Source organism: Montipora foliosa, chromosome 1 (assembly GCF_036669935.1).
Source record: "Montipora foliosa isolate CH-2021 chromosome 1, ASM3666993v2, whole genome shotgun sequence".
Classification (NCBI taxonomy): domain Eukaryota; kingdom Metazoa; phylum Cnidaria; class Anthozoa; order Scleractinia; family Acroporidae; genus Montipora; species Montipora foliosa.
The window spans coordinates 50,281,369-50,347,537 of NC_090869.1; the positions used below are offsets into that span (position 1 = coordinate 50,281,369).

The 66,169-nt window shown below is 39.0% G+C and overlaps 2 protein-coding genes across 4 annotated transcripts in view; one reads left to right on the forward strand and one right to left on the reverse strand.

The window, feature by feature from the left end:
• Positions 1-21,349: 21,349 nt before the first annotated feature.
• On the forward strand, positions 21,350-60,697 carry LOC138000401 (rho family-interacting cell polarization regulator 2-like). 3 transcript variants are annotated; one of them, XM_068846795.1, is made up of 31 exons: positions 21,350-21,488; positions 27,540-27,838; positions 28,940-28,988; positions 29,848-29,876; positions 30,389-30,413; positions 30,630-30,678; positions 31,218-31,306; positions 34,707-34,770; positions 37,124-37,167; positions 38,513-38,596; positions 38,849-38,890; positions 39,284-39,370; positions 40,009-40,070; positions 41,194-41,325; positions 41,973-42,039; positions 43,296-43,440; positions 43,715-43,776; positions 44,934-45,566; positions 47,334-47,375; positions 47,888-47,920; positions 48,012-48,117; positions 49,656-49,726; positions 50,863-50,956; positions 51,800-51,920; positions 52,498-52,538; positions 52,915-52,967; positions 53,096-53,192; positions 53,433-53,479; positions 54,646-54,729; positions 57,257-57,347; positions 58,041-58,254. In XM_068846795.1, the coding sequence occupies exons 1-31, from the start codon at positions 21,486-21,488 to the stop codon at positions 58,109-58,111; spliced, it is 2,916 nt and encodes a 971-aa protein (XP_068702896.1). In that variant the 5' UTR covers positions 21,350-21,485; the 3' UTR covers positions 58,112-58,254. The 3 variants fall into 3 exon arrangements, with proteins under 3 accessions (XP_068702896.1, XP_068702905.1, XP_068702888.1); XM_068846804.1 differs by lacking the exon at positions 21,350-21,488 and adding an exon at positions 24,289-24,391; XM_068846787.1 differs by lacking the exon at positions 21,350-21,488 and adding an exon at positions 26,410-26,540 and having other exon boundaries at positions 58,041-60,697.
• A 1,691-nt stretch (positions 60,698-62,388) lies between these two features.
• LOC138000414 (solute carrier family 22 member 15-like) overlaps positions 62,389-66,169 on the reverse strand; it is a 24,582-nt gene continuing 20,801 nt past the window's right edge. Inside the window, exon 10 of the mRNA XM_068846818.1 lies at positions 62,389-63,541. Coding sequence (XP_068702919.1) covers positions 63,353-63,541 — 189 coding nt within the window. The 3' untranslated portion in view covers positions 62,389-63,352. The remainder of the gene's footprint in view (positions 63,542-66,169) is intronic.

The window sequence follows — 66,169 nt, forward strand, 5'->3', positions numbered from 1 at the left end:
TTTGTATAATATCTCTCCATTGCCGTCATGCTCATCCTCTGGAGTGTTTTTTTGTGAAATTCAATCGCTGATTGTTTCCACGCAGGTCCGCACTATTCAAGAGACGAGGACGAAAATACTGCTCAATTTTCACGAAAGTAAAGGAAAAGAACTTTAAAAACATGCATTCACTTTGAACTTAAGTTCGTAGGGTAATAAAAACATTAAAAAGAAACAGCCCCATTAAATTTACGCAACGGTTCGTCCTCGAGTTTTCCAAACTTTCAGCCACTATTCTACTCGATCAGCTACCTTTTCCAGAGCTTTTCCATCCTCCCGCTCACTTCTCTTTGAAGTTTCATGATGATTCGGAAATAAATGTGCTATTCTTTTGCCGGCCTGGAATTTCCTCGGCGTTTTTGTCGCCATTTTATTTTAACTGATGCTTGAAAAATTTGTATGGAAGTCAAGTAGACTAGTGCACGACTGATAAAATCTCGCGAATATCGGTCGTGAAGTAGTCTACTTGACTTTCATGAATATTTTAAATCAATTTTGACTGATCACGATCTTCTGTGATCCAACGCTGTGCAAGACTTATCGTCCACGGTTTTTGCAAAGGTTTTAAAACCTCAACTTCACTAATGCTCGAAGTAATACGTGACATAATACAGTCGCGTTACCTGCGCAGTAACGTTGCGCACAAACAATTAGCGCGAACGTCCTTAATTCTTCCATTCGCCCATAACCACAATTCCTTACGCCTTTATTCTTACGTCGACCACATTCCCTTGCGTTTCGAAGAAAATGTGTTCTTATCCCGATTAGAGAGCTGCCTCGTTATTTCGCTTCAGGATCACTCACTGCGGCAGCAACAAGGGAACATAAACCATTTTAGGGATCAAAAAGCTGAGAACAAGATTGGAAGTAATTTCGGGAACAAGGGAACTCAAGCAAATTTTTAAGGAAACAAGGGTAAAAAGACCCCCCCCCCCCCCCCCCGCACTTTCCTGGGAGGGCCTCGCAAATTTATGGCTGGAAATCACTAGGTTCAATATCACAACATTTTCACTATAGAGCCAATCTCGTGTTTTACAATGGCTTAAACCATAATCTTTGACACCTTTGAGCAGACCCGCAGCAGTCCTTCAAGTTGTTTGGAGTAATGAATTGTTGTCAGACGATCGTTCTCGCACGGGAAGACTACAATTAGAATGTTAAGTTGAAATTTCTGTTTGAATATTCGAAAAGGTTCCCGGCAAACCATAGGCAGTTTAGTCAGTTAATTTGTGAAGTACAAGGAAGCCTCGGAGTTCGGGTTGCCGATAAAGAACAAAAATTTTAGATCAATTCTGAAGAGTGACTAAGCTGAATCATAAGAGCTGACTCATAGGTGAATGAATTATTGATGATTCACGTAACACACTGCGCTCAGTAATTTTAACATTTTAAATATGTATAGGCACATGATCTCGCGTGCAATGAATAAGCACGATCGAGTAAGTTTCTTGAAAGACGACCAATACTGTAATTTGTAGTCTTTGAAAAAATTTACAAGTGCTTATTTATTCCAAATTGCAAGGGAAAAATCATATGATTATTTATTAATAATATACATGAAAAGATTCGAGATGGTTAAGAAGTAGCTTGCGTAGCCGGCGCGAGGAAACGGGTTAGGGCAAGTTAAGAAGAGGAAACGCACGCGTATCACGCAATCAGGGAAAAATTACGCCAGAAATTGCGACCTTTAAGGAGGCTCGAAATAGGTTCTCCTTTTTTCAAACAAATAAACATATGCTGTCCTTAGATACAGTTAGGGCAATCATATCAAGACGAAGTTTGGCCGGGGTATTAAGTACCTATCGTAGATTTCTCACATTATGTTTTCCTCCAAAATAATGTTACCATGGCAACGATATTAGGCATTTGTTTGAGCCTTAAAATCAACATATGTGGTCCTTTTTGAAGAAACGGGACGGTGAAATTTTCCCATTCATCGTTACCAGATAATGTTAGAAATACTCTCTAAAATATTTAAAATTCAACAAAATCTGTAGGTCAGTTTTTCAGATAAATAAGTTTTTTTGAATTGTCTCTAATAATTTTTTTCACCTACAGAATTTTTTTAAATTTGAAAGACAAACGGTTTAAATTAATCTAAGCTAACATGCAAAAAATCAAAAAAAATCACCGTCCAGAAGCAGAGATATAAAAGAGTAAATTTGCAAAATCAGGAAAAATTAGGGGGTTACAAGATCAGCATTTACGCATGCGTCACCCGCTCATTCGAGTCCGCGCGCGAGTGGAGCTACAGGTCAACACAAACGGATTTAAGTAACTATTAACCCGTTTAAGTAGAATTTTCGTAGTTTTCGTGAATAGGAGATGTCTATTTATATGCCATGTATATAGGAATTGGAGAAAGGTAAGCGAAATTAGCGGTATTTGTTTATTTCTGGTGACCCATTTAAATCATAAGCTGACGCAAGCAGCTTACGAATTGCGTGTGTGGCTTACGCGCGCGCGCTCAGCTGAAAACCCTTTCGAGCCTCCTTAAGCCGCGGCTACACGAGCGATTTTTGTCTCGCACCGGTGATCAGGTGATGCGGTTTTTTTCAGATTTTGTCGCGTCGCCTGCGCGCCAGGGCACCTGGGACAAATTTTGGTGACAAATTGAAGGCCGTGCGAATCCTATACTTTAAGAGACCAGGGCACTATAAACAGAGATTCCCACTTTAATTTCATTAGCTAAATAGTCTTTAGTTGCGTCGCAAGCGCGGGCAAAAAGTTGCAGGGTGGCTACACGGTCAACTATCTTTGTGATGTTGTCGCCAAAGTTTCAACTCTGGCGACTATTTTCTTGCGATTTTTTTCACCCGTCGCGTCGCCAGTTCAAGGGTGGCTACACGTGTGATTTTCATCTCGCGCTGGCGACGCGACAAAGTTTGAAAAAATCGCATCATCAGCTCGAGCAAAAAAAAAAAATTTGATTGGTTCTGACCAAACCCTATTGTTTATTAGCCAATCATAATTCAGAATTCGATGTGTAATTTGCAGTGGTAGTAGTAACGTAAAGTCGTTATTTCATGAGGGTGACCACGTAATAGCCGGAGCTAAGCTACGCTATAAATACAACAAATACAAATACTATATAATCTACTAAACTATTTAAAAGATAAAATGTAGCATTATAATCAGGTCACAATTCATCAAGTAACTTAAATAGAAAAATGATAAAGATTCTGCTGATTGTTTAAAAAACAATGCACTGAATCACTTTGCCTTACAGGCAAAGATAAACTGTTCCATGCTTTGCAAGTTGTGACGGTAAAAGTTCTTCTTCCTTCTGTTTCGCGATTATACCTCGGAGATGTTAGGTTAAAATTGCAGTAATCTGTATCTCATGGTTTGTCTACTGTGAATGTTACTGTTTAATTTAAGTAGATTATTTAGATAAACAGGGACGTCACCTTGTAATCGCTTATAAGCAATGATACATTTAGATATTGAAGCATCTTAATAAAAAGGGAACCATTTCATCCGATTTAAACAAGGGAACTGATGGTGCTAGAGGATGGGGGGAGGGGGGCTTTAGAATCACTGTAGCTGCTCGTTTTTGGAGCCTCAGGACCCGCCCAAGGCTTTCCTTATCACAATTAGTCCAGAGGACAAGATAGATAGATAGATAGATAGATAGTTTATTCAAATATACCTAGCAGCCTTGCGGCTGAATTGCGTATATTACAATAATGTAATTAAATAAATATATTATATAACCTATATAAGAATATTCAAAATTATAAAACAATTAAAAAATCTATGAGCTAAAACCTATCTATATTTAAAAGCTATGTTTACATTATCTACATAGGTTTCTAGGAAACGGTCGTTAATTAACTGTTGTTGTTATATTTAATGCCTTATTTAATGCATAATTAATTACTGGCCTGATCAAAGCATTGTAAGAAAGTAATCTTTGTTTAAGGGGGAGATAATTCATAATTTTCTTTAACAAGCCGATGCGCTGTGCAACTTTCTTACAGTCATAATATGCTCAGAGAAAGATATCTCTTCATCAATCTCAAGTCCTAGCAGCTGACAAACTGCCATTGCAAGTATTACACTTTTTGCACTGGTGTATTAAACTTCTTGCACCGAGTTACACTTGAACTGCACTCCTCTCAGCCAATCAAAATCGAGTAATTTTTTCATGTATATTATTAGAGACGGTAAAAGGGAAGTTATCTGTTTACAAACATTACTTTTGTTATTCAAATGTGCCAACCACAGGAACAAAAGACCCTTTGCTTCGTTAGCCAATGAGGCCCTGGTTGTCACATTAATGACAATAGGTGACGTCAACGATATCTTCTCTTTACACTGAGGGTCCCAGTTTGACTTGTTGAGGAGAGAGCAAATACGGACAAAACGGGCGTTTTTATGAAAGAAATTGTTTTCAACACGATGCAAAGTCTGAGAATTGCGTTTTTCATCGCTTCTCACTCGTCATTTCGTTTATCCAATCAAATAAAGGACATTTGGCTGCCTTTTTTGTGCTGTTTACATCGTTCGCACGCGCCATAAAGACAGATGATGCATTTTTTAAAAAAGCACTCTTACCAAATTAAATTGAAGCAAAAATAACACCTCTTTTGTAGTGGAATAATAAACCTCTTATTCGATGGTTTAACATACAATACTCGCGGACATTTTGCTCATTGCTCGTATTTTTCCTCTCTCGGAAAAATGCTACGCAACTCGCAAAATATCCGCGAAACTATCGAATAAGATGCATTTATTTCATAGGTACTGAGATTTATCCACGAAAATCATAGTGAATAAAATTCGTACTGATTTTAAATGTAGCCAATCAGGAACGCGAAAGACAAAATTTCACTGTGAAGAAATATCGTTCGTCCAATCAGAAACGCGAACGACGAAATTTCACTAGTGATGAATGAAGGTATCGAATGGAATTGCTATTTTCTGCGGTTCGCAGATTAGCAGAAAATTACTGTTTTCACGGTTCACTAAACAAGTGACAATTACCATGGTAACGAGGCTAGTTTATCGACAGTTAGGAGCACATGGTTTTGACAGTTCCATTCTAGTCTGGCGCTGCTCCCGCAAGGTCAAATTTTTATCTTATTAGTCTCATTACATAGGTTATCTAACGGTTTTCGTTACTTCCGTTGTCGTTGGTCTTTCGTTCATGAGTTTATGTTGTCGAGTAGTTATAGTTAGCAATCTTACTCCCTCGAGATTGTAATAGAGTCTGAATCTGCTTTCGGGAGGGACCAGGTTTCCCCTCAGGGGTTTTTCCTGGCGGGCGGCAGACTCATTTTCGTATGTTTCTCGCTTTGTGTGTAATTTCCGTTTTCCAATAAATAGGGTCTGACCACAGGCGCCCCAAGCTGAAAATACGTGACTGGGCAGTCAACAACGGTCGTGTTGCCAGCGCGCGGTCAAATTCAAATGGACCAATCAGAGTTGAGGCTGAAACCATCTTGCGAGTTTCCGTTGTTGACTACTCGGTCACAAGCCTCTGAAGAAAGCCGAAGAGGTGAATTTTAAGGCAAAGTTTTCGTTCGCCACGAGTCTTTCGGCCGCCGAAACACACGTATTTGGAGTGAAATTTATTGGGCTTTATGGAACTGTTGTTTTTATTGCGATTCGGGACTTTTCCTGTTGAGGAGAAAACGATTTGTGGAGTGAGGTCTGGCCAGCGATGGATGGAGTCACCGGCCTTCCCATTATTTCAGCAACGGCCTTCCGGATGACTTCACTAAACGGCGTCAGAATGGCTCGAAACTCGCCAAAAGAGACAAGTTGGTCACACATTTGAGGTAGGAAAACTTTATTTCAAATGAGATAGTTATTTGTACAATTTTTTTACGATCGGTGATTTTCCCATACAATTCTCTATATACACAAACTGTCGCATACACCACGTATTTTCAGCTTGGGGCGCCTGTGGTCTGACGTGCAGCGGCCATCCTACCAGCTCCCTATGACGGTTTTCATGTACATTGATTGGTTCAGTGTCGTTTATTTCGGGTGGGGTATAGGGTAAACCGTCATCCGACAGCCGTTGCACAAAAACCGCGCGCTTTGAAAAATGGCCAAGGAAAGGTTTGCTTCTATTTGTTCAGGTGAGGAATTTATTTTAGAACAAGAAAAGAGAAATGCCGCTCAAAAAACTGAACGAGATGTACGACTGCTTCAAGGAATTTTGAAAACGAAGGTCGAAGACAGGAGAATGAAAGTTATTCCATTTAACAAATGAAAGTTATTGAATGAATACTGAATACATCAACCAATTTATCATCTCCGTCCGCACTAAAGACGGCAATGAATACGAGCTGACTTTCCTTCGAAGTTTAGTGGCTAGCTTGGAACGACAACTGAAGAAAAAGCATAACAAACGACCTGGTATTTGAGAAAACCAGAGAGGTTTTTTAGTCCAAACAAAAACAACTAAAGAAGCAAGGAAAGGGAGATAAACCCAAAGCACCGGTAGCTTTGACAAGCGACGGTTCAATTACAAGCTGAAAAGTCGCACTTGAGCTAAAAATAACCGAGCCGGCAAAAATGGAAAGACAAAATTAAACTATTTCGCGCCGAAAAAGAAGAGCCAAATCTTCTAGTGTTGGAACTTAGAAGGAAAGTTGAAGAATCTGAATTAGAAAATGAGTATGAGGATGCCCTTGCCGGGGGGGATTGTTTATTTATCATACAATGAAGATATCATCAATGAAGAACTTGTGAATTACCAGTGGATAGCTGTGTAACCGATCGAGTGTCGAGCTTAGGCATAGAATCCGCTCCTAAAGCTCGAAATGCTGAGGCTGATGCCCAACCTGCTTCTTTTTTTTTCTTTTTCTTTTTTATTATTAGCAGAAGTCATACCAGCAGAGGCCCTTTGGCTCACAGGTCCTCACACGTTCGTACGACAAAACAGATCCTTTTCTGAGGTTAAAAACCTGGCTACCGGCCTATTAATTAATCATTTGTCAGAAAGAAGAAATTCCTGTCCTCTTTAAAAAAATTGACACGCATTGCTTACGTGTGGTAGTGAAGTAACACAGCAATTTATTCCATAATGTCAACTGAGCTGTGTGTTGTCTTCCAGGAGATTCAAGTTGTCCTTGCGTAACTGTAGCTCTAACAGTGCACGATATTGTTTTGGTATTGTCTATCATTGTAGTGCCATGGTAGAAGTCTTGGGTAAATGGCCTGAGAAGACATGTGGTTACTAGCAAAGTACTGAGCCCAGAAAGATTGAAGAAAATAAATGGGAAGTGAAAAACATTGTCTTCTGGGATGACATGTTGACAGTTGTCTTTGCGTAATATGTAGGTCTAACAGTACACGATATTGTTTTGGTATTGTCTATCATTGTAGCGCCATGGTAGAAGTCTTAGATAAATAGCCCCTTGAGAAGACATGTGGTTACTAGCAAAGTACTGAACCCAGAGAGACTGAAGAAAATAAAAGGGAATCGAGAAACATTGGCTTCTGGGCTGACATGTTGATCATGCAACTTCTTTCCACCTGACAGCTTTGTAAACAAAAGTTGAAAGCTGAATTTATATCATAGGAGTTCGGCGGGGTTAGTATCTGGATGGGCGACCTAAGAAATATACCACTCAGTAACAGAAGCATAGGACCGAAAATTCTATTTTAATGCTATCAAATGCGAACCAAGCAAGATACAGATTTTGTTAGCTTGCTTTATGCAAAACAAATATTGATGTAAAAGTAAATAAATATGGATACACAATTTTTAAGAAGAGCAGAAGGAAGTTTCAGGACGGTCGATCGAGCATAAAATATTTTGCCATCGGTAACAAAATCTACGACATGAAAACAACATTAATTTTGAACCACGAATATAGAAAGTTACCATCAGCGAAAAACAGTTTGGGAGATTTTAGTTGTTTTCTTGTAATTGTACAAGTTTGGCTGCACCGAGTAAATCGCACATCGAATTCAGCGGGCGCAGTGATCAAGTTACCGCGTTATTTTACCGCGGCATGTTTACTCGCGAAACAGTGAAGCATCCGTGTCAAATGATGCCAAGCTACCGGGTTTTTGTTTTTTTTTAGTTTTCTTTTTCTTTCGATTGTTATAAATTTTGACAAGAAATGTGCGAATTCAACGCAAAGATCACAATCGCCCAACTCTCAGAGGTTGACCATTGTTTCTGGAAAATCAAAAATTTACTCTCCAAGACAAGGGTTATTTATCACCAGGTAATTCCATCATTTTGGTAATAGCAGCTACTTTATTATTCATCAGCGTCACAATCTTTTGCCGATTTTGGGGGTCATTTTGTTGAAACTCAAGCACGCTTCAAACAGACCTGTTTATTTTCGTGACTTATGGGTTACCACAAAAATTATCCCCGTATCACATTTCAACACATGTATGCAAATTTGCTAAGCTCGAAAATTACACAACATAATAAATTTACAAAAGCTGGAAATTTCACAGAAATATTTTCCACCGAAACATTTCTTGAAACAAGCGACATATTTGCTATAAGAGGCAAGAAACCCTTCCTATTTCAGTTGCGTGCGTGCAAGCGAAACACACAATCACAAAGCATGTGCAATTAAATAAATTTCTTACAGTTCACATTCAACCCTTTTCGAAAGAACCTTGACCGTAAATAATAAAGCACAACAGTGACAACAAGCTTTCATTCAAGTAATTTTTCACTGTCACATTTCCAATTTTTTTTAACCTTTGCAGAGTTGAGTACAAAATGAATGTTACTTGCCAGACAAACAGGCAAACTTTAAATAGATGCGACTAATTCAGTAAACACTGTGAGACACACAACAGAGATCACAGATCTACTTGTGGTGTTCGATTCCTTCTCTGTCTTTGTTGAACCCGTAAGTTACCAGAGAAATTTCCATTTGGTTTCAGTGTTGTACGTAACACCACCTTGGCAAAATATTAGAAGTACAGCATATTTTGATTTCGGCTCGACGGGCGAAAGATTCACGCTGTCGAAGTCCATTACTCGTCGCTTTTTTAAGATTCCAGATCTTTATGTTTCACCGCCTGTCTGGACGTTCCATTCTTGAGCTCCATGTGGGTATATTTTCTTTAAAGATGTACTAAAAAGCCATTCGCATTACAATGACTTTCGACGCCATTACAGGTTAATTGTGCAGAGCAAGCTACGCATTACCCCAGCCCCCTCAAACCTAACAAAATACCCACAGAAGACCCTATGCACAAAGACACCACTTAGCAGGGGAGTGACAGGCAAGACTTTTCCCGACACGGAAAATCAAAAAACCCACGAAATGAAACCGAGATTTCGACTGGGTTTGGCAACCCAGTAAAAAAACCTGCTTCTTAAGGACGTTCGCGCTAATAGATCGTTTTCACGTGACGTCATCATTCTGTAAAATCCAAAACTAAAGAGCCACGAAAGTTTTTATCCTCTTCAGGCATAAGAGGCGGTAAATTTATATTTATTTGCAATTTTAAAGCTCAATAGCGTGCTTCCTTTGGAAACCAGAGCATTTTGAATTTCTTAGTTATGGCTTTGCGTGACACGAGGCGACGATCGAGTTTGTTGAGAAATATACAATTATCTCATGAGTTTGAGCCTTTTTAGAAGTTAAAGCATTAGGGAAAGTGCATAGGCAAATAGCTGTTTGTTCAGCACAGATGATCACTCGCCTAGATAGCCAAAGTAAGTAACAGATGTTGACACTATTTTCCGGCCGCCATACGGCAGGTTAGTTTTTGCAGGTTGCAGGTTGCAGGTTGCAGGTTGAAATTTACTGTGACTGTTACATGAATAGCTAAACCTTAGGCCTAATTATGCCTAAAGAAACGTTTTTAGGCCTAAGGAGGCCTAAAGAAACGTTTTTAGGCCTAATTAGGCCTAGGTTAGCTATTCATGTAACAGTCACAGTAAATTTCAACCTGCAACCTGCAACCTGCAAACTGCAAAACTAACCTGCCGGCCGCCATATTGGTGCACCACAGATGTACACCAACATGGCGTTTTCATACTGGGCTCTGTAAATTTCTGCGAAACATTTCGACGAATATCTGACGTTTGGGGAAAAGCACAGGCCTAAAACTTGGAGAAGTGTCTTCCTCATTTATCTTCCACAACATCACGAATTCTTGACTTTTTTCACTGGATGGTTTTCGATTTATTTTTTTATTGCGTGACTGTGAAAACGATCTATACATCGTTTTCACTGTCACGCAGTCTACTTATGCTCAGATTCTGCGAGGCAAGAATTGCTATGGCTGCAGATTGGAAAGAAATGTACCACATGTTACAGTTACCTTGAAGAGATAAACCACCGATGAGGTTCTTATTGGAGAGAATCTTCGGAAGAGGAACCAAGTGACTACCAGTTAGATAGAACGTTGTTTGCAGAAATGTCCGCCCAATCCAGGTCAAACTACACAATGACATGTAATGCAGATGAGAATGGGGGTGATATTCACTTGACTGTGAAAGCAGTCTACGAGCATTTTTATATAGACGACGGCCTACCGTCCATTAATTCGCGAGAGGAAGCAATAGAGATGTGGAAGCAAATCACCCAGTTACTGCATCACAGGGGCTTCCATTCATACAAGTGGCTAACAAATGATCCAGAAGTTTTGGCAACCATACCAGAAAAGGACAGATCTCCGCTATTCCCAGAGTTGAGTGAGAGAAAGTTACCGACAAACATAACCTTAGCGTCACGTGACTCACGTGAGACGTTGAGGAAGGTGTGCTGAAATTTACTGGGTCAAAGGCGATGTCGGCACCACAGAGCGGAATATTCTTAGTAAAGTCTTCTCACTTTTGGATCCTCGAGGACTTCTTCGATTTGAAGAATGGTGGGAGTGGTGCAGAGAAGGAACAGAACTAGATGAGTTGACACACACACGCGCAAAGCTCGTCAACTAAAACCAGTAAGTAACTAAAGATCGCAAGAGAAGATAATCATCAGCGTTTTGGGTTTCATCCAAGCCATGAAGATGCCAACTGCTGGCGGCAAAGATTAATTCGACAAAATTGTGGTGGCAGCCCCAGGTACTAGCCAACTTTTTCTGGAGGCGTTTCAGTAGAGGATACCTCCCTAGTTTGTCAGAGAGGAATAAATGGAAAGAGAGGAAACGGAACTTGAAAGGTGAGAGACGTTGTGCTTGTTGCTGAAAGGAATTAACCGCTGGGTGTATGGCCATTGGGGCAGGGTCGTCTCTGGTTACCCTTGTCAAGATGGAATGGTCCATGCAGTCACCGTGTGTACACAGTACGGAGCTCGAGATTACAGGAGACCAATCCCTAAACTTTGTTTGGTTGAAGAAGCGGAAATCGACCGTGAATAGTGGCTTGACTAGGGGCAGGAAATGTGGCTTCCGCGCATGACGCGTGACTTTGATTGACATTTTACTTTGTATGCGATCTTGTCGGATTTTCGCGTTCGGCGAGGTTTTAAAAAACATTTGACTGTAAACGTGTTTTGTTTGCCGAATAAATAAAACGAGAATCAGCCCTGAGTTAATGGTAACTTCGACGATAACTTTTTGCTTCCATTTTTTAGCCTTTAAAGAATTCGACTAATTTCTACCATTTTAAGACTTCAGGACTTTAATTTAGAAATGTATTTTTCAAGATCAGGTTGAGAAGAACTGGAGCAAGTAATGTAACTCGAATTTTTTTAACATATTTTCCATTTATTTTGTCTCTCAGGAGAACTGAAAAAAAAAAGATTGGATCATTTAACTGACCTGTTAATTATTAATGGTTAATCTGGCAACCTCCATGGCCGGAAAAAGACTTTGAAATCACGACCCGTATTTGCTCTGGCTTACAGGGATACAAGGATCTGCTCGACTTGGTCACATGCGTAAGATAATCCCTCCCGTGATCTTCAATGGTTAATTTGAAAAATTTCAAAGTTGAATTTAATTTTTTTGTTTTTCAAAGATCACCGAGAAACTGTCATAAGTGGTTCCAGCCATGTACATGTCTGGTGACTAGTCCACCGGAATGGAATACTGTCTTTCATTTTGTATCAACCCATCAGTTATTCCGTTAGGTAAATAACGTAAATAAATGTCTTTATCAAATTTGATAATTCGTTCCTTTTTAGCGGCCGAATTTTAGAGGTTTGAATTCGGCCAAAGTCTCACACACTTATTCTATACATGGCGGCTGAAACGTTTAAAAGGTCCGTTTCATCATCAACTCATGCACGCAACATTCTCGAGTGTTCCTGTCTCGGATGTTTGACTCAGACACTGCCACTGAACCTAATACTTAACTACAAAGAAATGCGAAAAAATTATTTCCCGTTTTCATACCGGTCTCATGACACTTGAATTGTAATTTAACAATTCTCGCTGTATGCATGAGCTTTAGCCCTGAATTCTGGCCCTCATGTCTTCCAAAATTGGATTTCAATTTTTCCTTATAATTAGGCACCGATTACGCCGCCTCGTTTCATCAATTCATGCACGCAACGTTCTCGAGTGTTCCTGTCTCGGATGTTTGACTCAGACACTGTCACTGAACCTAATACGTAACTACAAAGAAATGCGAAAAATTATTTCCCGTTTTCATACTGGTCTCATGACACTTGAATTGTCAACCAACAATTCTCGCTGTATGAGCTTTAGCCCTGAATTCTAGATCTGGCCCTTAGGTCTTCCAAATTGGATTTCAATTTTTCCTTATAATTAGGCACCGATAAACGCGGCCTCGGTCTTCCACTCATTCCACGACGTTGTTCCAAGAACATATCTTTGCAATCAGATTTAGTTAAGAAAAGAAAAAATGCGCGCAGCCATATTGCTCCTTAGTCAGTTTTCAAGAAAGGAAATTAATTTTTCCGATTTTGATTTCTAAATTCTGTGGAAATAAGTTGAACAGGGTGTTTCTATGAGTTTTTTTTTCCTGAGAGAAAGGTGATGCAAGGAGTCGAAAACAAATACACTCTGCATTTATTCGGATTAGACAGGAAAGAAAAATAGCGAAAACAGCGAAACAAAAATAAAGGAAAACAGCTTTCCTTTTGGTAATCATCTGCTTTGAGGTAAAATCTGCTGTGTGAGGAATAATGAATTCTTTTTCTTGAACATTTAGCTTTTCTTGAATAATCATCAAAGTCAATGAAAGTACTTGGGAAAAAGGCTTCTTCCCTGCAACAGGCTGGAACGGAACTTGAAGACATGACTGTGCGCCTGTACTGCTTAATAAAAGCTGCCAAGTCATCTGGGGGCTCTTCACTGATTGTTAATTCCGGTTGTGAATCCCGTGCATGACAGGATTATGGCAGAACATAATTAAAGAAGCCTATATTGCTGCTGTGGACACGAATAGATCGTCTAATTTAGTGAATGACCACTGCTGGCTAACCCCGATTAACACTGTTCTTCCCATGAGCTATCAAACCGACTGGTAGCTGGTTATCCAGGTTTATTAATTAGATCATCAGCATACCAATACATTGAAATTAGAGGACAGGAGGGTGTGGCATATGTCGTCTAAACGAATTGTCAAAATGCTGATTACACAACCTCGTTTCCAGGGTCCTCTGGAAGAGAGAGGACCCTGGGAACGAGGTTGCTGATTACATCCGATTACTGCGGTTATTTTGGCATTGCTTTTTCCCTAGGAGGCCCTATTTATGTCTTAAATTTATGAACTACCTTAATTTTTAACGATCTCATATAATCATTTTATCGTAGTGATTGCCCAGAAATATTCAGGAAAAGTGGATTTTCTGGGTGCTTTCATGCAAGTAGTGTCACGATCTGAACCAGTAGCAAAGTTGAACACATCAGGTTAATATATAGCCCAACATTTTTGTAATGAACTTGGTACAATGCCGATGGCCACGAAGAATACTAGAACAAAATTGAACAAACGATTATATATCGGTATATAATGGGCAATTGTAGTAGACGGTTTGCGAGCTTGCAAACGATACATCGGTTTGCAGAAACAAAATCAGCACAGAATTACTAACTACATATTGACCGACAATAACGTCTTCACGAGAAAACCTCGAGTGAAGACTTGACCAAGTGATAGTTAATTCTAGCCCTTAGCCAATCAGAACGCACGTTTAGTGTCGGTAACGAGCACTTGCCTGTAATAAACTATTTCTCTTCAACATATTATCGCTGTTCCTGGACTTGATACCCCAAGTGCATTACCATGTGCAGTGTTTAGAAATTATGTTACGGCCTGATATCGTTATTATCATAAGTCATGTATTTAGGATAACGTGATGTTGTAAGTGACATTCAGTGATTATAGAAATTAACCACATCAGTGAGGAATTCGCCACTCCAAAAAATAGAGTTATTACCCAACAAGAACGCTTCCCCTTGGAAGGTACTGAAATCACATGATCCTGGTATCGGCAAGTCACCTCTTGCCAATAAATATTTCGAAGAGTGCTAATTTATCGAAGTCGCTTAACAGAAAATGAAAAACAAAGCGAAACGAAACAAGAAAATAAAATTTCTTTCTGCTTCCGCAAGTTGTTGTTATTTGTTGTTGCAAGAAGTAAATTAATTAAAGTTTATTAATATTCCAGGGAGTTGTCACTTATGTTTTCACATGTGGGAAAATTGATCTGCGAGAGGCCTGCAATGTTTTAGAAGTCATCATCACAATAAATTACCGACTTCTCCTAAAATTCTCGGACGTCCGCCAACGTCATATCTATACATGGAAGAATCACGTCGTCATTACCAAGAGAAAATGAGGGGACAGAGAAGGAGGCTCCCGGTCCAGCCCTTGGGATATGTCATGTCCACGAAAGTTATTTTTAGACTAGCGGAGGTCTTCCGAGACGTCCGCATGCAGGCCAACCTCGGTCCGATGTTTGAAAGAAAATATATATTCATCAGCCTTTCACGTGCGCCATCATTTTCTCTTTTCACTAAGAACCTGAGAGCGAGGCAAGACTGCATGCGGACGTCTCAGAAGACAGACTTCCGCTAGAATAAACATAAACATATCCCGGCGAACGCCTTGAGCCTCCCTCTCTGTCCCCTCATTTTCTCTTGTCATTACTCTAAATTTCGGCGCTACCTTTGCTCTATCGCAAAAGTTCTCTAATGCAATTGTAAGGAGACAACTACGAGGGTAGTGGGCTACTTTCGATAAAACTCGATGGAGATGGATGGTTGCCGGAGTCGAGTTCCAGACCACCAAAGACAACGTACTTAAGCAAGTTGGTAGTCACACGATATGGTAAAACGTCTCTCGATTTGCGTGCGTGGTTACGCGCACCAAGCCACGTGACAGGTATTACATAAGATTGAGTGAAATCTGACACTTGACGTTAACGCCTCTCTCTTCGATTTCGTTATATTCGATATTCGCTGTTTCGTAAAGCTTTCTGTTATTGCTGTTCAAAACGAGAGTCGGTGATGGTTTCAAGTGGTCAACGGAGAATAAATTTTATTGAAACTGGACCAGTCAGACTAGCCATTGTCCTTAATTGCTAAAGGCCAACACCCTATCAAAGAAAGAAAAAGATATGCTCGGTACGCATTCACCAAATGCCATTTATGACTTCCAGGTCGTCATTTCACTCCGTTTATAATAGAAAGAGATATTTTATCCGATACGCGATAAAAATGACAATGGAATTTTTTCTTCACAGAACTCTATGCCAAAAAAAGGTAAAGACGTTAGTCCGTAGTCGTTGCCCTCAATTCGCGTAGCGTTGTCTTGAACCTTGGAAAAAATTTCCTCTGGCACCCATGGCTCGGTTGCTCAAAAGCCGATTAACGCTAACCCCAGATTAAATTAAAAATTAACCAAAGAGTTTATTTCTCTACTCGCGATCAAATGCTGTTCAGCGCTGATATTTGGCAAAACTTTACATTAGAAGAATTAAGACACCCTTGAAAAACAAAAATAAGCAAAATACAGTTTCACCAAAAACTTAAAAATATGAAACAAAAGTTTACGCTAATCCTGGAATAAGTTAATCGGCTTTCGAACAACTGGGCACATGGTGCTCCAAGCAGAACGATCATTTTCACAGGGTTTTAATTGTTGATTTCCGTGATGCTTAATATCCTATGAGCACATATGAATAACCTTGGCTCATGAATAAGAACGATACGGAGACACTTTCTGCGGTGGCCCAGAAGGGTCAATCGAGTGCTTCAGCTGCTACTGACCGAATGTTTTGAATATCATTTTTCACGGCTAATGCTTTTTTCTATAATTTTAGCAATATTGATAACTCTCAATTACTGCGATATTTATATTAAAAAACAAACAAACAACAATTCAAGGTTGGTGTATTCCTGGGCGGGTAAAATCTTAATATTCCAACGCGAGGAAGAATCTTTTGCTTCTCTGGGTACCTTCGATTGTTGTCACAACCCCACACAGCGCAATGATCGCCACTCGGCATATTTCCAATATTATTTGCATTGCTGAGTTTAGACATAGGCCAAAAGCCAGCCCCTACACACGTAAATACAACTGAAAAGGCTTTATTGAGTTATTTCCTCCAGAGTTATTCCTAATTTTGTAGTATTTTGAGACCATTTCACAATAAAGCCCCCGGAAGGGGGGGGGGGGGGGGACTCCCATATGGAACAGACGGGGATGCTCGTCGGAAATTTGAATTTAACTCGAGACCATCTGGGCGTGGCTCAAGCTTTTTGTGACCTCTAAAGGAGACCAATTGCAATCTGGGCGTGGCTTAAGCAAATTTTGACCTTGGCGGCTTAAAATATTGGCGCTTTGCCCGGAACACCCTAAGCGAGACCAAAATCCAAAATTTACACCCCTAAGCGAGACGACGAGCATCCCCGTCTGTTTCATATGGGAGTCCCCCCCCCCCCCCCCAAGGAAGGTTTTCACCAAATTTTATCTCACATTTGACGGTTATTCAAACAAAAACTTACACTTGCCACGTATCAACATTGTCCAAATCAATTTCTGATAAAACTGTGTAGAAAAAAGCGTTGATCTCTCTCCAAAATCGTTTTTTTCGACGTCGAATAAGTTTCTGTCGTACATTTTCTCACAGCAACTTTCAATGTTTGCCCCCTGGCGATCCCAGAACCCTTTGGAGCTGCTAAATGGAGAAAAACTGCTGGCCTTATGACGGGCAGTTAAATGATTTGCCGTTACAAATTTTTGAAATTCAAATATAAGCCATGAGAAAACGTTGTAGATACAAGATTACAGATAAATGTAAATTTATATAGATATTATGTATAGGGTTACAGATAAATAATATTTACAGTTCTTCTCTTTTGTTCATACCTTTGGGTTCAAGTGTTTGGCCCCTGTCGATTAGAAAGGCTTTTCGGGCTATGCTTATAGGGTCACGACCGTCGAGAGGGCAGCAATAAAAGCAGGAATCGAGAATCTGGAACCCGGAATCCGGAATCCGGAATCCGGAATTATTCACAATTCGCGAGAACAACGACAATTTATCCTCTGGATAAATCACTACTAGTCTACTGGATAACTCAATTGGTTTTGCTAGTGTTTATCCGGTGGATAGCGTTATCCACCTTTTAAACAATCAAGTCTTCTAAGCGAATATCCACGTTTCAAAGCAAGTAAATTAATGATCATTAATGATAATTAAAGATTATTGCACGTTGTCAAGTTTGCGTAAAAGTAATAATATTTGAAATTTATTAAATACTGAACAAAGTTGTGCTTTACCGTCTTTCCTTCCTTCGTTTATGTTCTAGCTATTACGACAGCCTCCAAAATAAGAAATTACAAGCTGGTTATGTCACGTTATTTTAGGGTGTTAATAAAGGGGAAATCATTAGTTAATCACGAGTTTGAAACTCGAAAATGGTAACGTGGAATTGAATTCCTTCACTGATAAAATTATCGTTAGATCACACACATGATAATTCTGAGCAAAAGCGACCTTTATCCAGGCGATTTGCCATAAACTTGAAAAACGCTGAGCCGATTTTGTTCAAGATAACCCATCCATGCTTCTCTGCAGTCAGTCAGTCAGTCTCAGTCAGCTGTATTTCTTTTATGTTGTTCAACAGTTTTAAGTGGTTGTTGCACTGTTTCGTTCTACTTTTTGGGCATTTTGGGTGTTATGAAATTACATCATTCGGAAGCCCACGGTATGTTCAAAACTGCGAAAACAATGCGGAAAACCTCCTAACCCAAGCCGAACATATCATCAGTTGTCGACCTTGAAGCGCAATATTCATCAGCCTTTCGGCAGAATCTTCGAAACTTACTTGTTTCCCGGCCTATTCAGTGCTAATGGGACGTTTCGAAAGAACTTAACTGCGATAATCAATGGGAATTTTTGATATTCACTGTATGTCCTTCCTTAACCCATAATCGACATCTTCAGTCGCGCCCCGTCACCTATGCAACACGTCCTCCGGCTGCATTGTTCCTTTAAAAGAGGCATTTTTGTAAGAAGGCAGGTGAAAAAACAAGAAAAATGAATTAAACAAGTTTTAAGTTTCCTTTACTGTAATGTGGATAGCCTCCACTTGATGATGCCATCACCATGCTCAAGTCTTATATCCAGAATAACAAGGTCAGATCCATTTTACAGTTTATATGTCCTCAGAGTTTATAAATACATCGGAGTGTGGCGATTATAGCAGAGCGTACAAGGAGTTGTTGTGGTTCTCGTGAATTGTGGATAATTCTGGCTCCGGTTTCAAGATTCCGGCTTTTAGTGCTGCCACGAGATGTCCGGATGAGTTAAAAAAAATGTAACGGCAGATCATTTAACTCCCTGAAGAAGTCGGGCCGTGCCTGACGAAGTATTGGTAAATTAAAATATTTAACAATTATTCCATGAGCGCGCATTGGATATGAGAAGCCAACGAGGCACCGAGTTGGCTATAACCAGTCTCATATCCAACACGCGCGAATGGAATCATTGTTTTATTAAATTCCTTAAACTCCAAAAATTTGGAAGTACGAAATACGAGCGAAAAAAGGGAGAAAATCCAAGCGAAATCGGAAAAACTTGATGAAGATACGCCTTGTGTAATACCTTGTGGTCAGACAGACGTAGGCTCATCACAAAAACATTTCTTGCCTTTTCGCGTACTTCTAGACGTCGGAATTGATCCAAAGTTTCTACAAATTTGTTTTTTTCCATTTTTGGCTTTATTCAGAGAGAAATTTCGCCCTCCAGCGAAAACGTCGTTTTTATCTTAGCAATGCTCAGCGCCATAATTTACCATATAAGGTGAAACCAAGAGAAAATAAGGGGACAGAGAGGGAGGCACAAGGCGTTGGCCGGGATAGGTTATGTCCACGAAAGTTATTTTTAGACCAGCGGAAGTCTTTGTTCTAGCGAAAGTCTGTCTTCTGAGACGTCCGCATGCAGTCTTGCCTCGCTCTCAGGTTCTTAGTGTAAAGAGAAAATGATGGCGCACGTGAAAGGCTGATGAATATATATTTTCTTTCAAACATCGGACCGAGGTTGGCCTGCATGCGGACGTCTCGGAAGACTTCCGCTCGTCTAAAATTAACTTTCGTGGACATGACATATCCCAAGGGCTGGACCGGGAGCCTCCTTCTCTGTCCCCTCATTTTCTCTTGGTCAAACTATGCAGGAGATCATGCGCCGTAGGGTTCTTATGGCGAAAAATTGGCTATTTGAACCTTACGGCGCCTGTTCACTCCTCGTGTTGACATGAATGCACCAATTAGAGAGGCTTTGGATTGTTCTTCACGAAAACCAATAAGAAGACACTTTGGTTCAGGCTTCCCCAGAGCTCTTCTCTCCCTCAGTCAAGAGAAGAGCTCTGGGGTCGAGATCGGGTCCTTTCATGAAAATACGGCCTTATGAGTTTGCGCAACACAGGGTGCTCCGAAGAGTCAACAAGGCAATAATATAGGATAAGAAAGTGTAATACGTAACGTTTCACACTCAGAAAGCAAAAAAAAAAAAAAAAAAAAATTCCTTTTTTTCAGAATTCCGTGATAAATCGGGAGAATCAGATAAAAATAGAGAGACCGGGATCGAGGAAACACATCAAATCGGGAGGGTTGGAGTGTCTGGAAATGGTATGCAGTTGACTTGAAAACTAAACTGTCAGAAAAGTAGCCAAAACGCAGGGCCGGGGCCGGGGCCGTATGGAACATACGGAAGCTACGAAAGGGACATCTTTGTTTTTCGAAATTAAGAGAATTTCAGACTGAAATTGGAAATTTGGTCGGGAATATACACTGAGACACTGAAGACTCGCTGAACTCCACATTTTAAAACCACATTTTAATGTTTACTTGTTACAAATCTTCTCCGCAATAAACGAAACAGAACATGGCCCGAGTTCCACGATAGTCGTCACACAACGTTGTCATTTGCTTGTTTTCGCAAAATTGTTTGGATTCGATCCCTTGAAGTGCGAATAGAATTGACTAGCAAGTTCCCGTACGACTCTGGCTTAATTTACTACAAACCGTTTGTAGTAAAGACAGACAACAACATGACATCAACATGAACAAACAAGCAAATGAGAACGTTGTGTGACTGCGTGACGATCATCGTGGAACTGCGATTCTGTATACAGGTTTATTCTCAAGAAGTAAACATTACAATGCTATTTTAAAGTTTGTAGCTCAGCGAGTCCTCATTGTTTCTGGCAGTTGGCGTATATGTCATAAACTCCAATTTTAGCATTTTCGGAAATCATCTTAATTTCGAAAAACAAACTCCGATTTTCGGAAAGACTAATTTCCACCATAAATGAATTCGAAGAACAGATGCCGGTCATTCGAAGGAGAATAACGACAAAAACAAAAAAAATGGGGAAAAAAAAGGCACCCTGACCCCTACCCCGCGTTTTGCGACTACCGATAAAAATACACATCCTTAAAAGGAAGGGAAAACTACTCTCTAAATGTTAGATTTGTATACTAAAATATACGTAGGCCTTTGAGAACCTGTGATGGTGGCTATATTTCCGGGATCATAATTTACCTTCAAAGTAAATATTAGTGCACTTGGAACTTACCAACCCACTTGGACAACGAAATAGGCCTTCATCTTTAATCACAGAGACTTTCACTAGCTTAGAAGACAGAAAAGAAAATTCGTCGACCTTTACAAGCGAAACGGATGCGTTATAACGCTTTGTTGGGTACAAAATATTTTTTCGGTGACGCTGCCGTAAACCTTTATTGACATAAATCAACCAGAGAGAAAACTGAAGCCAATCTTGAATCATCTGGTTCGCGTGCCCTTCAGAAGAGGTTAGAAAAAAAAAATGTTTTCGTGACATGATACCCATATTTCATTGATTGTTTTAGTGCAAACGACAGTACAATCATAATTCGATTTGTGATTCTCTTATATGAAGACGTAATTTAACCACGTGACTTGTTCGCCATGCATGAGCGAGTGAAAGTAAATAACAAAATGTGAGCAAGCTGACGGCTTTCGTGCGGTTTCAAGTTATAACAATTTTTGCCAACGATTTCTTATGTTGACTAAACCTTGAAAAAAGGCAAGGTTATGGTGAGTGTTTTCTCTTTATTTGGTAAAGTAAGGGTTGAACCGTGTCCAAACAAGCACATGTAAAACGCCACAGTATCTCTTAGCTTGTATACAAGCTGTAGTTTCAAAGCTAATATGGAGATAGTTCTGTACCGAGAGTTTTGTGGCCTTTACAGTGGCTATTGTACGAGAAAGACTTTATCCGTTTGTTAGGAAAAAGCAAATCCAGTTTTCTCGATGAGGATTTCGCTATTTCTTCTTCGGTTGAAATTCATGCGAGACAACTTTAAACTGCGGGATTGTCATTCGATATATTTTTAATACCTTTCCTACGGGGAAAAAAAACGTTTTGATTGTTTTATTATTGAAAAGCAAAAAGCTTCTGGAAAAAAAAGACCCATTATGTTGGCTTGAGGCAATCTTTATGAGCAGTAATGAGTCTTTATTTCAAACATTACCCGAAAACAATGATATAGAATGCATTTTATTTCTTTCGTTGGCAGCATTGGAAATATTTCAGCCGTGAAATATTTTAAACAAGTTTTGGTTACCATGTAGCTAAAATGATGAACTATTGTTATAATAATTTAAAAGCCATGTGATTGGTAAGAATGTATTTTTGACATTTTTCTGCCGTTTAAGTTCCCTTCATTTCTTGAAATAAAATTATGTGTTCATAATTATGAACACATAATTTACCACTATGCATGTTTTTTGTCGTTTTACTGATCTTAAATTTGAAGTAATGCCATGACATTGTCTAATAAGTACTCTGGACTCACAGAAAACATTAAATTGACTAGGGATGGTAGTTATTCCTTATTTCAAGAAAGATGTTTTCAATAAGATCCAACGAAAACTGTCAGGTACTTTTTTCCTAAATTGAAGTAAAACTTACAAACCTATAAGTTAAAAATTTATTTTGACAAGGACAACAGTAAGTTACTCCACTCAAACCACCCACCAACTACAAATTTATTGCAACCCACGACGTTTGACCGACATCCTTCTTTCTCAGTTACAATTATGTGTTAAGAAAAAAACTGCAATTTATAATTTAAAGCAGACTATCTGTAGGATTTTCTTGTGGTTCAAGCATGGTTCTAATAAGTCATCTTTAATTTAGGAATTGTTAAGTCAAGTAGTAACTAGTCTAGTCTAGCCTCCCTTCCCCACTACCGTCTGCTGATAGGAAAAACCCCTTGCGTTCAACATCTGTTTTCCTGCTATTTAAAGAAACCAATCAACATTGATTAATTGTGTTTTCTATATAGCCAATCACATGCTGCGAAACAATGCCATACAAGACTGAAGCTCACCCAAAACTAGAAAATGACCTCTGATTGGTCTGTAACCTAGGAACAACGATTAAAATCACTTGGTGTCAGATAGAGTAATATCTACAGTATTTAGTCTCCCTCCTGGTGTCAATAGGGAGCTTTGGCAACGACAACGGCGACGTTAAGGAGTACGTCACAAATTTGAATATTCAGTGGCCAAAAACAATAGCTTTCCAGGCTCTGCAGGTGTGTTTTTCATTTTTGTCCATTTCTTTGCCGTCGTCAGCAAAACAACAACGTGAAATGACCACATTTGAGGTTTTATGAAGGACGTCAGCAGTTAAAGATAAATTTTCATTTTCTCCCCTAAATAAAGCGTTGCTCACAACGGTTTCATTCCTAAGGGACGCCATACCCTTCTCACATTAAAAAAACTTGGAATAGTCGTGAAATGATTACAATAATGGGTTATTCCAGAAAAAATCCACACCCCCCCGATGGATGGGGTCGTTTTTTAACCCCCCCTCTCACCTGGATTTCCTGAAGCCCAAGACCCCCCTCCTGTCTGGATTTCCAAGACAAAAGACCTTCCCCCCCCCCCTCCTGCCTGGATTTCCGGGAAAAATATTAGGCTTAAATTTAATTTATTTTAAATAGAAAATACGCACAATCACGTATAGAAGATGTTCTTTTTTAGTTTCTAAAGCTTTGGCTAAATTATATATAAATTCTGTTGTGTGGAACTAACAAAAGAAAGGAGCAAAAATGCTAAAACGCGAACGAGTGTTTATACATTCTTAGCTCATAAAAATCAATTGCCCTTGTTCTTTCTTTGCGCTAAATATGGTCCAAAAGTAAATACAATTAGTAGAGAACATGACAAACGAGTTCAATAGTCATTCCTTTTGGAGACATAACGTCAGTCTTGTCCACGCAAGATCGAAAACTTTTAGATCAAACATGATCAAAATCTTTTGAAAAACGAGTCTAAACTTGTTTATCATTCAAATTCTTTTATATCTTAAAGACTGGATAATTTGAGTCACATATCCTACCTTCAAGAGCCTGTAGTTCTAATCTGCTGTGGAAGGAAAGTTCAAACTCGTGTCGTGAAGAGCTTTCTCAGTCCGACATAGTTTCAAAAAGTCTTTAGGCTTTCGTTAGTAAATCGGAAAGACAAAATGTGTGCTATAAAGAACCTATCCAAGACAAAAGCACTTGAAACAGCTCCCATTTATGAAAACGAAATTTTAGCATATATTTTCAACTTTCAACGAATTATTTTAAAACCGGCAACAGATGGCTTTCAGATTTTGACAGATTCGTCCAGTGCATGGGTTCTTCACCAGGCTCTTGCCGATTGGGACGCCTATTTGTTTTGCTTTCTCAAACTTGACTTTCTAAATACAAAATGCGAATACAAAGTGCGAGATGGTGTGAAAGTAAATAAATTGTTTACTTTCTTTACTAGTATCATTACAGGAAACAACGGTGGCACGCTGGGTCTGGGTACGAGTAAAAATGTGTCAGGCGTTTCAAACTCTTCGTTGCAATATTGTTGCGATGGCTCTTTCTTTAGTATCTTGTTCGCATTTTCTGCTATAAAAAGACCTGCGAAGGAACTTAGATTATCATTTATGTCAGGTAAGAAATATGTGTACAAAATATTTCCACTATTTTCAGGGTCTGAGAGCGCTAAACTGTCACCGAACTAAACAATCGAAGAGCGTGAACTATCGGTTCAGATGACCCCTGCAGAAGACTTTTTCAAGTTCAACCCCCCCTCCTGCCTGGATTTCCAGGGTCCTTGACCCCCCCTCCTGCGAGAATTTCCAGAACCCCATCCGTCAGGGGGGGGGGGGTGGATTTTTTCTAGAACAACCCATTGAGAATTTATGTTTTGAGATGACGTTCTTGTTGCCGTTCCCGTTGTCTTTGCTAAAGCTCCCTGATGGGTGAAAGGGGACACTGAAACACCTCCCCTCTACCCCCTATTGTTGGTCAGCCTCCCTCCTAGGGGTCAGTGGGTTATGCTAGAGGTATTAAGCACAGCAAAGCTTTTTTCATAGTTCCACATTCATGCCTTTGCCAAAGTTTTACCTGGAATTAAGAAAAAAAATTACAATAGGCTTCCATAAATAATGAAACATGTATGAGTCTGTTTTTGTGTCAGAAATTTAATTCCTGGAAAATAGTATTTGTGACCTTCTGCGTGTAATTGCTAAATGTATATGAAAATTTACACTAACGGCTTTCCATGTTATTACCTGCGTAGATTCAATTTGATTCTGCGCACACAACTTAGATCACCCGTCTGTATGGCTTGGTCATTTATGTCCATGAATAATAATTATTATCAAATTGTTTGGTGGTAACATTCCACTAGTTAAGACAATTATTTTCACGAAAAAATGCATGTTCAGAAACATTGTATGGTTTAATCATCAGTTCAGCATGAATATCATGAAATGATCAGTCAACTGTTTGATTGGTCGATGGATGGATCACTCCTTTGTTGATTTTACATGTAGTCTTTCTGGCAACTGTTTTTATCCTCTAACTTTTTTTTTTTAAATATCAGTTGTACGTTATCACAGACATGCATTTCTATTATTGATTTTTGGCTTTTTCGGATGTTTCAGTTTGTTTGCTTTCATCGTTTGTTTTAGTGTCTTGGGGTTTTTATATTGCCATGTTTTCTTGGGCTTCTCATTCAAGATTTATCCCCAACTGCTGTTCGCATACTGTAGCTTGATAAACCGTGCAAGCTATAGAGTATTATAAGGTGTTTCAAATGTGAAGAATTAGCCAGTATCAAAAATACCATAATACTCTCTTTGTTTGTCCCTCCAGAATCTGGCATAACATTGTTTTTATTTTGTCTGGGGACTTAACAATGGTCCCAAGAGAAGTGGAAACAATGCTTCTGCAAAATTTTGGAGGGACAAACAAAGAGTGTTGTGGTATTCTTGATACTGGCTGATGTTAAAGTTTACAGTTTACACTGCATAAGTTTTCTCATGGAAGGTTCCATTTCTACACTGTAATTTGGTGATATTGTGGTTAAATTAACATTTTGAGCTCAAAACCATATTTATTTAACTTTGTATTAACAACAAATTGATGAACTTAGGAAGCTGGAGCTTGGCTTCGATCTGTTAGCTGGTTTTGAAAGACATTACATAAAATATTGTTTGTTCTTCCATTGGTGTATTGATGTGATTCAAACCCACAACATATATCTTTATCATCTGCCTAATATAAGAACATGCGGAAGATTTGAGCTGTTAAAATGATCCTAATGTCCTTTTATGAGGTATGTTTTTGCTGAAATTGGTTAATCTCAACTCAATATGGTAAGTGTTTGCACTGATGAAACGCTGATTCTCAAAATGTCAGCTTTCAAATTTCTTTAACTTTGTTAATTAAGTTACCAGTATCAACTCAGTTGATAAGCCCATTTCCGTGTTTTACTTTCCCACCAATGCACTGCAATTTTTTTTAGAAAATATACCCGTTTCAAGTATCCATCATGTTTTGCCTCTGTTTGATAACATTTTTTATATTAACACTTGTGTCAGTGGGTATCCATGGAAGCAACATACCTTACTGATGTTGGTCCAGTGCTATGTACATAAAGTTCATCTATATTTGTATAAGAACGTGATTCCCTAGTTTTTTTGTTTAAATTCAAGTGTTGTGATAGGGAAGGTCAGTGTTAATAACAGTAGAGTGTGTTTGATGCTGTAGTTGATTTTACATCAACTGATACCAGAAGATGAAGTGGTCAAATGTAAGTTTGATGAGTTACCACAGTAGCTATGCAACAAACTAGTCAGTGAGGTGAATTTTGATTGCACAATGCTATGAGCTTATGCCAGTATGACCAGATAAGCAGTATACAGTAAATATTATGTAATGGTGTGTTTGATAGAACAAAACAAAGCAAGTTGGGATTTAATTTTGCATACTTTACGAAACAGTAACAACTGATAACGATCGTTGTTCACAGTTGACTTGATTTAGGGCTATTAGATTTATTAGTACTACTTAATCAGTAATATAATTATATATTTTTGGCTTTTTTTGTAAAAGTTAAGGCTGATTACAAATAGACCCCCAATATCAACACAGTGTACTAATTTATGGACCATTTATTATCATTTAAACTATTGCCATCATGTTGAATGTGTATAGGCAGCGATTTTTTTAATTTCTGGGGAGTATCTGTCTGGCCATAATTTGGAATATCTGTTTACTGTTGTGGCATGTCACTTGATTAAATGTATGTGAATGAGCGTTAACTGTCAAAATGTGTCTTTTTAAACTTTATTGTCATATATAAGACAAAGAAATAGGACATTCTTCTCTTGTATGTATGTGTATTGCAAGATTGCCTGTCCGTTTGAGCTGCAAAACAGCTTTCCTTGTAATTAAAACTACAAACAAATTCAAGTCAGACCTACAGCTGTACATGTACATGTATTATTTTAATCCAGTTGGGTCATTGTAATAATTAAATCAAAGGTATGTCTTGTTTTGGTGCACTAAATAATACACTGTAAGCTGGAGTAAAAGAAACCTAAAGGGAAGTGGGAAACCAGTTCTTAAATCTTGCAGGTACATGTATATACTGTAGATCAGTTAGATTCAGTAGGATTGCATGGTCAGAGAGGGATTTGATACTAGGGTATCCACATGTAAAATCCATCGTCCTACAAGCAATCATTATAATAATATTCTTTGCAGATATTCTATAGCACCTGAAATCTCTGATTGTTTTTTTTTTAAGGGAAAGGAGAATAGCCCAGGTCATAAATCAGCATCCAGCAGACACTCCAGGTCACTCAGAATGGAGCGAGGCTCACACCATAATACTGAAGTCACCCCACCAAGGTCCCAGTCTGTTGGAGCTGCTGGAGCTTCACGCATCAAACCTGGTGCAGGGCACCAAAGCCCAGCTGATCTTGAAAGGAAGCATTCTCAGTTAGTACGCAGGCCTTCTGGAATGTTTGGGGGCAAGCCAGCATTCAAGACTCCCAGAATTGATCAGACCACCAGCTTATTTGGCAAACTTCAGTCAGCTCTCAGGTAAAATAATGGATAAATTAAGATTATTTAATACTTGAATGTGTGAATATTGTATGACTTCTTCGGAAGCAGTCAAAGAGAAAAAGTCGTTAACATTTTATGCGGTATTGTACATGTAACCACATATAGGGTATTGCAACAATATCAATAATTTTATATTGCAAGTAGGCACCAAGTGGCTAAAAGGAAATAAGTGTATGGTGTGCCATTAACATCACTAAAGCCTGTAAAGGCACTGCAGAAAGATAATCTATGGTACCACTTCATGGACTTACATGTACAATGTATACATGTATGTACTAAATTACTTGTTGAAAAGCAGTGTATGTAGGTTCTTTACAATAATTATGCCACACAGTCTAAGTAACAAGACGGTTTTTTCAGACTTAGTCCTGAGATTATCATCACATCGATAAATAACATTGTTTGTTTGTTGATCTGACACAACTACAGTGTAGCAGACTATGAACCATTTGCAGATCAGGCCCTTAGGCTAGTTGTTCAAAAGCTCATAGATTTTTTTCTGTGGATTAGTCACCATTTGACAGTTTCAATCCGTGCAAAGACTTCGGTATTTGCGTGTTTTTGTAACGGTACCGTGAATATGCACACTTCAAGCACATCTATACAGTAAGTAAATTTAAAGGCGTGGATGAAAACCTCAATTGCCTTGCGTTTAACATGAAGTATATTTTACACTTTGGATATTGACTTGTCCACTGGATAAAGTTGTACAGTCTTTGCACAACTGGGGCTAGACCAATGAAATTGCGCAAACATGTCAATAAATTTTGTTGTTGACCTAAAAGACCTAAAGCTTGCGAATGGTCTTTTTCTGGGGAAACCAACTAATTAAAAGCACAGTGGTAAAGTGCTTTGCCAGTGTGAAGGACTTTGCAACACTCAGTGCTAAGCTTCCATTTTTCCTTGTAATGAAAATCTGAAACAGTGGCATTATAAATTTCTTGATGAAGACAAAAAAAAAACAGATTTTTCCGCATACATGTAGATTACTGTTAGTATGTGTTTGTTTGCATGTACAAAGTTTGTACATACAGATCTATAGATATGAGTATTGATTTGTTTTCAATGTCAACTCAGTGATTATAGGAAACATCTTGAAGAAGCTCTCAATACTGTCGAACCAAAGGTAAATCACAAAGCTAGTCAGCTCAGTTTTGTTTGTTTGTTTGTTCATGTTGTCCTTACATATACTGGATGATGCCCATTTTACCTTTAAGATAGCATTTACATGTACATAGTATCTGCACTGGAAGCTCAGCAGCTTTCTGGTTGAAACCCTAAACATTGAAAGTGTCTCAAGCGCACTCATAAGTGAGCTTGAAATGTGAAATATTGGTCCTTGCAGGAAGGGGAAAACCAGAGTACCCAGAGAAAAACCTCTCGCAGCAGAGAAAAGAATCAACAAACTATTAAAACCCACTAGTGACACTAAGTCAGGGAATCAAACCCAGACGATAAACTTGTACAATTTTTGTTAAGTTGGGGAAAGGTCATTCTCAACCTAAATGTAGGGTGTAGTTTGATTTTTTAACTGTGTGTGTATTGTCTACAGGTTCATGATTCATCACTGTATGATTATGAGTAACTTGCAGAGGAAATTTCAAACCATAGGGCTAGGTCCTTGAAATACAATGCACTACAGTAACTGAAAACACAACATTCTTTAAAGACATTTCAATGGATTTCTATTAACCCATCCACACCTCAAATGCCCAGAGATGTGCCCCATTTATGGGTTAATTAATTTGAAAATAAAATCATCTCACCTGTACACATGTATAGTGACTGTAGTAGTACTACAATGTATCTTTATAGTGAGGGTTAGGGTAATAGAGATTCGACTTAGAAATTCCAGGGCTTTAGCCATAGTATTTACTGTATTAAATATTGTATTGCCTTTAGTATAGAAATGAGAACTATGTATATCTAACCTTTTGCTTTTAAGAGTAAAATTTTAAGTAATTATTTTTTTCTTCTTTTTGCAGCGAAAAAGAATTGTAGATCAAAGAATAAAGTAAGCCTGAAGTTTCTTTTAAAGATAAAATTATAGAAATGCAGACAAATTACTCGTAAATACAGTTTGTTAGCTCTATACTGTATGAGCAGCCAAAAGTACAGTATGTCATCAACATCATCAGTCTAGCTTGGATTCTATAAAAATTTATCGAAAAATCAGTTTTGAACAAAGAATTTTTGTTCAAGCCATTGTTGATTACGTCCCTTCAGTCTTGTATAGATATATCAGGTACTAGGTTTGGGTTCAAAACTTTGAGAACTTGCATACTAACTAGCAGGCCATTAAAATGAGAGGTAAATAATTAAGGTCTTGGGTAAAAATTTATGCGTTAAAAAAATCACTGGACTCTGACAAATCCAGTGACACTAGTATAGACTTCTGCAAACTATGTTAGATTTCTTTTGATGGAAATGCTGATGCTGGCCAGTCAATTAAGTGTGCTGCATGTGGTATATATTTAATAACTTTAATAAAGTTTATTGATTGTATTAAATTGATCATTTCTTTAGGTTGATTGACACAAGGATACAACAGGTAGGTTTTTAAAATAATATATGAACAAAATGCACATAAAACAAATCATGTCTGTGTACTTTGAAATACAATGACAGTAACTGTAATTTGAGCCATCTATTTAATTACACTATAGTAAAGCGATGATGAAATATACACATGTATATGTTTTGTAGTAGAATACAGTAGGCAGTCCTTTATTATAACTTTCATTGTGACATATGCTTGGTTTTGCAGATTGATGAAATTTTTCAACTCTACCTTTATGAACAAAAGATAAGAGAAGGTATGGTATTAACAGCCATACAGTACACGTAGTAGTGCATCTACGCGTAGTTCATGATCAAGTAAGGCCAGACAGTCTTGTTGAGCACTAATACACAATGTACAATGTAGATTTCAGCCAAGTATGTGAGCCAAGTCAACCTTTGTGTATAAGCGGTATGTGTACATGTAGATAAGCTGGACTCCTTCTTTTCAGGCTAAATTTTGTGAAAGAACAAAGTTTGTAATTATCACTTATGAGAGATCAGGCATTTGAGGACTTTCAAGATCAATCCACTGGAAATTATGTGCATTTTCAGTAATTAATGTGAAAACAAGGATGCAGCCCTCTGTTTTAATTCCATTGTTATCAAATCAAAATAGAATGATTCTTCCAGCCAGATGTTTCCATAGTTATTATTATAATAATTTTATTAATTTTTTTGTTGCTTATATGTACTGAGATTATTGATCTGTCTGTCTGTCTGTCATAAAGAATAGTATTATAATAATACCGGTAATTAGAGTCTAAGTATTCTTTTGTTTCTTTTTAATTAACAGGATCCCACAATCTTCTGAATGCATTGACATCTCAAGGTTCCAAAGGAGGTCAGGATACCTGTCGTGCAAGCATCAATTCGTGTACAGAGGTACAGTGTGGATGAGTGATAGGATGTACATCACTTGTACAATATTTAACTTCCACTGCATTGTACACTAGGATTTTCAGCTTTTAGTAACTGTTTTTGAAATTATTAACACACTTCATAATGCAATCAAAGAATGTACAGTTAGTGGTAAACAGCAGTATTACCGGTATATATAAAATCAACTTAGTTATGAGGGCAAATTTCGGCACAATTAAAATGAAGGTTGCAAAATGGAGTGGGGTTAAAAAAGGCTTGCATCTGTTTCTATTGGAACCTACTAGTGTGCCGCATTGAGTCGATTTAGTGCCCAGGTGGCCTGTTTACTTTTGGTACCTCAAGGGGGGGCAGGGGGTGCTTATTCGTGACAGGGTACTTATTATTTTTTTGGAGAAACAACCGATTTTTCCAAGCAATCTCTATTTTCGCACATCCCATAATACATCTTGTTTACTCCCTAAGATTTTGCATTATCATTGTTTGCACTTTTCCCTGAGAAGATGAAGATGTCCCAAGGGAAATTGAAAACAATGCCTATGCAAGTTTTTTGGGGGGTAAGCAAAGTGCATCATGGGATTTGAGAAAGTAGAGAAATGACAGAAACTGTAACAGCAAATACACAGTATTGTGAATTTTCGGTATATTATGTCTCAGTAAAGGAAAATGAGGTGTTCTGCAGAAAAATGAAATTGTTGCGCCATGATTTTTTGTATAGGGTCAAACTATAGATCATATTAAAGCTACCGTATTTATTCACTTATAAGGCGCACTCGGTTATAAGACGCACCCTAAACTTTCGAAGATGATTGTGACTAGTCAGTAAAATGAAAATTTCACCTAAATACCCTGTTATAAGGCGCACCCAGAATTACGGGAAATTTTGTAGACCACGTCGCTGTACTTACAACAATTTGCTTCCAAATGTTACTAATTACGGTGCTTCCACTTTCAAAACAAAAGCAAAAAAGTCACACATTACAAACAATAGCAAAAAAAGTCACACATGGACAACAGCATAAAAGTCTCACTTTTTAATTCGCTCAAGTCATCCTTCTCAGGAAACAGCGTTTTAAGTTATGAATACTAATTGATCCGTTTTTACGTTTGTAAACAATACTCATCTGACGGATCTTTCATTCAGCAGTTGCAAAACTTATCTTAATCTTCGAGCATTCGTTCAGAGTACCGTAAACTTTCAGTAATTATGCCAAGCACTCGTCGTCATTCCTCTGATCTAAACTTCAAGTTGAAGATCGTAGCAGAAGCGGAAGCCGTAGACAACAATTGTGAAATTGCTCGCGAATACGGCATATCAGAATCGATGGTCCGTAAATGGAGAAACCAACAGCATGTCTTGTTCTCCGGCGAGTTAAAGATGACTGCCAAACGTGCCTCGATGGGAGTATTTAATAGCGGCCATGACAGTTTTTTCGAATGTTTACCCCATTTCGTGGGAGCGAGGTCTGACGTCAATCATTTCAAGCACGTGCTTTTGATAACGAGATCGTTCAAGTCCTGTGGCATCAACAATGCTCTCGATGGAACTGAAGATTCGATGAAGATGATTTGGTTTGGGACGACGACCAAGAAGAAGAAGCAGAAGACGAAGAAGAGCCAATTGACAACGAGTTTGAGACAGACAGCTCAGCCGAGCTTTCACACAAACGGTTCTTTTCAGAGCCACCCGGTTCTTTTTAGAACCAACAAATCAGATAAAGTCGATGATCAACGTTGTTTGTCTTTTGTTTATTCATTTACCGGTATTTATTTACATATTTATTTCAGTTTAGCATTAATTATTAGGGAAATTTGGAAAAGTTATATTTCGTTGCGCGAAAATACTCGGTTATAAGACGCACCCCGAGTTTTAAGCAGATTTCCATCGAACAAGCATATTTTCTCGTGAAAAATGGTGCGCCTTATAAGTGAATAAATACGGTAATAGTTATAGTTTTTTGGCATTTAATATTGCCTTTTACTTTTGAGGCCTCAAACTCAGAACAACCGAGTCAGTCTAATATCATACTTAATAATTTGGGCAGAAAAAGTGCCATAAAATCAGTCTTGGAAGACAAACGAAAAATTCTTCCCTCTGCATTTGGGGTGGTACAATCATCTACTAGAGCTGATAATTTGGAAGCGGAGAAGTTGTAATTTTGGCGTCAAAATAAAGCTTGAAGATTTCGCGTGCAGTTCACATTTTGCTGAATAACTCCGCACCTTAATTGAAAGCCGGCTACATTGTACTGTGTATTCTGAGCCAATCAGCATTTGAGCATGTGTCAAGGTAGCAGATTGCGCGTGAAGGCTGTCAATTGACACTCAATCCTGATGATAATCAATTGACATGATATGTACGTCAGTCATTTTTTGTGCGCAGGTTATGGTGGGAAAATAAGAAAAGCAATTATAGCAGTTTAAAAATTAATTCTTGAGAATCTTTTTTTTCGGGAAATATACTTCGCAGCCCGCTGATTCAAGATTTGCAAAACAAAAAATTTGAGCGAGATGCTCAAATTTACCTTTACTGAGACCTAAGTCTCACCTAATAAAGTGAGGGAATTCTAATCTTCATGTATTTCTATGCTAATAGCTTTGGCAGTGTCACTTACACATCAATACCATAAATAAGAGCTTTCTGGTGCGGCATCTTTGATGTGCGATTCGTTGATCCTGTTGAAAGGATCTTTGTCACATGAATTGCTCATGGATTGTTGAACAACCCTCAACTGTTCTTGGGGAATTGCTCATGGATTGTTGAACAACCCTCAACTGTTCTTGGGGAAGCCGTTCTGGGGGCGCTTATTAGAAGGGGGGCACTTAATGGAATAGGGGTGCTTTTTAACAAAGAGACATTCAAGGTGGGGGGGGGGGGGGGTGCTTATTGTAAGGAGGGTGCTAAATCGAATCATTATGGTAAAAGTTGTGCTGTAGTTAAAAATTTTGCCAGGTATTTTTTTTAACTAGGTTATCTTTTTGGGCCAGGTAGATATTTTTTACCTGCTAAGAGGTAGATTTTTAACCCAACTTTCTAAAAAGGTTTTTTTTTTTGGGGAGGGGGGTCTGGTTAATAGTTGGTGCCTGGTATTTTAGGGGGTACTAAAAAGATTACCATATCTGACTTACTTTTCTTTTTTCTATTTCCTCATCTTCACTTACTTTCTCCCTCTTTCTCTAGCTATCCAGTTTTTTTTCCCTTACTACATGTACCTCTAATTCCGAGACATTACCCTAAGCTAAAAATAACGCCAACCTTTACCCTTACTTATTGTTGGAAATAAGCAGCACTTTGTCTTGGATGTCAATGCATGCATCTAATTATTATTTGCATTTCTGGACGTAAGTGCAGAAGGCAGCACTGATTTTGTTATCCTTTGGTAACTCTTTCCTTTATCTTTCCCAGAAAATGTGTGCTATTGAGGAAGAGCTTGAGAGCAAACTTGGAGTTTTTAAATTTCAGTTAAATGGTGAGAACAATCAGAGTTTGTACAAAGTTGCAAATTGAGCAGAAGCAATAGTTATGGAAGCAAATCCATGAGTTTGGTGTCTGATATTAAACAGATACTGTACATATTAATTTTGGAACAATTTACACAAACATTATGCATTCAGTATTAAAGTTCATTTTGTTTCATTTTACATGAAGCGTTACTGGATATGGAAAAGAGGAAAAAGGAAAGATTTTATGTAAATCAAAAGAGTTTTTATTTTATATATTGTGTGGTTCCAGAAACTATCCATACCTCCCCCATGGAGAGTTGCCGAAATCCCGAGGGGTGGTGGGATGAGGGCAGGGGGTTGGGTTCACAAACGTTCCTGTTTCCAGGGGGTTTTAAAATGTAAGTTCGATTGAATAAAACAAACTTAAAACCTTACCCACTTCTCAACCGATTCAGGTAACTGAAACAAATTTAGCTCCCTGTCCACTGATGATGGTATCAGTAATAATTTTTGTTTGTCCTGCAGTTTTCAGGGTAGTTAAGACTTCGTACAGACCTGTCACGAAGGTGTTTTTCACCAGTGGAAACCAATTGTAATAAAATGGCAGACTGAATCTACATTGGTTCAATAGACCCCTTTCAGTTAATTGCCAATGTGGCCCCAGTTTTTCAAATGATGGATAGCACTATCCACCGGATATAAGTGATTTATCCAGTGGATAGCGCTATCCATCGTTTGAACAACTGGCAATATCTCTTCATGGGATAAATAACGGCATATGATTTATATTCTCTACCCATCCGTCTTCAATTGCAGAGTATGGGTTAGCAGAAAATTGAGCAATTTTAATACTTTCCGCTCATAATTTATGTTGGTCGCACCGTAAGGTAAATCTCTCACGACAGAAAAAGACGATAATTATCCGTAGTTGTTAGAGTGTTTTACTTCATAAATCACATGGAGGATGTTGAAAGTGAAGGATAAGAAGAAAGAAGAGGCAACTTCTTTTTCAGAGCTGTGTGAAACATTTGGGTGTTACACGTACATGTTGCGTGACAGGTTAATTTCTTCATCTGCGATGAAGTCTGCTAATATTGAAGTCTAGCTGCACAAAGAAGTTTCCAAATGGCTTATTTTTCACAAATACAGTGAATAAAAACTGCTCCAAAACTTTTAAGCTGCAAAGGAGAAAAATGTCATTGGGTTTTTTTTGGAGCTAGAAAACAGACGTACTTTGGAAATTATGTGAGTTTAAACTGCATGTATGTACAGGTAATTTGATACGTTGCTGTGGATCATTGTACATGTTTAAATGCAAGCTTTCAGAATGCTGTTTTAGATTATCAGAATAAAAGCAACTCAGGTTCCTTACAACTCAGGAAAACGTCTCAATGAATTGAAGTAATGAAGCTTTTTGAGATCTTCTCGCTTAGTTCAGTTATGTAGCTCTGCAAGATACACTACAACTGACAGCAAATCATGTGTTTTATTTTTGTTTTGTTTTGTTTTGTTTTTTTTTTTTGGGGGGGGGGGGGAGGAATAAGCTTTCCAGGGGGAAGGGAAGCCTTGTGGAAAAATCATGGAAATTCCAAGGGGAGGTGGGGTCTCACGAGCACTTTTTGGAAAGCAAATTCCAGAGGTGTGGAGGGTTAAAGAGCAAAAAGCCCTCCATGGTTCGGGTATGGATATTTTCTGGGTATTGACCTGTTTGTAATTCAACCTTTTCTAACGACCTTAAAGTCAGCTCCAAAACATTCCATAAGTCAGGGGCATAGGCAAGGGGGTCCTAGGGTGCCCTTGACTCCCCTTTAAAAAACAAAAAAAAAAAAGTTAATAAAAAAAAAAACAGCACGCTGTGTGGATGATGGCATGGAATATTGTTATGTTTTATTTTACAAAAATTAATATCTAGTGGGGAATTCAGGAATTTCAATTGCATATCCAAATTTTCCAGGGGGAGGGGTGGGGGGACATGTCCCCTATTCCTCCCAGACACTGGCACCTTACAGTGCTCATCCCCCCCCCCCCCACACCCCTGTAACTGCAATAATTTGTGCATACCAATACAGTTATTTACCTCAATGGGTTTTTAGGGAACGAAAAAAAAAAGGAAAGTTAACATTAGTTCTGTGACATTTCTTTATCTCTAGAGCCACGATCAGTCTTAACTTGCAAGAGCAAATTTAAAGATGTTATGCTCCTTAAATGAATGTTTTTGAGGCATACATATAAAAATTATTGTTTAAAATTCCAAGTCAACCATGGATGACAAAGCAAGATAAACAAATGCGAACTACATGTACATAAACTCTGTGTGGGAGTCTTATGTGGTGTCAAAGAGCATGTCCATTTATAATCATTATTCTGTTGATTTTTCAGCCCTGTTGGCCTTCGGAAGACTGTGTAGTGGTGACGTCTATGATGTATGTATGAAACTGTATTGACAAATTGGCTTATTTTAGTGCGATAAAATGGTAACTGCATGTTGTTCATTCATTCATGGTTCATTCAAAGGTTAAATGTCTTTGTTAGCAGGGCTTCATATATGTTAGTTTTGGTCGCATGAACTTAATAATTTTACTAACTGTGGACATTGCAACCTAATTGATAACTACGGTCACAAACTACTGAAATGTATGAGAAAATGTAGTTTTGTTGTAAGCTGTTACTTAAAGGAACATTTCTTTAATTTACTGGTAGTGATTCTCATTTGTGGTTTAAGGTTTAGGGCAGTTGTTTTGAGAACTCCATTAACCAGTCAAAAGCTATGTCCCCTCCATTAACCCAGTGACTTGTGGGAGCGAGACTTAACAGATTTCACTCTGTCTGATGCCAGACAATAGGCGGTAGTCATGATAGCCGCCATGTTGGTTTTCAAATTGTCATGCAAATGAGCCATGTGTTATGCTGGGGGGCAAACATTGGAAAAAGGCAAATTGCACAGAAATTCGACTCATTGAAATATTGAAATAACATTGCTACATGTAAAAGTACAGTTTAGAATTTAGAATTAAGTACCTTTTATAATAATTTGATATCTTTGACATTTTGATTTTCTACTTCGTTATCTGCTCATTTTAGACTAAAAATAACATGGAAGTAACTTGTGTGAATGATTCTATTTTTAAATTACAGTAGTAGGTCATAAACATTCAGTTAACATGAAATAAATCATCTGTGAGGCTAAGATGTTCATTATAACCTCTCGAACTTGTGTTGTTTGCCCCCTCAGAAGTGTGTAGCTAATTTGCATGATAATGGCAAATCCAACATGGCGGCCATCGTGAATAAGGTCTATTTTACTTGTAACTGGGGGTGTCCTAAGGTGCCTGAGGACTCAATGTGTTAAATTTCTGTTTTATTCAGGATTTTGCAACAATTTGAGAAAATAACTGACTTTAACCTAAAAAATCTTTCCATGCATGCCAATTACAGTGTATGCCTGGAACCCAATAACTTTTTTAAATGTCTTAATTGCATTAAAGTTGCATTTTACTGCACAGTTTTATTTCACTGCTTATGACAAAAATATTTATGACAAATGGAAGATCCTGGACCAGTTCACTCTTGAATACAGGCCATTTTCAACTGCTGGTGCAGTTTGCCAGATACTTAAAACACTGCATATATATATATATATAAGGGCTCACTCATGACAAAATTAATTGCTGGTATTGCCAGCCATCAGCAATTACCCGTGCATCCTCTGGACACTCAATTGCAAGGTGATACTGTTGTAAGAGAATTTTGCTTTGATTGACTGTTCAGGTACACATAAAACATGGAACGTCATTCAAGTGGAAAGGCAGATGCAAAGTAGAAAGAGATGGACAAAAATGGACAGATAGTGAAGTAAGTGGAGATTCCGATTCATACACAAATCTTTTACCTCTTCCATGAAAGGTATACCGTTTTATGGTGTGAGGAAAGCTGTGTTGAGCCAAAGAAAGGTGCAGAATAAAAAAAAAATAGGTGTCAAAAGCTTTAATAGAGGCACATTAAATAAAAGAAAGTTTTGATAAATGATCATGAAGTGTAGTATACACCCTGAAAAATAAAAATCGCAGAAAGAGCTTCATGTCAAATTTTCTTTTGTCGGTACAGTTTACATTGAAGCCTGCCATTGCTGATGGATTTGCAATCAGGGTAAGTTACATGTAATTATAATCATTGAACGAGAAAGTGACCCAAGGAATGTCCAGCTCTAGTGGTTTCTTTACTGCCAGGCAGGGTACCATAAATGCGAGAGGCATTGTTTCAAAACAAGAAACCAACCTGGTAGTTTATGTTTGATCAGAGGGAAAAAGGAAAGCTGTAATGTACCACAAACCAATTATTAAAGCCTTCATTTAATGCAAGAAAATTTTCTGTTAAAAATCGGACTGCATGCATGTAAACAATGACTATTAAGAATGCTTATTGTCTGTTACCTCCTTGACAAAGACGTTGCCATTAAAGCTCTTTCTGGAAGCATTTTAGATTATTAGAAAATTAGTATAACTAATATTTCATTCCTGTGTCTTTCTGTTTTCATTACAGGTGATGGAGATGAAAAAAATTCAGTCAAATGTACAGATTGGAAATATTCTTCTGAGGTCAAGGAATTACATCAAAGCTAGACCGCAGGTGTGATTTGTATAGAAATTTAATGTGACTCTTTTCTCTTGTTACCTTGACACTTTTGCCTGTACGTGATGATGTACATTTAACTGTTGGGTTTGCAAGTACGCTAGGTAATTTTTTTTTTTTTTTTAACATATATGTGCTTGTAGCCATCTTGATATTTTTGTGGAGTGTGAATCTATGGAATTTGATGTAAGCCTATCGTAGTTGTAATCTTAGGAGAATCGAGTGTAGGAATAATGAATAACATACATTGTACAGTCCAGTGAATATTCATTTACAAATGCCTGCATCGTCTCAGATACTGTACACTTGGCATTCAATGCAGTAAGCCGCATGCCCGAAAAAAAATATTGAGGCTGCAATTACTGAAAACAAAATTAATGTTACAGTATGTTTTGGAAGATTCAGGGTATAGATTTGATCCATATGTATGTACATGTAGGATATTACGTAGCAGCGACAAGATGTGAGTTGAGTTGCTCACTTGTGACATATGGTTCTTGCCATGAAACGTAAAATTCATATATTCAAGCTAAGGTACCGGTGTAATTGTCTTTTTATTAAATGGCACAACATTCGTTTTTGACTCTGTACACCAATGTTACTGAAGGTATTTCTTCTTGTTTCCTTTTTTACAGATTATTTCGGTGCCTCTCAATAGTACAGGATCAATAAAACTCAAGATAACAGTAGAATGGCGGTGAGTGATTACAAGCTGTTGCACAGGCTTACCACCCACCAAGCTTGTGACAGAGTGGTGATCATGGATGTTGGAGGATTCGAAACCAGCAGGGGATGGATATACTCGTGAAGAAATCAAAATGAATTTAAATGTTCCCTTTTACCAAAAGAGCATTCGGGGTAGTCGGACAACCAGGCATTCATCAAATTTAAGTGTCATTGCAAGAAATCTAGAAGGTTAAAAAGTTATAAATTTATGAAGTTATAAAGAACTTATAAATTTGGTCAGTTAAATGGCCGCCGTTATCTCGGTTTAAAGGAACGTGGTCAAATCTTTTTTACAATACAATACAATACATACTTAATTGACCGCTCCCCATAGGGGCTTTTCAGGGCCAATGAAACACAACGAAACGACGGAACAGAACAACAACAACTGTTAAGAATCCCAACTGGCTGGAGACAAACCAGTCAAAAGCATCATTCTTAATAATTTTAAATTACTCCAAAATGATCCCGAGACTGGTAGAATCTTTTCGCAACCTCCACTTATTTCATTCAAACGCGACAAAAACTTAGGCAACTAACGAGCAACCCGGCACTTTGAAATGCGCGCGCTCACGATGCAAAATTTGTATTTTCATTGTTAACACTAGCAAGATATCGGGACCTGTAGCTCCAACAAGTGAGAGCTGAAACTGAGAAATTGTCATTGAGGCCCAGTTCAAACGTCAAACTTTTCATGTACCGAACTTAAATCCCTTATGTGGGTCGACCCAAACAGTGAAGTTCATAGGGTTGATTCAAACGTCGAACTTAATTTTTCGAACTTATCACTAATCACGATGTACAATGCTTTTGTGAAAGAAGGGGATTGTGGGACACAAAGAAATTATACAACTGCGTGCATTTTATTCAGCACATGAGAAGTTCGACGTTTGAATCAAAGTCGCTCCACAGTCGATTTTCCCATGTAAACCACTCGAACTTAATTCTTGGGTCAACCCAAATTAGTTGTGTCTAACTTAATTGATTCAAACGTCGATCTTTTTTATGTACCTTATTGAATGAATTAGGTTCGTTACATTTGAGTACGTGAAAAGTTCGACGTTTGAACTGGGCCTGAATTATTTTGTTTGCAGGCCATTTTCGGGGAAAGAGGAGGATACGTTGCGTTGCAAAAGACAGAGCTTACTATCAGAAGTAATTTTCCTTCAGCCAGCTGCAGTGACCACCACTGACATACCTGCACTCGGTACTACAGAACGAAACAGGTCTGTTATGGCGATAATTATTGTGACTTGGAGTGTTTTGTGCTTCAGTTTGGTTTTCTTGTATTTCATGTCAAAGAAATAGGTTGGACAATTTCTCTCTCGTGAATATACAGCTGTACTGTAGGCATACTTAACACCTGCCCAATGAAGCTTACAATTTCTGATTTGTTGGAACTGGGTTTAAGGACGGTACCTACTAATTCAAAGATATTAACAAAAAATCTTGAACATACTTCAGAGTTCATGTATGTTCATGTATGATTGCGCGGGGAGTGCGGCGTCCTTGAGACTGTTCCAGGTCTGGGCAACGAAAGACCAGTCCAGGACAAGCCAGGATTTGCTTGCTGATAATTAAACAGTATTAGAACGTTATGGGCTTCCGAGTTTCTCCCAGTCATCTTAGGACAAAAAGAATTGTTCCTTCATATATAGATACGGTTGAGGAAACAGGATTCGAGTGCGCCAGTTCAAAGATATGGGCATTAATTAAGATGCTAGCTGCAAGTCCAAGTTGACTTATAGGGGTTATAATGAATCACGAGTGGCGTGAGCAAGACTTGAAAGTCTTAGCCGGATAGTATTATGCTCTGTATAGAGCAGGTTCTTTTATTTTTCTTTAACATTGTTGCTATTGGAATTCTGATCAGTGAAAACCTTGGAAAGAGCAGTTCGGCTGGAAGCCACACCAGTGATCCACGTGTTCATGCAGATGAGGTACGCAAGTTCCAACATTTTTTATTCGTTACTTGTTTCTCTGCGCAATTTGTCTTGTTCCTATTGCGAAATGCTATAGACTTCGCTTGACTTGTAGTTGTGATTATTAAGGTAGCAAGACAAATTACAATGCCGGAGCCCGGCGAGCAACGCCGTCATTTGTCTTTCAGTGACTTTCTGGGAATGGTCAGAGACAGTTGCTGCAATACAACAACAACAACAACAACAACACTTTATTACTCCCCATAATATATAAGAAATAAAAATTTATAACAATAGTACAGACGATGATAGGGGCGCTGGCTGCCCGAAATAACCTAAGAGTTAAAAATGCCAGGCAGCCAGTTAAAAGAAAAGATGTTTAAATGTTTAGGTCAGGGACACAAGAACAAAGAAAACATAGAAAACACACACAAATAGTTAAGTAGACTACCAGTATATAAAGAGACTAAAATTCATACATTGCAAAACAGTATTATTTCCATTTTAAAGTTACCCAGACAATGTACAGATGTCTAGTAATCTTTGATGAAGTGCTGTTTCATTTTCTTTTTAAACAAAGACAATGAAGATAATTTGATATCTTTGTCAATGGAATTCCGTACTGATGGACCTTGAAATCTGATATTGAATATACCATAATTTGTTCTTGCTTTTGGAAGATAATATTTCCCTAGATTTTCTGGTCATTAAACTGCTTTTTGTCAACATATAAAATACATTTTCAGCACTGTCTGTTGATAGCAACCATTTATTGAATTAAAGTTTAACCGAATGAAAGCGTGTTTGCTGTAATTTAATATTAAAGTGTTCATGGAACCGATTGGTCGTTTAAGTTGATTGTCATTTGGCCTTAATTAACCTCTAGATCTAGCTTGTATGTGTTGTTTTCCCATTTCAGACCACTTGATGTTACTCTAGAGAACAGATTCTTTCAAATGTCTTCTTATGCACGTGCTTCTGTACGAGTAACTTATGACAAAACAAAAGGAAAATTCTCTTGGCTCACATCACGTGGTCTGAAATGGGAAAACAAAACGTACAAGCTAAAGAGGTCAATGGTCCTTATTGGAGTTGAGCCTGTAGGCACATTTTCTTTTGTTTAAAACTACATGCAAAAGAGGCATAAGGGTCAGTTCAATACAAAATGACCCCTTAGCCTCGTTCATGTGGTAAAACCGCTGATAACTCCGATAAGGGCTATTGCCACCGGGTTCATGTGATTACATATACTAACCGATGTGATGTCCTAACAGGTTGCTGAAGATATCACAGATCCAGCAGAGGTCGTGGATGCCGCTCTGTCTTCTGTGATCTCTGAGGAGCCTCAGCAGTTTCGACATGCAACATCTTTAGACAGTGCTTTGCAGCATCTCATTCCTACACTGCAGAGTAACAGAGGTGAATTTTGAGTACTTGGTATCAATGCCTAATCTTCAAAACAGGAACCGCTGAAAATTTTTGTTAGTGTAATATCTTACTATCAGTGATTTTAGGTGACAACAACATACACCCTGGTTGTTTTCCTGCAGCTTTTTCTCGTGGAACTTACTACCGAAAAAAAAAGCCAACTAGCGAAGGAACATGAAAGCACTTCGTTTTTTTTGCTTGGCTTGCCCTTCAATACTGACTTAGTCCATTGATATTTAATCATGTTTATGTGCACTTTTTCTAGATCAATTTCCGGAACTCGATGCCTTTATAACATTGCTAGAGAAATTGGAAGAACTTATCAAGGTACAACAATCTTTTCCGATTATTTTTTGTTGTGGATATAGTTGTACATTTAGATTGGTTTTTGGACTACAATTTATAACACAAAATATCAAAATAAATATTCTGGCCAAAAACAATTGCAAGATACACAGAGAATCCAATGAACCGAATCCTGAATGAGATGAGAAATAACGACGTCACGCAGGCTAACCCAGGGTCGAACAACAGATCTCATAGCTTGCAAACATGACCACGTGGTTTATTTATACAGGGCATGATCGTAACTTTAAAAAAGAAGTGCTCTTGTCTTCTTTAGAAAGGAGGGATGGCGCAGTGATGATAGCATTCGCCTCCCACCAATGGAGCGCGCGTTCGATTTGCATACTTGGCGTCACGTGTGGGCTGAATTTGTTGGTTTTCTAATCGGATCCGAGTGGTATTTCTCCAGGTACTCCGGTTTTCCCTTCTCCTCAAAAATCGTCCTCCGATTTGATAGGGCGAGTTTCAATCGAGTGTCGTAAAACCAAAACCAAAGTAATTACTTTGGCCAATCAAAAAAGAGGGAGACAATCCAGTAAACCAATCAAAACTCGAAGTAATTACACCTAGCCGACAGAAAGCGCGGGAAAATGTGCACACCCAAGCCACGAGTTGGTTTTGGTTTCACTTTTGATTGGTTGAAAAAGTGGCCCGAGAACGTTGAACCAATCACTGAGTGAAGTAATGCAAAACCAATGCAATTCGCTGATTTGATTTCTGTACACTGCCCCAGCGCTAAATGCACTTGACACTTAATAAAGTTTATTATTATTGTGGGTCGACTCTCGTGCATGACTATGTGAGGATGTCAAACAAAATACTATCCACTATTTATGACAGAGAAGAAATCCTAACCAGCTCTATCCATTTGCAGAAATGGTGCAGTATGGTGTTAATTTTCGTAAATTCCGAAAGTATGCATTGTAGCATTCATCGCTTAGTTAGTTCTTTTGAATTGTCCATTTCCTGACACGCGCGGAAAGAAAATTTGCTTTCATTTCAGTCCCAAGTATTCTGTAAAAATGGTTACATTGCTCTTTGTTTTGCGTAGATATTGTTCATAGAATCCGTCCGTCCAAATTGAGCGCTGCAGTACAAAATGCATTGGCACTTGTTTATCTGTTTATTTTTTTTTTCAGAAATCGTCCCTAACAAGATCCTCTATTTCTTTGTCTGTTGAGAGCGCCCTGGAAAGTTTTGACTTCCTAGAGCAGGACGCTGCTGATGAAAATGAAAGCACTCCCCGCAGTATCGCAAGTGGGGGCAGTGAGTGTCACGATACAGGTTACAATAGTACGGATGACTATACCAAGGACTTTGTGGGGGAGAGTGCGGCAAATGCTAGCTACATAGTAGACTTCTTGACTTGTGACAAAAGTGTGGACGATATTTCGGTTGCTAATGAAGATGTGAAATTAACTGACAACTCGGCGAGTAGCAGACAGCTTGAAGGAGAAAATGAAGAGAATGCGGATCTCATATCTCCTCGCGATGCCCCGAGCTGCATTTCCGATATATTTTCTTCTTCTTCATCGTCGTCGTCTAATGCTGGACAAAAATCACCGATTTTAAATAGAGTGGAGTCAAGGGAAGAAGCGACTAAAGCTTTTTCATCTAACACCAGTTCGCCAAAGAAAAGAATCGAAGCAGTTGATTTATCATCAGCGGATAGTCCACAACATAGTAAGACTCGGTCGTCAAGGGCAACAAGTCCCAATCTTTCCTCATCATACGGTGCAGAAGCGACTGTTGGAAATAAAATCTTGGATAAGGTAGGCGTTAATCCCAAGGCCTTTTCCTCCAGCTATATAGCACTCTTTCATGTTGTTTAAGATGACATCCATACACGATATGATTTTACACGTATTTTAGGGTACAAGCGAACCGTCGTGAAAGAGCCTTGAAATGCGGGCAGAGAATGACCGACTATGCAAAGCTTCATGTAACAAGTAACAGCATTTCATAGCTCATGCAGCACTGATGTACAGTATTACGCTCTGAGCACTGATTTCCAAACGATTGGTTTCCTATTGGAGTGGGTTACTCTGATTAAAATGTTTTTCTTTTCAATTGTAGCCAGCGTCACTGGCGCTTCTGTGGGTTTTGGGTTGCTGTTCGCCTACAGAACTCGCAAAACCGCCATCGGCAAACTCTGGTACAAAGAGAACCTCCACTCCTTTTGAAGATTAACTTTAAACCGGAGGAAATAATGCATTGCAATCAAAATTGTTTAAAAGATTTTCAATAAATTCTTTTTGTCAGAAAAAGGTAATTTTAGAGTGGCCTATTTTCCCTTCTAAATTTCCCGGGCGCCCGCAATCTTGAATAATTGTGACGTGTTATCACGTGGTTTGTTGCTTGTTGCTCAAACAGAAGGAGCTTTTAAGTAATAACGAAAAGCAAAATTGTAACTCGTGACAGTTTTTGTCGATGAGGGCAGCCGAAGAGTTTGAAAACAAAATAAGCTTTTCTGAAGTTCATTTATTTCGGATACAAAACGCTTTCGTTGATTGTAATTACTCTTTTCTCTTTGCTTTTGTTGAAATTTCGCTATTACTACTAGCCGGAATTCTTCTACTTTTGACGACGGACCGTTTTTTATTATGGCAAGAGAAAATGAGGGAGAGGGGGGAGGGGGGGAGGGGAGAGGGGGGGGGGGGCGTGCAGGGGCAATTGGTCAGGATAGGTGAATAGACCTTGTATGCGTGATGACGTCTTACCAGCTAATTTCACCACCATGCCAAGTTTGCACAAAATTATACACATCATTTGGACATGCAAGACCGTTCACACGTGGTTTTTCTTTAAAGCTGTGCTCCTTTAGGATGTAGCTCATGCTAAAATTTTCAAGTTTGATTTGCGAATTCGAGGCTTGGTGGTGAAATTAGCAAGTCAGAGGTCATTACGAATAAGGGGCTATTTCACAAAAGTTATTTTCAATCTCCTGAAAAGGGAATTCCGTTTCCCGAGACGCCCTCGACTACTAAGCATGACGTTTTATGAGCCTATCCGGCATGTGTGAGGGCGGCTGTGGGTTATTCAGTATGGCGTTGTCACGTAAAAATTATAGTCTTTTAGATTCCGGATGAATGTTAAAAGTAGCCTCTCGGGTTCAAATTCTTCAGTAATTGCCGAAAATGTTTCAGATTACTTCATTTCACAGTCTAGAAAGAAATTGTAAGCCATACAAGGATCTACTGTTGGGCGAAAACGTGTCCTCTCCTTGTTTTTACACTGGTGGATTGACCATCGTGGTGCCCTTGCCTTTGTAATCTATCTGAAGTGGTGTTAGTTTTTTATGCACTCATTTTCAGTTACTGGATTCATCACAATCGCTTTTCATGATAGAAGAAACTAAATCGATCGATTAATCGTTTCTTCCCTTCAAACGTTTCTCTAAGCCGGATGTTTTGTTCTATGAAGATTAATTACTGTTTTTTTTCCCTTTTTGTTTGTTTCGTTATCTATCAAGAAAAGACTTGAGCAACCTTGTAAATGATAAAAAGTACTAGTTACTATAACCTTGTTTGACTTTCTAGGTCATCCTTTGTCATTTACAATATTGTGAAGAGGTATCTGGGGTAAGTCATGAAATTTAATTTAATTCAATTTAATTCAATCAGTTTCAAAATTCATGTCAACAAAGGATTCCTTAGTATTGATGTACTGGTAGATGCTAGAAGCTTAATATTCATTATTATTCTGTATTGATCCAGTGAAATGGCCAGACCATTTTACATGATTAATGATGAGACTTGGATCAGCCTAACAGATTCAAAGTTCCCAATGACCGAGAAACTAAGAAAACACAACATGCTGCCCAATTGAGTTTGAGGTTCAGCGGCATTTTGAAGTCGGCAATTCGAACCGGTCACTGAGGATTTCATTTCTTTTCAGTTAAATCAGTACTTAGCTTTTCCTTGGAGTAGAAGTAACTGCACCGACCGGTAATCATGTCTGTTCCTCTGTGTGCCAAGACAGCTACCCCAAAAGGGCTGTGTTGTAGTCTTCAACTTCTTTATCGCTTTGAAATCTTACAACACAATTACTACTCTAACATATGTCAAGCATTATCTTTATTTTATTTTAACAGAATCTTGGTTCCTTTGGACCCATGAAATTCAAGGTTTGTTGATTTTCATCGTGATTTTAACATTGAACGCCAAAACCTCTCCGTCACTTCAGTCCGCTCAATTTTCTGTGACTTTTTTCCTCAGGAAATGGCAGCTCTTGCTAAATTCCGCCATCAGAGAGAGGTCCTCGATAGGCTTCTTAGCTTTGTTTTACATGTGGATGAAGTAAATGACTTAACTCTCCCGCAAAGTAAGTTGAAATGCTGAACATATGAAATGTTTAAGTAATGGTGAGTTTGTCGACTATGGAACAAGTGATCTATGTCACCGAAGACACAGCTGACTTATGCATCCATGAGAATACGTCACGGTTATTGTGGCAGTAAATTAATTATTTGCATTTTACGAGAGAATTTCGTGGTATCTTATATTTGAACTGCGTATTGCATAGAGGATATCACATGGCCACGCGGAGATACAAAACTTGTCTTCGAGTATTGAACAGTATTTCACGAGTGAGCGCAGCGAACGAGTAAAATATTTTTCAACGCAAAATACCTCCAAGCGGTCATGTAATGTTCTTTTTGTTATGTATGCATCAATGAAATACCAAACCATTTTGTAGTCTTAACGTAGAACAACGGTGCGATTTATCATGTAACCATAACAACGGTGAACGTTTTACGTGTGAAGATATGGTTTTACTCGAAAGCTCACCTGGTATTTCATTGGTGTTTATATAATTAATTGAATGCTTTAATACAAGAATGATCATCGTAGTTAGGGGTGTGGCTCTTAAGTACAGAAAGACAATGGTTGCTAAGGTATCTTTTTAGTCAAGAGTCCTACAAAAAGGCTCCATGGATGGTTATTTGAATTAACTTTTCCAATGGAAATCTGCCATCAGTTCAATCAGAAAATGCATGCGCAACTATTCCCTGTCTCTACCGTGAGTTTCAGTGAAAGACATGTAAAAACTCCGGAAACGAAAGAAAGAAGCGGTTTTTCACTGGATGGGAACCGTCCCATCATATTTCGTGAATTGTATCATGGATTTTCTGTTTGGACAAAAATGGAACTGATATGTTGAAAAGTGTATCAAAGGAGGGCTTTATGACGTCATAATTTTTTGAGAACTGTTTTTTTTTTTAAAATCCATGCTACAGATTTTGTGTTAGAATGTTCTCACACTGTTGCATTAAAAATTCCTGATAAACAGTTAACTCGCTGGCGCATGTGTAGAAAAGTTGAAAATTAAGAAACGTGGCCGGTATCGGCCTCAATTCTTCCTTAGGGCTGTGTTGATTTATAAAATGGATTGCAATGGGTTTGGTGGAAGAAGCGGATTACCTGAAAAGCCAGGTTTAGAGTCCAGGGCCGGGTTCCTGAAAGGTGTAATAACTCTATTCCAGGGATAAATGTGCTTTATTCCCAGGGACATTTATCCCTGGAATAGGGTTATTACACCTTTCAGGAACCGGCCCCAGGGCGTTAGAGTATTCTCTGTTTGACGGTTACCGTTGATTCTCTCTCTTGGTAAAATTGATGAGCTATTTAACAACATGACAGGACGAAAATTGTTTGGAAAGATTCAATCTCCTGCAGGAAGCGAGGAAACCGAGATAATGTCGAAAAGAATAACCATCAATCCGTAAAATTGAATCCAAGTTGTCTTCATTTTTATAGCTTAGCAAACATTATAATTTTATAAGCGAATCATTCAGATTGTTTTTGTTTGGCCGTAGTTGTCAACTAAATTTTATGTTCTCGCGTCTGTTACACTTTCAGTCAACCCCCGCCTGGCATCAAACCCTCTCTTGTGCGCTTTTTGGGAGAAAACGTGTAAGGGACAGAGCACGGTAAGTGCGATGATTTTTTGGTTTTGATGGGCTTGCATCTGCTCGCATTAATGACCGCACCGGTGGCTCAGTTGCTTGAGCATCGCGCTGTCATGTGGGAGGTCGCGGGTTCGAACCCCTGCCGGATCAACACTCATGATCTTAAAATAACTGAGGACAAAGCCGACGAAGTAACATACGTTTCATCCAGGGGCCCGTGAGTAGGAGCATGCCTCTGCCATACAAGCGCTAGGAGTCAACCTTTGCACGTATTTTTCTATTTTTAGAATCTCCACTAGTTCTTCGGCTCTGCGCGCACTGTTTAGAATGGCCAATCAGAATAAAGTTGTTGTCAAACGAAGACAATAATAGCATAAACAATGTATACAAACTGGTTTAAATGTGAGTGTCCTGCTTAAGGGTTAGTTCTAAAAATAGAAAGATACGCGCAAAGGTTGACTCAAGGTTTTAGTGCATTGGGGTGCTCCTAGTTATGGCTCTCGTTTGGACTGATACCGTTTTGGTAAATGCAGAGAACAGGCCCCAGTGTTCAAAGACGTAATAACTTTATCTAGTCCGGATAAGTCACTTTCCAGAGTGTAAAATATACTTCACGTTAAACTTTAGCCAAGGTTTTCATCCACGCCTTTACTTAGATGTGCTTGAAGTGTGCGTATTCACGGTTACGTGAACAAATACCGAAGGCTTTGCACAGACTGAAACTGTCAGATGGTGACTTGTCCACAGGATAAACCTTTGCGGCTTTTGAACAATTGGGGTCAAGAGATTGGCTGTTGTGAGCGTACGTTGATGTCAAAACGTAAAATGAGGTCATTTTACATTGTTTTGCAGATGATGGAAAAGAAAATTACTAAACTTCACTCGTGCATAGGACTTTCTTTGCCCTAGACCGTTGCCGTCATCGTTGCTTTTCTCTGCGTTTCCGTCTTGTCACGCAGTCTCTGTTCACTTTGGTGTCACACCCTTTTTCCTTTTTTTGATGTGTCACGCAATGTCATTTCTCTGTTGTCGTTACACATCCTCCCTTTTTTTCTGGTTGGGAGATATCGCGTAACTTACCGAAAGAGTCTGCGTCATTGACTGCAGCTGTATGTACTTAATTGTTAAACGTTGTCGCTTATTCTTTGTTTTCTTAGCTAATGCTTACCACAGCTGGTCAGCTTGTGAGTGCATTGGAAGATGGTTTCAAACAACAGATAACGCAAAGCTATAACAGGGTAGTCGACATTGGTATGTGTGTTGGACTTTATGAAAGCTCTTTATACTTAAATTTGGTTTTGAACTTCAGGGAAACGGTCAGTACCTGCCGCAGTATAGACCTCTTTCGTAATGGCGGCCCAATAAAATATTCTCAAGTTCTGTTTTAATGCTAATAAGCCATTCTAGCCTCGCTACTACGAGCAAATTTCAAAAGAATATTTGTTTTAAAATGAGGGCAGGAGGTCTAATTAACATAAAGACTGTGAAGGTGGTCGGCATTCATGAAAGTGGTTTATTGGTTGCTTCTAAGAGAACATCATAGGTTCTCTCTATACTTCAGCGCTAATTTCTAATTATCTTTGGGCGAATTCAAGAAACCAGCATGTTCATTGTTCTTACTTTTAGCTCCATGGTTTTCCCATGCAGAGCTTTAAAAAACCTAGTAAAGACTGAGGACAAAATTTGAAATTAGAAAGCAGGGTATTTAAAAGGTTGGTTGGGGGAAAAAAAGGATGAAAACAACTTAAGAAGCATTCTCTTTTGCAACATTGGTTTTATTGCGGGTGTGTTGTGTGGTTCTAGAGTATTGACAGGTTGAAGGTAAACCTCATTGGCACCCAAGTTAAGTGTTATGGCGGATGAGGGGCCTCTTGTTTTTATGACGTCTAAGGTGTGATGTCGGTCGGCAGATTTGCTTTGTTAATGAGCATTAATGCCTGTTACGACGGCTTTATATGTGTGAATCCTTCAAGGAAAGTCTGAACCTCGGTTCACGACCGCTAGGATCTCCCTTGTCACCTTCTTAAATTGCAATAGAAAATGCTTGAATCGTGAAGTAAGAAGTTATTCCTTCCATTTTGTGTCGACTTGCAGTATTTCCTTTGATTGTGGCTCGTATCAGTAGCCAAGATCCTGATTTGATTGACGTGCAACCCGAGGAGGAGGATGTTATAACTGTTTTTCAGTTTGAGCGTTATTTTTTGGACTACTGCAGGTTAGTTGCCATTCCCTGATACGGTGCATTAAGTTTATATGAAACGCTACCGTTCAAAGCGGATGGTAAGTCTTCTAGACGGCAATCGTGTGGGTTTATGGTTAGGCGGGAATTTCCGTCGGGGATCATATGTGCCTTGCAAAAAGGGAGATCAGGGGGGTGGGGGGAGAGAGAAAGGAATTCATTTTCTTATTCTCTTCTCCCCTTCCTCCCTCTCGCTTTTTGTGATAGAGGAATCCCCGATCACAAACCTTTCTGAATAAACAGGAGAGCACTGCCATTTTTAGGTAGCATTTACATGCCACCGTGGAAATATTATTTGTGGTTTGACAGATTTTTCGGGGCATTTTGTTCACACGGAACCTTGCATTATTTTCGATCCCTGCACATTTAAGTGTCGAATTGGGTTGAAATTTTGAAGTGGCTAATTTGAAAACCATTGAACATTGCAAGTTCTTGTGTCTTTTGAAGTATTTTTTTTTTAGAAACGCCATCTTTGGAGTACTCTCGTTGTTCTTCGATTAAGCTCCCTGAATGACCGTTTTCGTGTGATGATAATTGTTGTTTTTCATTGCAGGCCCAACTTATCCAAGTATATCAATGATGTGGCTTATGAACGTAAGAACTGAAAGCGTTTTGTTGTTTATGAACGCGGTGTCACGATGTTAGCCAAATATGGAAAATTCCGCTTTCCGCTTATAGGACGCCCCACTTATACCGGTTATCCCCCCCCCCCCCCCCATTTGTAAGTTCATCTTAAAAAAAAAAAAAAGAATATAACAGACGTAACCGTCCTCCCTCTTAAAGGCCTCCCTGGATTTCAGCCTGTTTTCTCTTCCCTAAAATCCCATTCTTCCTGGGTACGGTATCACTATTCAAAAGCCTCCCCTTCTCTCTTGAGACCAGCCACCCATTATGTGGGAAGTAGAGAGATATTTTAGGGCTTAGTTCAGTTCCTTGCGTATGACAAGATCTGCGTGTATTTTGTCTACAGTTGTAATAACCAAGCGCCTCCGTTCGCCCGAAAAGGATGCTGTTGTTGCACAGGTAACCTCAGGCTTTCGTTTACAGTAATGACGCTTGACCCTCGGTTCACAGGTCGCCGTGAGGACCTATGGATCGTTTCGGTTGGATTTGCTTTTCAATGTGGTTAACAAATGTTCCTTTGCTTATAGTTGAAGCAGTACGCCGAGATTCCTTTGACAAAGACCTGCTTTTGTGCTGTACTTTGTTTTCTGCTCGATGGTGAATTTCTAGGGGCTCACGCCGCAGGTACGGACTGACTCTATACACTTTTACACCTCCCCATCCCCTGTTTAATATCACGCGTTCAATTTTGTCCAGGGTTGCGAGCAATTACAAAATTTCCATATTTTTTTCTAATTTTCGTTAAAATCGTTACTCGTCGTTTCTGTCGTTTTCGTAGGACTCTCGCTGCGGCAAACTGCGTGTTCTTCCACTCAGCGATTTTTGAGATATCAATTGACCATTGTTTCCTCTTTGCATAAACAGAGGCCTATTTATTGCATTTGCAGAAGAATGGAGATTTGAGAAATAAGGTTGGTTGATATCAGAATCCCATAACCCAGAATTGTTGATTTGGCCTTCGCCCATCAGCTTACTGTATTATCTAACTTTAGAATACAGGTCTCGCCAAATTATGGGCAATTAGATTGGTCTGTAACCAAGTAACCGAACGAGGGAATGCTTGTGCTTGATGCAAAATTATGGATCGTGCAACGAACACAACGCAACGTCCCCCCTCCCCCCTTCCCCCTTCCCCCCTCCCCCCAGTAGCCATCCCAAAAATAGATAATACCGCAAGCTGATGAGCCCCATACGCCTTATTCCAAAATGGCAGCCATTTTAGTATTCTCTTGTTTGATTGCAAATTGGCCCTTTTGTTCTCGTTCAAGGTTAAATATGCTTTTGAATTTTACGTTTGAAAACGAGGCGAAAAGGGCCAATTTGCAAGGAAAGAAAAGAATATCTAACCGTTGGATCTCACTATATATGCTTTCTTCCGCTTTCCTTCCTGAATTCACATCTGAAACTTTGAATTTTTTATCATGCAGTTCGTGATGAAAAGGAGGGAAGACTCCCATCAACAACAACTGTTGGTAGCTTCTTTCAGTTCTTCAATAAGTCGGCAGCCATTTTGATTTTTGTGGTTGTAAAATATATGATGAGATGCACAGGGGGCAAATTATAATGGGTTGTGACAAGAATGGATACTCCAGAATAAGGTGAAACACTCAGTTTTGTGTAGGTAGAGTACCAAACGATCTTACTAGAGTTTTACGTGAGTCTAAATATGGTGTCACCAGAACAATTTATGAAAGCTAACCATTTCGTTTCGGCGCTTAGACCTAATCACTGGAGATCAGTGCCTAACTTAGCAGTTATTCTCTGCCTAAAAAGTGTTGTTTATCTGCCAAAGCGGTTTAACACTGAGGTTGTGAGGCATTAACAGGTAACTTCACCAAATGTTACACCTGTATGTGTCACGAAGTGTCACACCTAATTTTGGAGTATTCATTCTATTGTAGTCATAACCAGTTGTTACGTATGTGTACCCTGGGAATCCCACAATACCTATTAGAACAATAAAATTCAAAATGGCCGTCGTATCGTATATGAACCCTTTCATCACAAAAATTGAAATAAGAGAGGTGCGTTTCATTGAAGAAAATTTTCTGTCTTAATAATATCTGTTGTTTTATAGGCTATCGGTTTGAGCATTGAGGCGCTTGAAGAATCCGAAGAGAAGCTTCGTGAGGGAGCTTGCGTCGCGCTTACAGTTTTACAGGTGAGCGAATTGTGCTAAGAAGTTTCCTTGACATATAAAGGGACGTTGCTTGAGAACTAGGGAAGAAACTCTCCCGTATCCTTCGACATTGTGGCTTGGTAAATGTGATAAAGCGACTAAGCAGGATTACTCTTCACAAACGTTAATTGATTTGTCAATTGTTAGGGACTTGTCAGACTTGTCATGGGTGGGGATTGTTAGTGAAGCGATGAAAATAAAATGAACCTCTCAACGAAGGGGATTAAAATGTCCCGACCCTCCCTTGGAACTGGTCCTAAAATTCCATGACCCTCCCCTGGATAAATAAGACGTCCGAACTCTATATGCAGTGGTAAAAGAAAAATGATTCAGTTGAATTAAAACTTGTTACGAACATACAAGTGCTCTTTGTGTTGGAGAAACAAGACAAAGAAAAGGTTTTTGCTCAATGGGATGATAGCAGTTTTTACGACAGAAACAAAGACACTCACTGCGTTCAAATTTAATCTGAATCTGACTTCTCATCACTTGACTCTATGTTTCCTATATAACCAGGTATTGGTCTTCATCGCGTTCACTTGTAGAAACGGCATTTAGTAAATGGGTCCACTAAAACCTTATCGACTACCACCTCCGTGGAATTCAACCTCGCTGGGATATATTCCCAGTCCGAAAACTCCAAGGGCCAAGTTTATGAATTCGTTTCTACCTGAATTTTACAAGACAAAGTTCAAACATTGCAAGAATAACAAACAGTTTGTGAAAGAATTTCACGGAACAGGGAGGGAACTGTATCACTTAACACAGCAAATTGACGAGATCGACAACCAGATAAAGTCAATAATGAACAAAGAAAATCCTTCCGCAGCAGGAGCTGTCCTTGACGAAGATCATACCTTGATTCCTAGTGATAATATTAGAATCAACAATAACATGCAAAAGGCTAGTATGCAAATCATTGCAAGTTTAAGTCTCATTGATAACAAAATAAGAACTTTTGACTGCAAACTTTTTTGCCCCAATGGTAAACTGAAAAGTGGAGAAGAAGCTATCCACAAGTTCTTTGAAAATCAATTGGGAGAAGTTGCCCGTCTGCACAAGAAAGTGAAGGAAATTAATAGTCAGTTGACAGAATTACAAGAAAAGTGCTCTCAACTGTTTAAGGGTACATGCTCAAAGCCAAAAATAAGAAAAGTAACGTTAACAGAAACAAAACAAGACGAAGGCTAAAAAAGTAAAACAAAAAAGAATTGAGGCTAACTGTGAAGTGGTAATTAAAACCATTGCACCCCAAAATAATGCGGATAGTGATGCAGAGCCCATGGGCTCACTAGAACTCTATTATGAGGGAATAAGTACCCTAAAAAAGAAACAGTTGCCTTATATCCGATATGCATTTGACAAGGGACTGTTCACTATGGCTCGTGCTAAAGATGTTATCAAGCAACGTGGCATTTACTATGAGTGAGACTGAGGATGATAATAGGGATGGTGGGCACGACACTGATGATGATGATGATGATGATGATGATGGTAATGGTATAATAATGTTGAGGATGATCCAGGTGGTAGCACTGATAGTGATGCTGTTAAAGAGATCAGTTCTTCTGAGTGATATTTGACAGTAAATTGATGTGCGAAAGCAATACATGAGCTGCTTTATAAGTTGGGTTGTTGCATTTACACTTTCAATAGCTTGTCTTGTCAAATAATTGCATGCCTTGAGTTTTAGACATAATTTGTTGTCTTGTAAAACATGATATTAAAGTATCCCTTTACCATCATGGTGGCTTAATTTCTTGTGACCCTCCCTCTTTTCCTGTCATTTTTTTCATAACCCTCCCTTTGAAGGGTTCAAAAAACTGTGACCCTCCACTGTTTTCCCCCCCCCCCCCCCCTCCCACCCCCAGCTAATTTCTAACAGTCCCTTACACTTTTAATTCCTCAATTGGAGCGCAGTCGATTTAGTTGCAAATCAAGTCCCTCCGGTCGGTTTTGTGACACAAGACTCCGTTACTAAGCTTGGCTGGCTTCTACTGTTTACGAAACGGGAATAGACGTAAGCAGGAACCCATGAGCCGGAGCCTACAACTCTACGGTATTCGTGTAACGGCGTTTTCACAGACCGATTTATTTTTAGATTGAATTTCCCGCGAATGAGACTCCCACAGGAGACCGATGACCAATTACAAGAAATTAAGCTGACGTCATAGTGTCACCGAACCAGAACTGCCTTTGTTTTTTGACCTAATTCGCGGGAAGGGCTAGTCTAAAAATAAACCTACGTTTGAAAACGCCGTTTCACAGACGCTGTTTGGAAGTTGCACGCTCTAGATGGGCTCCTGACGTAAGCGTGCTTTCTGGCGGTAATGCGTCAATTTTTTTTTTAACATCACTCAATTTCAGATGGGAAGCCGTTCAAAGTAGTGTTGAGTCATTCTTCCTTTCTGAAACTGCAACGGGTAATTCTCGTTCTGATGCTCATATTTTCTCGGAGTGGTGACGAATGGACTAAGTACGTTCTCCACTTGTTTTCTGCTTTTTGCAGGCCAGAGACGCAGTTCCTCAGTTGCTGTACCTCAGTCGATGCGATGTACAGTCAGTTAAGTTTGCAGCTAGAAAGGCACTTTCGTCTTTAGGTAAGATTTATTTTATCTGTTGTCTTTCAGCACTGTCTTGTTTTACCGACGGTGGAAGGGTTTCTCTCTTTTCGCTTTGAAGCAATATCCGGCATTTTCCAAATAACCATTTAGAAATTTCTTGTCTTCCATCTGTTATCCAGAATTCATGTCTTTCTAGCTGTTAGTTTTAGAGAAGACTGTTGTAGATGTGTGAACTTCAAAATTATTTCGTTAGTCTGAGCTTCAAGCTTATGCCCTGCATGGATCGGTCAAATGAATGCTTCGTACCTAGAAAAGCGGGGACATTTCGTAAACAATAAGTATTGTTAAAGGGTATTGCACAGACCATATTTGGTCATTTCTAGCTAATGTAATGAGCGGTTTAGACAATAACCTACTAAGTGCCCAAGGGAGATTTAGAATTTACATTTCTACACGAACGGGAAATTGAAATCTTCGGTAGAACTGACTTTTTGACTGAAATTGCCTGCGGGGTGGTGTAACAGTTACATTTGACAGGGCACAAGCGGCCACTCAGGGTGGGTGGTGTATAGGACACCGACACCGATTCTCCCCGAAAATAGTGCCATTTATACACAACACTCAGGCCGAAAGAAAATTCAGTTAGCTCAATAAACTCAAAGAACAGTTGGAAACTATTTTCGCCTTGACAGTCTTACAAATGATTGTTCACTATTTGCCTTTTTGCAGGCGAGGAAGGAAAAGATGCCTTAAGAAAATCAACCTTGTCATCAAGTGAAATTGCGGGGCTGACGTTTTAAACGGCATCCTTGCCCAGTACTCTCAGGACTGAAGACTGATGAGCCAGAATTTCAAAGCACTTACTGCTACAGCAGCTGAGAAAGGACGTTGAGGAAGGCCATCAAAATGTGCCACAAACACATGCAACTTTATGCCGATAGTGATAACCTATATTCCCGTATTCAGTAAAATATGTTGTACATACTCAGCAAAACTGACCTGCGGCCAGACCGGGCTTTTGGAAGGAGTAACTCTACAACGCCTTTAAATTAACACACTCCGAGGTTGATATATATACTCCTCCTCCGGAAGAAAGCGAGGGATTCAATGTAACGTCATTCTGTCCTGCCGTAACGGATCGTGACTTCATCGTGGCTCAATCTGGTTGTAACCGTTGCCGTTGGTTGTTAAAGTTGCATGATGTTAAAGTAAGTTTGGGTGAATTACCAAACACGATTTTTCCAAAGAGAGCTGATGAGCGGGGTTATTCGCTCTGCTTGTCTTTCCTCATTTTGGCATGATTCGGACGCGAACGCGAGTTTAATTGCTTTTGGGGTAAAGAATTGATCGTAGGAGAGCTAAAAAATTGGCATTGGGTAGTTGAAGCAGCTCAACGCCAACGTAAACGTATACTTAAAAATAATTAATTAACTTCGTTTTTATAGACTCTTCTGTGATCTGTTTCACAATACGGGCGAAGTTCTAGTGATAACAGTGGTCCTGGTGCAAAATAGAGATTGGATTATTCACTGTTGTTTCGCGAAGTTTGTCATATCTTATCTTACATTAGTATGTACTAAAACAGTGGATAGATTTGAATGCGCGCTCTGATTGGCTACGCAAACTCCGAAGATCCTTTGCTATTCACCTCGGAGCAACTCGCGCGGGATTTGCGCCCGAAAATTCGGTGATGTAGCAGCTGATCCAAAGATAACTCGCCATTGGTTTGCAACCCAGACCACCAAACAATAGCTAAAACAATAGAAAGAATGTCATATCATTGTTTCCTGCAAGGGTTGCGAACCAATGGCGAATAATCTTTGGATCAGCTGCTACACTACTGGAAAATACTGTAATCGTTTCAGGAAAACATGAGTTAAAATCATCTTTTTGTGCTATGTTATCTCACTGTTTTAGTATACAACTATTCACCTCAGTGTCGGTTGATAGTGGTGGATATTATAAGGTCCTTACGTACGCAAGGACGACAACCACGCCAACGAGAACGTTGTCTAAAAGTATTATTTCCCGTTATTTTAATAATTTCGTGATAACTCAAGTCGTTCGGAGTGGAAATAAAATTGGCATGAACGGTGTGATTGTTTGGGAAGAAAATTAAAAATATTTCGTCAGGTCACGTCGTCGTTGTCCTATCGTAAGGTATACTTACAGTAGTATTTACCACTAGCCACCTCCACTTCATTGAATGGTTGTTAATTATCATTGTAGACTGTGGCTAAAAAGTTCTAAAATCAATGCTGCAAGTGCAGCACGCTTATTTTTCCACATTTATAATTATTGTTATTGAAAATTATCTATTATGTATGTTGTGTTCTATGTTTTTTTGCGGCGTCGTGGTTGACGTGAGCTTTGTCCCATTCAGTCAACGTGAAGAATGAGTGGTGTAGCAGCTCTCGTAACCTGCTATTGTTTCGTATTGTAAGCAGCTTCTATTGTTTTCAATTGGTTAGTCTTGGTTTTTTGGCGAGGGTAGCGAGCCAATTATGTTATACGTTACGCGAGCTGCTACTTAAGAATCGGTGATTTTATCTTCTGAATAATAAAGCAGTTGATAGACTGCGACGTTTCTGTAACCAGTAAAGTATGTTATAACGTCTGCATCCTCCGCATCCTCCGAATTCCCTTAATTCAGTTTTTAGAAGTGTTGAGACACGTTTAATACGTCAAAGAGGATAATCCATGTTTATAAAGAGTCTTAAAGCGATCGGGGTGACATCATTGAAAACGTAAAGATTAAAAATCCAAATTAATCAAAATCGCTTTTGTCTTTTCTCTGCTCTGAAAAGCAGAGGGTAAATTCGACGAACCTTTCGAGTGTCATAATTCCCTCAGTATCTTCAAAAGGAAGAGGTTTTAAGCCACCGATTTTCACGATCGTTTGTTACTTTTCTTATCTTTAAATCAGTTTTTAAAGCAAAACTATGGCAGATTCACAGATGGCTTTTTGGGCGCGAACGTTATGAGGACTTTCCGCGAGAAACGGGACCTTTGCCTGTGATGTTTTTCGCAGGCAGATTTTTGTTGTTATTCGGCGCAAAAAGTGCAAAAAACATTCAGGGTTCGTGAACTTTCCATTCTTTACATTTCTCATTATGTCACCCACGTTTATGTATTATTGAATGACCCCTGTTATATAGAAGTTAAGTGTGGGTTAGTATTGTTTGGCAAAATGAGTATAAATTAAGTTCGAAAAACAGTTAAAGAATGGGTTGGGGACAAGGAGCCCCCCAAGCGTAATAATAACAGAGTATTGAAATTTATATTGTTTAATAATTATTATATTATTTCTAATATAAACCAAATGTTTGTATATGATTAAGGCTAGTCAGGCTTTGGAATTTTGACATATATTACAAGCGATGACTAGCACTGTCTTTTTTCTTCTTCTTCTTCTTTGTTTTTTCAAGCGCACACTGAGGGTGTCAACTTTGAACAGTGTGTGTTAAACAATGTTGATAAAACTATTCATCATGATTGTTATGCGAAATAGAAAAAGCCAAATCAGCGCACATACCGTAATCTGCTAGCGTCTTGCAGATCGAAACACAAGACTGAGTCAAATAACTGACGTGCTCTCAGCGGACAAATCTCCATATTCTGCGCAAGTGAAGCCCAGCGGCCACTTAGTGTACGGTCGAGTGACATCAGTAAAGAAGAGTTTGACACCACAGCATTCCTATTTAAAGGAGAGTATCACGGTATTGCGCATGTTCTGTTAGCTAATCGGAAGCGACGTTATAATCTGTGCGGGAAATTTACACGTACGCGTGAAAATTTCGCCCAGCCCTTAGGCCAGGTGATCTGGTAACGTAATTCGGAGGACTGGGGAGAAAAATTTTAACGCCGTATCCCACAACCGCGCGCGGCCTTATTTTAGAATTCAACATGGCAGAGGCGAGGGTAGATCTTGTCAGGTCTACTTGAATGTTCATTCAATAACAAGAAATGTGGTAGACACGTAATGATCTGTTGAGTTTTGGCGATGGCAATACTGCAGGGAGTTTGGAAACAACACCTAAGGCCGCGCGCGGTTGTGGGATACGGCGTTAAAATTCTTCTTCCCAGTCCTCCAAATTACGTCACCAGATCACCTGGTAGCTAATTGGTGATTTTTAGTAACCGAGAAATTTTACGCCTACATGTAAATTACAACGTCGCTTCCGATTGGCTCTAGCCTGTGTACAGACCGCCCCTCCCCTCAAAAAAAAATCGGAGAGGAACGGTCTGTGATTTACCGTTAGTAATAGTGTTCCGGAATAATTTTGCACACATTATTTAGTAATCTACGCTGACCAAAATTTGCGTGGCTCAAAATGGTGGTTAATGAGGTAGATTTCAAACGTGCATCGAAGGGCGTCTCCGATAGTTTTAAGATACCTTGGCTTTATAGCATAGAAGCACTCTTTAAAGGAGAGGATGTATTTGCAAGTCTTCCAACCAGGTACGGCTCTGATCTTCAAAACAGCACAGATCGTTGCCGATGAGCTGTTATTTTCCTCGGTGTGTACATTCTCAAATCTTCCATGGCATCACGCTTTGTAGATTGTACTTGAGAATGGTTTTCGAGTGGACAATCTTTTGAATAGTGCTATATTCACCTCGTGAAGAGCGCTTTCGTTTCTTTTGCGCTGACAATTCCTACAAATGTACGTCGAATCGATTTCCACTTTACACTCCATAGATAACAATTCCGCTCGTACTTTAAAAGAAAAACCTCTTTGACAATCAAAAAGATTTTTATTCGTATTTTGTACCGTGCTCAAAGTACACACGAACGAACTCATCGTAAAATCTCTCACGGTGTTGATGTGGAGAAATAAAAATAAAAGCCAATCAAAACTCGTTGTTTCAATGATGTAATGATCGATGGGTAATAACCAATCAAATCATTTTCCACACATTCCAGGAAAAATCACGTGGTATGGAACACGATTATCAACGGTAAATCACAGACCGTTCCTCTCCGATTTTTTTTTTGAGGGGAGGGGCGGGCTGTACACAGGCTAGATTGGCTCGTAAATGTTGACATTCGTTATGGCTGGAACATGTGCAATATATCGTGAAACTCTACCTTTAATTATTGTGTCGATAAACGTTGAATATCACTCAGAGAATAGTATGTGCAACGAGCCGGTCTAAGTTAAAACCTTCAAAATGTCAAAAAGCCCTCAAGTAAAAAGGTAAAAAGACGCAAACGTCATAAAATCCTTCTCGCAAGCAAACGAGGAAACAATGTTGCGGAAGAAAATGTTTGCCCGTTTGTAGCCCCAGGAAACATTAATGTTTCTGATATTTTTCAGAAACATTTTCTTCCCTCAGCAAATATTTCCTCCTTTGCGCCCATGAACTCGGAAATGGCCTATTCGCATAATTAATGAACAGCTTATTAACACCAAGTAAGTGCGCCTTGCTTTTACTCATGCGTCGCTAGCAAGAGAGGATGAAGGGAGAAAAGACATCCCCATTCCCCATGCTGTGAAAGTTATTTTGGTCTCGTGCCCATAGCCGCGCAGCCAATGATAACCAATCAGGTGTCTTCCTTAAATTAGCCGCGCATAACTGACCCGACGGGCTTAAAGGGGCTATGTCACGAAAAATGAAACATTGTAATAACCACTTAAAACTGTTGAACAACATACAAGAAATGCAGTAAAAGGAAAGAGAAGCATGGGTGGACACAACTGGACAAGATTGAAACGGATTGCATTTGGGTAATCTTGAAAAAAGTTGGCCCGACGTTTTTTTAAGTTTATGGCAAATCGCCTGGATAAAGATAGCGTTTTCTTATAATCATCTTGCTTGTGAAGTAAGGATAATTTTATCAGTAAATGAACTCCACGTTACCATTTTTAAGTGTTAAACTCCTGATTTACTTAAGATTTCCCCTAAACACCCTAAAATAACGTGACATAGCACCCGTAAATTAGATTTAAAAAAATTCATTATCATTGGAAGAGGTTGATATATGGTGGGTGTGTTCTCTCCCTTCCTTACTCGATCCAAAGATTATTATTTTTTTTTTACAGAAGAGCACTTTTTTCATTATTATCAGGATCAGAGACATCAAAGACATCATCTTCTTGCATTTGAGACTCCAAATCTTCCATCGTTGGCTGATTGAAAGTTTCTGGCAAGGTCATCCCAACAATAGCACCTGCCACAGCGAGTCCGGCCATGATCCCATACGGCAGGAAACGGTGAATTGTCAACTGTTGGAAAAAAAGGTTTATCTGCTGAATACCCTGCAACATACTCGCATGAGAATAACATTTATTGAGAGTTTTCACATGACGTCATGGCCGCGGCAATGTTGGTGTTTTGAAGGAAACCTCCACTAAAACAAGGATACAATTTCCAAATATTTAACATAGTGTTTACAATCAAAATTGTTCAAACGTTTTCCAATGGAATCCTTTGTATCCGAAATAAATGAATTTCAAAAACGCCAAGAGAAAATGAGGGGACAGAGAGGGAGGCTCAAGGCGTTGGCCGGGATATGTTATGTCCACGAAAGTTATTTTTAGACGAGTGGAAGTCTTTGTTCTAGCGGAAGTCTGTCTTCTGAGACGTCCGCATGCAGACATGCCTCGCTCTCAGGTTCTTAGTGAAAAGAGAAAATGATGGCGCACGTGGAAGGCTGATGAATATATATTTTCTTTCAAACATCGGACCGAGGTTGGCCTGCATGCGGACGTCTCGGAAGACTTCCGCTCGTCTAAAAATAACTTTCGTGGACATGACATATCCCAAGGGCTGGGCCGGGAGCCTCCTTCTCTGTCCCCTCATTTTCTCTTGAAAACGCTTGTTTTGGTTTTCAAATTTCCTGGGCGCCGCCATCTTGAATAATTGTGACGTGTTATGGTTATGGTCTTTTGTATTTGCACAAAGAGCTTTTGTTTTAAAACAATAGGGCAACCATGACACGTCACAATTATTCAAGATGGCGGCGCCCGGGAAATTTGAAAACCAAACCAACCGTTTTTAAAATTTAATTATTTCGGATACAAACGTTCCCATTGGAAAAGGTTCGAACAATTTTGATTGCGAGCATTATGTTAACTATTTTAAAGATATATTCCTGTTTTAGTGGAGGTTCTCTTTAATAAAAAAGAAATGGCGGCCATGATGGTGTACCATACTAATCCTCCGGGAATACAACTCTATATTTATGCAAATACTTTCTTTTGTTTCAGTAATCCAATAAGGGAGCTGCTCGTGAATGAAAACGCTCTATTGTCTTGAAATGAATGAGTGACACGGGAATAGACTTAATCATATCGGCTAACTCAATGTTGTACCCACTTTAAACCCTTTGGGAATAAAACGTTTTGTTCCAGGTATATCCATATCATTGAAATATGGATGCTACATTATCATGCAAATACAATACACAAAGAATCTTAATCCCGGGAGATTAAATCAAAGTACTCCGAACACTCGGATTTTTCCGAGTATCCGCGAATTACAGTGGAGAAAACGACATCTCTTCATCTATTGGTAAGTTCTTCAAAGAACCCCGCCGAATGCTAATTGGGTGACAGGGCGTTCAGTACTCATTTCAAAGAGCAAATACTGAAAAGAAAAACTGGTATCTGAATACATCAATTTGGTTTATTTTTTAACAGCAAAGAATTCTCTTTCTTCACATTATCTAGAATAAACCAGGTAAAGGAAATATCACTCTTCCTCCCGCATGAAAACTGCGTCGTGTTTCCAAAAGTTTCTTTCTCCCTTTCAGACTAAGAGCCTGGCCAAACGGGAAAGAAACATTTTTTCGTGACCAACCATTTTACCGTTTGGCTGCCTTGTTTGGTGCTGTTTGATCTTGAAGGTCATCAAACATTTGATCAAACAGTTTAAAATATTTCTTTGGTTCTCGTGTTTGATCGGCGAAGTTTTGTTCGTTTGCCCAGCCGTATGAAACATGTTTGGCGCGTGCATGCGTACCACGCTTGCTCAGCCGCTCCTATCCTCGTGTTTTTTTTTTTTTGTTGTAATTGTGGCCCATAGTTCTTCGCTTGTGGAGTTTGATATGAGTTAGATCGAAGATGTTTTAACCGTTTGGCCACTCTCTTCAAAATCAGCATGTTTGGTCACCAAACAATGTTTGATGTTGTTTAAACGCCACAGCATTTCCCGTTTGTCCAGCCCTAACGTTTGCCCACAAGTGGCAAAGGCTAATCTTTTTGGGTGGTAGGGGAAGGTCATGTCTTGAAAATGGATTCCAAAACAACGTTCATTTGAATAACACACATTTTTTTTTCCAGGTCGCGGTTTGTCTGCGCATACGTAAGAATTTTTTGTCTCGTAGAGAAGGCAGCCCAATTCCCTCGTTTTCATTCAGAAGCAGTCGCAATGACAACTAAGCCAAGGAAGACTTCGTGACAGATTAATGGAGAAAATATGTATCAAAAATTTTGTGCGTGACCGGAGAGTGTATCCGGTTATCGTATGACTCCGTAACACATCTTACTGGGCAAATTACATAATTTGAAAATTTCGGACTTAAACCCCATAATAGACCTTTTTACCGATACGGCGGCCATTTTGATTTCTATTGTTTCGAAAGACATTATGAGATGCCCAGGGGGCAAATTAATATGTATTTGGCTCCTCGGCATCCCATAATGGCTATTGGTTCACGGAATGTGGACTTGGGACCACGGAATTGACACTAGATATTGACCACGATGGTGTAACATAAAAAAATAATAAAATAAAATCGGCTCCTGTTCATCTTTGTTTTGCAAGCAGGCAAGGGATATTTCTAAACATCAAACGGTTTAAAAACGCTACACTGAAAGGAATATTGTCTTAAACGCTAGTGGGCGCTTGTT

What these genes read in the sequence shown, in the direction of transcription:
- LOC138000401 (XM_068846787.1), top strand. An exon ending in TACACTGCAGAGTAACAGAG is followed by an intron (nt 43,441 to 43,714) that starts GTGAATTTTGAG and finishes CACTTTTTCTAG; the next exon opens with ATCAATTTCCGGAACTCGAT. An exon ending in TTGGACCCATGAAATTCAAG is followed by an intron (nt 47,921 to 48,011) that starts GTTTGTTGATTT and finishes TTTTTTCCTCAG; the next exon opens with GAAATGGCAGCTCTTGCTAA.